The 70,603-nt window shown below is 45.5% G+C and overlaps 4 protein-coding genes and 1 long non-coding RNA gene across 7 annotated transcripts in view; 4 read left to right on the plus strand and 1 right to left on the minus strand.

The window, feature by feature from the left end:
* Positions 1 to 4,346: 4,346 nt before the first annotated feature.
* Positions 4,347 to 6,330, minus strand: MC3R (melanocortin 3 receptor). The gene has a single exon (XM_019972828.2). The coding sequence runs from the start codon at positions 6,129 to 6,131 to the stop codon at positions 5,160 to 5,162; it is 972 nt and encodes a 323-aa protein (XP_019828387.2). The 5' UTR covers positions 6,132 to 6,330; the 3' UTR covers positions 4,347 to 5,159.
* A 15,255-nt stretch (positions 6,331 to 21,585) lies between these two features.
* Positions 21,586 to 23,072, plus strand: LOC139186399 (uncharacterized). Its single transcript, XR_011569943.1, has 2 exons — positions 21,586 to 21,814; positions 22,525 to 23,072. It is a non-coding gene; the product is annotated as an uncharacterized lncRNA (long non-coding RNA).
* A 5,762-nt stretch (positions 23,073 to 28,834) lies between these two features.
* SIRPD (signal regulatory protein delta) lies at positions 28,835 to 39,881 on the plus strand. The gene is made up of 5 exons (XM_070801416.1): positions 28,835 to 29,185; positions 30,146 to 30,282; positions 35,649 to 35,996; positions 38,447 to 38,797; positions 39,169 to 39,881. The coding sequence occupies exons 2-5, from the start codon at positions 30,207 to 30,209 to the stop codon at positions 39,252 to 39,254; spliced, it is 861 nt and encodes a 286-aa protein (XP_070657517.1). The 5' UTR covers positions 28,835 to 29,185; positions 30,146 to 30,206; the 3' UTR covers positions 39,255 to 39,881.
* A 6,290-nt stretch (positions 39,882 to 46,171) lies between these two features.
* Positions 46,172 to 59,760, plus strand: SIRPB2 (signal regulatory protein beta 2). Of its 3 annotated transcripts, none has more exons than XM_019972161.2 (5): positions 46,172 to 46,384; positions 49,761 to 50,126; positions 51,212 to 51,553; positions 52,090 to 52,155; positions 53,177 to 59,760. In XM_019972161.2, the coding sequence occupies exons 1-5, from the start codon at positions 46,264 to 46,266 to the stop codon at positions 53,272 to 53,274; spliced, it is 993 nt and encodes a 330-aa protein (XP_019827720.2). In that variant the 5' UTR covers positions 46,172 to 46,263; the 3' UTR covers positions 53,275 to 59,760. The 3 variants fall into 3 exon arrangements, with proteins under 3 accessions (XP_019827720.2, XP_019827721.2, XP_070657518.1); XM_019972162.2 differs by having other exon boundaries at positions 52,111 to 52,155; XM_070801417.1 differs by having other exon boundaries at positions 52,117 to 52,155.
* Positions 59,761 to 65,013: 5,253 nt separating this feature from the next.
* Positions 65,014 to 70,603, plus strand: part of NSFL1C (NSFL1 cofactor) — a 21,688-nt gene continuing 16,098 nt past the window's right edge. Inside the window, exons 1-2 of the mRNA XM_019972165.2 lie at positions 65,014 to 65,171; positions 67,692 to 67,789. Coding sequence (XP_019827724.1) covers positions 65,067 to 65,171; positions 67,692 to 67,789 — 203 coding nt within the window. The 5' untranslated portion in view covers positions 65,014 to 65,066. The remainder of the gene's footprint in view (positions 65,172 to 67,691; positions 67,790 to 70,603) is intronic.

Genomic DNA, 70,603 nt, shown 5'->3' on the forward strand with positions numbered 1-70,603 from the left:
GACTCATGAGCCAGGTACCTCCCTGGTGGCTGGTGTTGATGGCATCCATGTCACCTGATCCACAGTCCCGAGGCTGCAGTCACCTGGGACCGCCATGGACAAGAGCAAAGGCTAAAAACCTCCCATCACATCCAGCTCTGCCACCTGCAGGATGCGTGACTGAAGTCTAGAGACTTCAGCGAGAGAGTTGTTCATGCCCACACCAGCCTAGAGCCATGCCAAGTCCCAGGCTCTCCTGAATTTCAGCTCAGAGTTTCCTCTATTGACGCACCCAATGTTTTCAGAGAGGGGCAAACCATTTTCTTTCCTGATAAACAAAGTCCTTCAAAGCACTTCTTGTGGTATTCACCCTAAAGGACCATCAGTGCCCTTGCTCTTGCGTGCCCACTGATGACAAGTTGGAAGATGCAAGCCTCTTAGAATCCAGCAGTGTAATGGCATGAACGGAACGAACACAGAGCAGGACTCTTCCTCCTGTAATTAGAAATGTGGAAAGAATCTTTCTTTCTTCTTTGTTTCTCAGTATCTATCATTAAAGTGAGACAAGTGCTCTATAACATTCAGGGAAATGAGCCAGTTATTCAGGTATTTCATGGAAAATGCATTTCTTTGGCTTGAGCAACTCACCTCCTTAGCTGCTTCCCACTTCCATTCAACTGCTGCCTCTGGCGATAGATAGGCTTTCTGTGTTGCCTGGTGAAAACATGACAAAAAGGAGAATATGTAAGGATTTTTCTGTGTATTCATTATTAATACTTCTGGCAGAAAGTACACAGAGTTCTCTACTGGGGCTGAGAGCTGCTGAAGCCCATCCAAGCCTGGAGAGCATAGCCACAGGCCACGTGTTGCATCGCACGGTGGGTCTGTGGGCAACGCATGAACCGTGGGGCCTGACTGGCTGAGTCCTAGTTCTGCTCCCCCAATTCTGAGCAGCCTGGGTCTGGATGATTAACCTCTTCCATGATCCTATTAATAAGATTCCATTTAATAGTGCTTATTATCTCATAGGGTTTTCATGAGAATTCAATGAGTTACTATATCTAAGTGTTTAGTCCAATGTCTGGTACATAATTATACCAGGTAATGAGTTTTACTATTGTTGTCATTTACTGAATTTGGCTCTCAAATAAGTGTTTTTATGTGAGAAAGGTTGAGTTCTTCATTTAAAGGGTTTGCTTGTATTCTGCATTTTGTCAGAAAACAACAGGTACAAAGTTCCTGAGGCTGGAATGAATACAGTGAGTTTGAGTCCAATTGAGGGGTGAGTATGGGCCGGGGCTGGGGGGAGGGTTGGGGGCTTACTGGAGGAAATCAATTGTTAGGACTTTTTAGGGCATGGTTGTTGTTCAGTCACTCAGTGGCGTCTGACTCTTTGCAACCTCAAGGACTGCAGCACACCAGGCTTCCCTGACCTTCACTATCTTGGGAGTTTGCTTAAACTCATGTTCGTTGAGTCGATGAGGTCTTCCAGCTATCTCATCCTCTGTCACCCCCTTTTCCTCCTGCCCTCAACCTTTCTCATCAGAATCTTTTCCAGTGAGTCAGCTCTTCACATCAAGTGGCCAAAGTACTGGAGCTTCAGCTTCAGTACTAGTCCTTCTAATGCGTATTCAGGGTTGATTTCCTTTAGGATTGTCTGGTCTGATCTCCTTGTAGGGCAGGATAGGGAAGTGGAATTTTATTCAAGGCCACTGAAGAGTTTTGAGCAGAAGTGTGATATTATCTGATTAGATCTTTACTTGACTGCACTGGCTGCTGTGTGGAGAATGGATTTTAGCGGAGGTGAGGGTGGGTAAATGTTTTCATCCACGGAGGCTTGGGTGTGTTGTAGCTCCCAGTCCTATAAAAAGGCATCACGATTAAGCTCAAAACTTCAACTTAAATAAGGACCACAGGAGATGATTTCTAGGGGTACTGGGAGTAAGCCCCTGTGGTGATTCTGCCTTGGTGATAGGGGGTGAAAGTGAACACAATGAACGAATGAAGATAGAATGTGCTTTTATTTCCAAGCATTAAGTGTATTGGGAACCTGACTGTCCCACTGCGTAAAATGCACAGTGGGTTCCTGTATGAAATCTGGGGAAGTGGTTGTGGAGGAGAGAGTGACAGCCTGACATCCAGGGTCATTCACCCCAGAAATGGATGCACTCCTACGGGTACCCACAGACTTTGGAAGAGTATAACAAGTAGAATGATGACCTGTCTTCTTGGTTTTTATGACAGCTCAACGGAGGCTCTGTTACGAACGTCTGGACTTGTGTTTGTAGAAATAGTCCTTAAAGCCTCTCTCTATGGTAGCACATGTCTCTGGGGTCATTGGGCCATCGTTCAACACTGCTGTTTCCAGGAGAGGCACTAGGGTGTCTGGGTTGGACTTGGGGGTGTGGGTGGACACCCCGAGTTTGAATCTCCACTTCTCTACTTGTAACTGAGTTTCTGTAGACTTCTTTACTTCCCTGAGTTTCAGATGCCTCATCTGTAAAATAAGGATGAGCCTCATGTTTGCCTCAAGGGGTTATGCAGAGATCAAAGAATCAAGTGCCGGTAAGGAACTTAGCACAGCTCCTGGCATGGGGTCAGCACTGCATGTGGATGTGTGTTTTTGACTGTGCATTGTGCTCATGAGAAAGTGCTCTGTGTCCCTGCTATTTAAAAGGTGGTCCCCCGACCAGCAGCCATACCCTGTGGGAGCTTGTCAGAGTCAGAAATTCAGCTTCTGAGAGAGTAACATTGACATATATACACACTACCATGCGTCGAATAGCTTTTGGGAGGCTGCTGTATAGCACAGGGAGCTCGGCTTGACACTCTGTGATGACTAGAGGGGTGGGACGGTGAGGGGTGGGAGGGAAGCTCAAGAGAGAGGATGTATGTATACTTATAGGTGATTCACATCGTTGTACAGCAGAAACTAACACAACATTGTATAGCAATTATACTCCAATTGAAAATAAGTTAAAAAAATAAAGGATTAAAAAAAAAAAGAAACTCAGAACCTTCGGCTTCACTCCCAATCTGTTGAATTAGCTTTAGTGCTTGAACAAGATCCCGGGAGATTTCAGCAGATGTTTCTGTTCAGAAGCACTGCTCTGGGCTAAAATGTACATAGAAAGGACAACTGGATCTGTTTTGATTACGGAAAACTGTTGGCAGCATTGTGTTGGTGCAAAAAGACATCAGCCTCATGGCACAAAATATACAGAGACCCTGAAGTAGCTGGGCATTCTCGGGCAGTCATGTTTGGGACAGAGGTTCTTCATCTATAAAGTGACTCATCTATGTCAGAGACTTGTTGACAGTATAAATGAAATAATGTGAAAGCTAATATGAAAGAGTGCAAAGTACATTATTTTTATCTTGTTTGCATAGAAAAAGGACATCATAATCCCTAGAGCCGTCAATACCATTTTCAAAGAATTCGATTCCCCATTTTCCACATCAATTTTCCGGGAGGCAGGGGACAAGACCTATTATTTGGTGTCTCGATTAAAATAATGCAGAGTGGCAGTGGCCCAGGAATCTCAGCCTGATATTTTTGGAAACTAAATGGGAGAGTTTTGTAGTTTGGCTAAAAAGCATTGCCCTAGAAAAGGCCAGAAATGCTGTCAATGGGGATGTTTATGCCATTGACAAAATAGTCACGGAATTGCAGTAGACGGCCATGAGCAGAAGCCAGTGGGATGCTTCCGGGTGGTGTGGTTCAATGTGACACACGTTTATCAGCCACGACAGCCTTTTTTTTATTATTTCCAAACATCACAACCAAAGCAAGAAACAAATCCTATTGTTCACATTAGCACAGATCAAGTACAGCAAGCCTCAGTATATTATAGCACAAGAAAAATACACAGTTGTATACCGAAGACACAGCATAATGTAAGAATTCGTGGGAGAGGGGAACGTGGGGACAACCAGAAAGTACAGTCTGAAGTCCTCTGGGATGGAAGGGGGTCTGACAGATGCTCGCAGCACACAGCTGTGGACAGAGCTCATCAGCAAGGCTCACCCTGTGTTCACAGGAGTGAATGTCTTTACTTGACTCAGTATAGACCTTGACAACAGGGTCACCCAACTTTAACACCATGTCAAACAAAAGAGCGGTGAACCAGAAACCATCCTCCTTCATACATCATCACATCACATAGAAAACCCGCGACAGAGACACAGTTCTTATGAGCAAAACAGCTTTCAAGAAAGTCACAGGCAGCTCAGAGTTTAACTCCCTGAAACTACACTTCAGCAATTTCTTGAGACACATGCCCTCCCACCCACAATTCCCTCTCTTGTTTTAAAGACAGAAAAGAAACCATAGGAAAATTTGTCTTTTTAAAATAGGGAAATACATACCTTAAAATAGCAAGGTATCAAAATACTTTGTACATGGGTATGTTCTGATTTTCCAAAATACTTGATCTCTCTTTCATTAGAGTTTTGAAAGATGCCCTGTGTTGAATGCAAACAAACCCAACAACAACAGAAACAATCATAATAGCACAGAATAACACAATAATAATAACAAAAATAGAAGTGGATTCCATCCCCATCCTATTTCTTTCGGGGGCTGGGGGGTGGTGATGGAGTCAAGAAGAGGGGCACAGCATAGCATTACTTCTTCCGCAAAGAGGTCATTGTTTTTAGGGTTATTTTACCATAAATAGAGTAACAGACTAGAAATCTAGTTTCTTATGAAATGAGAGTAAAGCCATTCGAGCTGGGGGTTGGTAGCTGTAACAGGTTTGCTTGGGGGAGATTCCAGCTACCCTTACTGTTACTGCAAATCCTTGGGTCTGTCTGACCTGAAGCATGAAGGAGTGGGTGGGAAGCAGGGCGCAGGCAGGGATCCAAGACCCTGGGTGCATGGAAATGAATGCAGACAGCGCTCAGAGCAGCCTCCATGGATTCCCCCCAGGGACTATTTGAGAAATCAGAGCTTGTGACTTACCCACGTAGGCATCCTTTCAGAGAGCCTGTTATATACCGTTTTCCTCTTTCAACCAAAGGCTCTCTGCAAGCTTAAAAACAAAAAGATACCTAGGATCATGACTGGTAACACTCTTTTTTATGTCTTATAAGTAGTTATCTGCCTTGTTGCTAAACACCTGGGCCAGCTGGAGGGTGGAAAGTGACCAGACTGAGAACCCTTGCCACGGCCCCACGTCTTATCCCAAGTTCATGCCGTTGCAACTGCAGAGGATCTCCTTGAAGGTGTTGCGCAGCTCCAGGCTCCGGAAGGCATAGATGAGCGGGTCGATGACGGAGTTACACATGATGAGGACCAGGTAGGTATTGAAGTGGGCAGTGTAGCAGACGCAGTAGGGGTTGGTGGGGCAGGTTATTATGAGGACAAGATGGAGGAAGAAGGGGGCCCAGCAGAAGACGAAGACCCCCAGCAGGATGGTGATGGTGACCGCCCCCTTCATGCAGGAGTGCTGCTGCGGGGCCGCTCCATCAGCGGGTGGCAGCGCGGCAATGCGCTTGACGTGCAGCCGGGCGAAGAGGAACATGTGCACGTAGAGGGTGCCCATGAGCAGCAGCATGGCAAGGAACATGGTGACCAGGCACACGATGACCATCTTGCTCTCGGAGTAGACGATAAACACCACACCGCAGATGCCGCAGCCCAGCCAGATGGCCACAATCAGGGCCAGTGCCTTCCTCACGGTCATGATGCTGTGGTAGCGGAGTGCATAGAAGATGGTGACATACCTGTCAACCGCAATGGCCAGAAGGTTGCAGATGGAGGCCACCAGGGAGATGCAGATCATGGAGTCAAAGACATTGTCCATGTGCTGGATGAACTGGTCCTCCAAGGTCAGGTAGTCGCTGTTGACCACGGCGATCATGATGGTCTCCAGGGCATTGGACACACTCACCAGCATGTCGGCCACGGCCAGGCTGCAGAGGAAGAAGTACATGGGGGAGTGCAGGTTGCCGTTCCTGACCACGGCCAGGATGACCAGGATGTTTTCCAGCAGGCTGATGATGCCCAGGGCCAGGAAGACCTCAGGCTTGATGAAGACCTGCTCACAGAAGCGGCTGCTGCTCTGGTTGCTGAAGGAAGGGGCAGCGACGTGCTCTGAGCTGTTAGGCAGCTTTGGTTGAGCCGAGTGCAGACAGCACGAAGCATTCATCGCTCACAGGCAGCTGGCTGATCGGAGCGGGGGCTCCAGCAGGGTCCCGAGGCTATGGCTGCTGCTGTTGCTGCTGCTTTCAGGAAAGAAAAAAAATCTCCCCCTGGATCCTGGTTTCAGATGCTTGTCCAGGGTACAAGCTTGTCCAGTGTTAGATTTTGTTCTTCCCCAGAATAAAAGGATGGAGAGAGGGAGAGAAAGAGACAGGTCGGGAGAGAGAGAGAATGAGAGACAGAGGAAAAAGTCAGCTTGGATTCTTAGAGAAAACTTCCCTGTGCTTCTCCAGGACGATCAGTTTTAGAGAAACTTATCTCGCTCTCTCCCTTCTTAGCTTCCTTCTGTCTCTCTCTTTCCCCCTCTCACATCCCAACCTGGGAACAGAAAACCAGCCACTAGCTGCTACTGTTAAAACAGTTTTCATAGCAAGACGGGGGACGTGGTACCTGTTGTGAGGAGTGCGGGGGAAACACTCAGTTTTTATACATTGGCTGGAGGCAAACAACTCCTACTTAATCTTCAGAGCGGCGAAATGACCACTGAGCATCGGACGTCTTTCTGACTGACAGCAGAACCGGCTCCCAGGAATCGGACCCAGAGATTCAAAAGCAGCCTACTGCCCTCTACTGGTCAGACCACTCATCCGTTCTCTGGCTGGGCTGAGCAGTTTTTGTCACGGAAACGGCCACAGCCATCCTTTCGTCCACGTATTATTTGTTCATTCTTTTTCTTTTTTGGTGGCAAACATTTATTAAGCACCTGCCATGTGTTAGTTTTCTGCCCCGTTCAGGAAATTCAGTAGTGATCAAAACAGACACACCATCCTTGTTTCTCCCAGACTCAGAGTCTGGGGTGGGAGATGAGAAATCCAGCAGTTTTATTACAGTGTGATGCATGCTTGAATCGGGGAATGCCAGGGGCTGGGGGAGCTCTAAGGGGGCCCCCTAACATGCTGGTCAAGGGAAGTTCCTGGAGGAAGGGGCTTCTAAGCTTTGACTTCAAAGAACAGAGGCGATGCCCAGTGGTGAAGTGAGGGCTGGGGTTGATGGAGAGAGAAGAGGATTCCGGGCAGAGGGAATAACATGCTTACAGCCTGGAGGCTAAAAGCAGTGGTTCTACACGTGGCTGTGGCAATTATCTGTAGAATGTGTTCCTGGGGATCGCATTTGACCTTCTGAAACAGAATCACCCAGGGGTAGTGCCTGGGCAGGTGCGTTTTCAGTTTTTAAGGGGTGAGGGGAGAACAGAGCCAAGGTTGAGATCGACAGAAAAGAGAGCTTGGTGTTTTTCAAAGGACTTTAGTTTTCTCTGGCCAGAGTGTGGAGCTGGGAGACACAATTTGAGAAATGAGTCTGCCTTTTTTTTTTTTTTTTTTAAGACTAGAGGGGCCAGGCTCCTGAAGGACAGTCTCAGCTGAGTGTGGGAGTTTTGGACTGTGGGGCAGTGGGGGGGCTGTGGGAAAGAGGAGGTGGGGTTTGCATTTTAGAATGATTCCTCTTTGCATGGTGGAGACTGCTGTGGGAGGGGATGAGTCAGAAGCCTGGGGGACCAGGGCTGCAGAGATTCACAGGGAGATGATGGCATCTTGAAGCAAGGAGGTGGCCACAGGGCCATGGGAGGAGTGGACAGAGATGCTTAGGATATAGAGTCCTGGAGATTTGAATGTGATGGGATGTGGGACAGTACAGGGAACACCTGCGCTTCCTTCTAAAGTAACTGGGAGAACAGAGATGCCATTTGAGCTGGAAAAATGTATTGGTTGGCCAAAAGTTCATTCAGGTTTTCTGTACCATCCGATGGAAAAAACCCAAATGAACTTTGTGGCCAACCCAATAAAAGTCAGAATTTAGCACCCAATTTTTAATACTTAGTTTATGTCAGATGTGAGGTTGGACAGGAGGATGATGTAAACTCTGGACACACTGGGTCCCCTTACCACCCCCGTCCCCCTGCCGCATACCTGCACATCAATTACTGGTCCACTGAGGCTCTGATTATCCAACTATCCACTAACTATGGATGTGAGTGTGACTGGGTGTGTATTAGACAGAAGAAATGTGCATACAAAGTAGACAAAAACTTAGAATATTTATGAAACTGTGGGGTGGAGAGGTCTTCTTGAAAGACCTAAAGACAGGAATAGAAATTCACTGAGGAGGAAATTCAAGTGACTGATAAATATATGAAAAAATGTTCACCCTTCTGTGGAGTCTAGGAAATGCAAATCAAACTTCAGATTGAAAAGAATGTAAAAGATATCAAATTCAGCTGAGAGTGCTGGGAGAATGACACTTCTAGTGTTTGTGGATAGTCTTTATCATTTTCAATTTCTACTAAAATTAAAAAAAAATGTATCTGAGTATGGATCTCAGTCTGTGAACTGAGGGGCATGAAAAACACTTGTATTTATTTTGAACAAAGTGACTTCATTTCTGATGCTAAACCTCTCATGTTCCAGATTGGGGAAAAGAAAATCCTAATTCTCATGGGGCTTTCTCTTCCTCACCCTCTGGGTCACATCCAGAGGTGTGTTTATACTGTTCTGGTCCATGGTTTCGGGGGCACTTGTCTTACCTGTAAAGCTCAGACTGCGAGGTCTTTCCCCTGCTTTGGGCTGAGCACCGACCATCATTCTCTGCACCTGTCCTCTGTTTATAAGCATCCTTGAGAGCGAGCAGGCGGGGCCTGGCACTTCAGACCTGTATCCTCAGAGGTACCCTCATCCCCTCACCCCCGATGAGTGTTGACGTGGTTTCCTCTAAGCGCTAGTCTCTGCTTTCCTGGGGGAGCAGCCCAGACACAGTTACTTTTAAGCTGACACCGTACTTTGTTTTCTACATCCGTGACTCTGCCTCTGTTTTGTAAAGAAGTTCTTTTGTACCCTTTTTTAGATTCCACATGTAAGCAATATCATACGATAGTTGCCTTTTTCTGAGTGTCCAAATATTTTAATCCTATGCCTTGAAAAAAGGTTTTTTTAGTAAGATTTACTTATTTATTTTAAGTTTGTTTTGTTTTTGGCCACACTGCACAGCATATGGGATCTTAGTTTCCTGATCAAGGATTGAACTCACACCCATTGCAGTGGAAGTTCAGTGTCCCAGCTATTGGAATGTCAGGGAAAATACCCTAAGATTTATTTTTACTCAGACTCTAGGCTCCTAATATTTTTATGCCTGTAAATTTCACTTTACTTTTTTAAAATTCAGACATATATTCCAGAAAATTCATGATTTTGAAGTATGTGTTTCAGTAGGGTTTTTTTTTTTCCATGTTCATGAGGTTGTGCAGCCATCACCACTGTCTAATTCCAGGACATTTTCATAACTTGGTCTCCATTAGCAGTCACTGCTTGTTTGCTACTTCCCTCAGCCTCTGACAATTACTAATATATTTTCTGTCCCTATGTGACAGTACAAAATATGCTCACTGAGGCTATGTTTATCTTCTGGATCACAAAAATCTCCATTTTCCAATTTTTCAAATTCAAAACAAGCAAAACCAACAGCTGTAAGTGGAAATGTAAATTGGGCCTGCCACTATGGAAAATGGAGGGTCCTTAAAAAACTAAAAATAGAGTTACTGTATGATCCAGCAATCCCACTCCTGCCTGGGCATATATCTGGAAAAGATGAAGCTCTAATTTGGAAATATACATGCACCCCAGTGTTCATAGCAGCACCATTTACAATAGCCAAGCCAAGTGCCCCCCAAACGGACTTAAGAAGATGTGGTGCAACAGAATATTACTCAGCCATCAAAAGGAATGAAATATTGTCATTTGTAGGAACATGGAAGGATCTAGAGATGAGTCAATCAGAGAGAGACAAATATTATATGATACCACTTAAATGTGGAATGTAAAAGATAATACAAATGACTCTATATACAAAACAGAAATGGACTCATGGACATAGAAGACAAATTTATGGTTACCAAAGAGGAAATGGAGCGGGGAGGGATAAATCAGGAGTATGGGATTAACAGATACAAACTACTACGTTTGTATAGATACAGACTACTATGCTTACTATACCCAAAATGGACCAGCAACAAGGATTTACTATGTAGCACACGGATGATATTCAATACCTTGTAATAACCTATATTGGAAAATAATCTGAAAAAGATATATAACTAAATCACTCTGCTCTACAGTTGAAACTAATATAATATTATACATCAACTATACTTCAATAAACAAAAACAACAAAAAGCCAACACATGTCAATTCTTCTGTATTAAAATTCAGTATAAAAGTTATAAAAACATTCAAAACAACAAAACCACAAATCTCTGCTCTCACTCTCTTGAATTTTAAGACCTTATAAATAGAGAGTTATTTTGTTTCCTGAACACTTCAGTGCAAGGAACAGGTCAAGGTACTTCCTTGTGCACGTTTTTTAAAAAGAACTTGCTTTCTTTGCTCTCTGCTGGAACCTCTTTTGGAAACTTAGGGTTATATTTTGCTTCTCCAAGTCCATTTTCCTGTGGTTGATTGACAGTTGTAGCAACTGAGTCAAATTAATGATAGAAAGCAGTTTTCTGAGTCTAGAAGACAGATGATGCATGTTGTTCCCAGTTCTTCTGGTTACCAGATATGATGAATACAAAGCCCTCCATGGTATACAAAAAAAATCTCTCTGTATTTCTTGCTTGAAAAAAAAAAAAATCAATCTTAGCACTTTTCTTCAATCATAGAATTGAGTGCCCTTAACTCTCCTCACCTCCTCTTGTTTCCTTTGCCTGTTTAGCACCAGAGTCCTAGGTTCTGAGTGTTGTGTTTCTTGGCGGGAGAGCATTACCCTGATGATGCTACAGGGCTGAGGACTGTATCACTGGATTATCTCACACCAGGACTGGATGATCTCAGACCGGAGCTTCTTAGCCTTTTGCTGTGCATCTGAATAACCCAAATATCCCATCAAAATCCAGATTCTGGTTCTATAGATCTGGGAATGCTGATGCTGCTGGTCCGTGGACTATACTTGGAGTATTGAGGAAAGAGATCTAGCCATTTGCAGGTGTTGACAGAGAAGCAGTGCAAGGAGAGCCAGCCATGGAGTTCATGTGGGAGAGGAGCATGGAGCATGTTACTTTCAAAGGCAGCAGCGATGCCCCAGCTGCTGGACTTGGTGTGTGACCAGTGACAGTCACACAGGGGGCTGCCCATAAGCCTAACTTGGGCATCATTCCTGTTGTGTGGCCTCTGAGCTCAATGTTCTGACCTCCCCAGAGAGGTTGTGAGCTACCCAACAAACATCATTTAGTAAATTTCTTTTCTGTTTAAATTAGCCAGAGAGGGTTCTGTTATTTATAACCAAGAATTTGAGTCACTCTTGCATTCTAGTTCAGGTCAATAGATATTGGCTATCTGGAAGAATTCCAAGGCTTCATCAGTTTGGAAAAAGAATTTTAAGTAGCTCAGTGGTAAAGAATCCGCCTGCCAATGCAGGAGACCCAGGTTCAATCCCTGTGTCGGGAAGATCCCCGGCAGAAGGAAATGGCAGCCCACACCGGTATTCTTGTATGGGAAATCCCGTGGTCAGAGGAGCCTGGTGGGCTACAGTCCACGGGGTTTGCAAAAGAGTTGGACACAGCTTATGGACTCGGCAGCAGCAACGTGGCGCCTGTGCTGATGAGGGAATGGAAGCCTGCCCGCTGCGCCTCTGGCATCTTTGTGTCACACCTGTATTAGTTTCCTTTTGCTGCTCTCACAAATCACCACAAACTTAGCAGCCTAAACTATCAGAAAACGTGTTCTCTCACAGTTCTGGAGGGCGGAAATCCAAAAGGGGTTGGTTGGCAGGGCTCCATTCTTTCTGGAGGCAACAGGAGAGAGTCTGTGTCCTTGCATGTCTCAGTCTCTAGAGGCCACCTGTACGTCCTGGCTCATGGCCGCATCCTTCCGTGTCAAAGCCAGTCAGTCGTGCCGTGTTTTTACATCTCCCTCAGACGCTGACCTCTGTCATCATGTCTCCTTTTGTAACTCTGACTTTGTTACTTCCCCACTACAAGGACTCTTGTAGGCCCACTAGGATAATCTAGGATCAACTCCCATCTCTAGACCCATCACCTTTTTAAAAGTTTTTTATTAAAATTTTTTTAGTTTTTAAAAATTATTGGAGTATAGTTGATTTACAATCAACTATTAGTTTCTGCTGTACAGCAGAACGAATCAGTTATCCAAATACATATATCTATTCTTTTTTTTTTAGATTATTTCCCTAGATAGGTCATTACAGAGTACTGAGTAGAGTTTCCTGTGCTATCCAGTACGTCCTTGTTAGTTATCTGTTTTATATATAGTAGTGTGTATATGTCAGTCCCAATTTTCCAGTTTATCCCTCCCTGCCTTTCCCCTTTGGTAACCACTTGTTGTTCAATTGCTGAGTTGTATCCGACTCTTTGTGACCCCATGGACTGCAGCACGCCAGGCTCCCCTGTCCTTCACTATCTCCCAGGATTTGCTCAAATTCATGTCCACTGAGTTGGTGATGCTATCCAACAATCTCATCCTCTGTTGACCCCTTCTACTTTTGCTTTCAATCTGTCCCAGCATCAGAGTTTTTTCCAGTGAGTCAGCTCTTTGTATCAGATGGCGAAAGTACTGGAACTTCTGCTCCAGCATCAGTCCTTCCAATCAATATTCAAGGTTGATTTCTATGTAATCATAAATTTGTTTTTTTACATCTGTGACCCATAACTCATAAGTAAAAGTGTTAGTCCCTCAGTCATATCCAACTCTTTGAGACCTGGTGGACTGTAGCCCGCCTGGCTCCTCAGTCCATGAGATTCTCCAGGCAAGAATACTGGAGTGGGTTGCCATTTCCTTCTCCAGGGGATCTTCCCTACCCAGGGATCGAACCTGGGTCTCCCAAATTGCAGACAGATTCTTTATCGTCTGACCCTCCAGGAAAGCCCCATAACCCATATATAGATCTTTATCTTAATCTCACCTGCAAAGTCCCTTTGGCCATGTAAGGTAACATGTTCACAAGGTCTGGGATTAGAATGTGGATGTGTTTGGGGGCATTATCCCATCTAACTCATGTTTATTAATCAGTATTTCAAGTCCTCTGGTGCACATTTTTAGCGTACCCATAGATGCTCAGTTCTTTGGTGACTGACTCATTCTAAATCAAGATTAATGTATTCATTTATAATGATTCCTCTTCTTTAGAGAGCAGAATACTTGAGCATTTGTGTGTAGAAAACCCTGTCTTTATGGGATTCCTGAGAAAGCAAATTACTATCCAGAGATTCTGTGATGAATTAGAAATCAGAAAAAAAGTAGGAAGGTTGGGAGGGAGGCACCGAGTCCTCTGAAAGTCTGATAAGATATCTTTGTCTTGAAAACAGACCTCCCCTCTAGAGCCTGTGTGTGTGCTTAGTCACTCAGTCGTGTCTGACTCTTTGTGACTCCATGGACTGTAGCCCACCAGGCTCCTCTGTCCATGGGAATTCTCCAGGCAAGAACATTGGAGTAGGGTTGCCATGCTCTCCTCCAAGGGATCTTCTCAACCCAGTGATTGAACCTAGGTCTCCCGCGTTTCAGGTGGATGCTTTATCATCTGAGCCACCAGGGGAGTCCATGAATATTGGAGTGGATAGCCTATCCCTTCTCCAGGGGATCTTCCCAACTGAGGAATCAAATTGGGGTCTCCTGCGTTGCAGGTGGATTCTTTACCAGCTGAGCAGGAACTCATCTTCTTCACATAGAGTATCAATTGGCAAACACTGCCAGACAGTAAGCCTTGCAGACTAGAAATGTTTGCCGGTGCTGAGATAGAGACACACTGGACCAGTGATTCTCAGACTTTAGCATGTGTCAGACTCACCTGGAAGGCTTATTAAGACACACATCCCCCCAAGCCCTGCCCCACTCTGTTTCTGACTCAGTAGGTGTAGAATGGGATCTGAGAGTTGTCCCCATCAGGTCCCCAGGTGATGCTGACTCTCTGTCTGAGGATCACATTTTGGGAATCACTATTGCTGCTGCTAAGTCGCTTCAGTCATGTCCGACTCTGTGCGACCCCATAGACGGCAGCCCACCAGGCTCCCCCGTCCCTGGGATTCTCCAGGCAAGAACACTGGAGTGGGTTGCCATTTCCTTCTCCAATGCATGAAAGTGAAAAGTGAAAGTGAAGTCACTCAGTCATGTCCGACTCTTCGTGACCCCGTGGACTGCAGCCTACCAGGCTCCTCCGCCCGTGGGATTTTCCAGGCAAGAGTGCTGGAATGGGGTGCCATCACTATTACCAGACTGTAAACTCTGTGAAAGCAAGGACCCTGTCTGATTGGTTCACTGCTACATGCAGCATCGAGCAGTTGAGTTACAATATCATAGGTGTTTAATGCACATAATAATAGCTACATAAGTAGCTTTACCTACCATCTTTTAGACCTAGATATCTGCTGATATGGGGCTTCCCAGGTGGCTCAGTGGTAAAGAATTTGCTTGCCAAGCAGGAGACTAAGGTTTGATCCCAGGGCCCGGTAGATCTCCAGGATATGGAAATGGTAACCCACTCCAGTATTCTTACCCAGGAAATCTCATGGGCATAGAAGCATGGTGGGCTACAGTCCATGGGGTCGCAAAGAGTCAGACACAACTTAGCAACTAAACAACAACTACGAATACGCTATATACAGATTTCTATGTGTGTGGTCAGCAAAATAACATCCCCACTCCCAAAGATGTCCATGTTCCCATCCCAAGTAACCTTTACTTGGCCAAAGGAGACCATGCTGGTGTGCTTAATGTTATAAACCCTGAGATGGGAGATTATCCTAGATCATCAGGGTGAGCCTAATCTAATTACACAAGTTCTTAAGAATAGACTAGCTTTCCCTACTGCTGTGATAAAGATGCGTTAGAAGAGAAAGCAGGAGTGAGGAGACGGGAGGAAAGCTCCATTTGCAATTTCTGGTTAGAAGACAAACAAGTTCATTTGTTCACTTGAAGTTCAAGTTCAAGGAAAATAGGTGTCCTCTAGAAGGTGAGAACAGCTCCCCACTGACAGCCCCAAGAAAACGGAGGCCTCTACCCTACAACTGCTCGGAACTGAATTCTGCCAACAATCTTTACGTCCCTGGGAGGGGTTTCTGCCCCAGAGCCCTTCGTCAGGAAAGCAGCCTGCCGCTTTGTAAATTAACTAATACTTCCAAAAAAAAAAAGAACTAACATCGTCTACCATGTGTCAGGCACTGCAGTGAACACGTTGCAGAAATTAATTCATTTTTGCCTCCACTTTATAGGTAAGGAGAGTGGGGCAGGGAGGGCTCAGAATCTCCCCCGAGGCTACAGCGGATGGTGCGGGAGGCCTGGGGTTGGGATGCACCTGGCCCTAGGCCAGAGAACTTCTTCCTGCATTTCCTCCTTTAGTCTTTACACCCCGGCAGGGACTAGGGTGCATCCAGAAAGGTGCTGAAGGTGTGGAATTTAAGGAGGTGCTCATTCTCGGGTTCTTGTCTCATCTTAGTTGGGGCCCCACTTCCTGATGCCCCGATGAGGCCGTATTGTTGTAGCAATTGCATTTGACAGAAGAAGAGACCGAGAGGGGCTGTCCTGTTACTGGGCAAGGGCTGGACTGGACCCCAGGGTTCTTTTCTCAGCAGCCCCTCAGGTGTGGCACCCAGCACACCTCTTGCATTAGGACACACTTTCTGTTCTGCATCCTGGTCCCGGGCGCCTCCCCACAGTCCATCAGAGCAGCAGCGTTTGCTTGTGAGGCTCCCACAGAATTGGGACTGTCCTTTGCAAGTAGCCATCCAGTCCCTGTCGGCAGAAGCTAGGAGAAGACAGCTGGAGTCCTCGCTGACATGCAGAGTAAAGCAGAATCTCACCTCTCTCCTGACACGAGTGTGCTGCCTCGAACAGTGTCCGTCACCCACGCACTCCCTTTCCCTTCATTCTGCAGGAGGCTGGTGCTTCAGGCAGACACACCTGGCATCTCTGACCTCATCCCTGCATTTCTCTCAGTCAGAAGTCAGGATGGAGTGACAGATCACCTGCTGCGGTAACTCCTTGCTGCTCCCGTGGGGACAGGTGCCAGGGCCTTGTGCCCAGAGACTCTGAAAGATAACTCTCTGGGGGTAGGGGGTGAACTTCTCCCCTGTACCAGGTCAGAATCCTCCAGAGACTGTACAGTCTCCCCCTAGAGGTCAGGCTTACGCTGAGAGTCAGAGCTTCAGGTATCAGTGGATGGAGTAGAGAGGCACCTGAGCAGAGGTGGGGAGGAGGGGAAAGACTCTGGAGGAGTCAGGTCATCGGTCCACGAGCTCACAGGGTCCAGCTCCCACATGGACACTCCCAGACTGGGCGGGGCTTCTCTCCCACTTGAACGAAGATCTTGGCTGAGAATGGTGTCCAGCCCTGAGTGAATTCCCCTCCATGGTGTATTCTGACTTCCTTCATCAGCTTCTACCCCATTCTGCAGGGTTGCAGGGAGGGAAGAATAGCCCGTTCTCTCCTATTCTCTAGAATTGGGCTTTCCTACAGAACCCGGTGGCAGGCTAGGTTCTGCAGGATGGAGGGTGGGTGGGCTGGAACTTTCTGAGGAGTGCTCACATGTGTCGGGGAGGGGTAAGCAGGGTGGGGCAGAGGTGGGAGTTGAACCTGCCATTGTAGTATGGTCCTCGGTCAGTCCTGCAGCAGCCCCGGAGCTGGATGGGCCGGCAGAGCTGGGTTGACCTGGGGCGCGGGGCTGGTTTGTACCCCAGCCTCCAGAGGTCACCTGTATGGGTGTCCGTTGCCTCCGTGAAGCCTCATGCAGACGTCCATCTTCAGCTGAAGGCCAGCGAGCCTCAGAGAAGGATTCAGCTGCGTGCTTTTGCCCAGCAGCTCTCCCCGCCGCTGAGGAAGGCACTCTTGGTCCTGGAGGGAGCCTGGGCAGTGTGTCAGCCCGTCCATCACAGCCCCGTCTGCAGCACCTACACGGTGCACGTGCCTGAGAGCCCGCTGTGATCCATCAGCTCAGTCAGGTCTGCTGAAGCAGCATTCAAGTTCTGAATCCAGACATGAAGAGAAAATTATGGGGCAGCAGATCCCTCCTCCCAAACCCCAGAGAGATGCTCTTGCCAGGAGACGACAGAAACCAACAGAAGGAAGAGAAGATTCATGTTCTTCAGTTCACAGGCTCCTGGCTTATACTGACCGACAGCCACAGAGGCTAGAATCTCCCTCACTAGTTAGATGATTTCTCTTTCTCTCTGTAGAACATTCCAGCACACGTGGAATTGTTTGCATGTGTCAAATGTGTTTGTTCTGTGACTCCAACACAATAACAATACCTTAAAAAAAAGTATTTGGCCACTCTGCGTGGCACGTGGGGTCTTAGTTCCCTGACCAGGGATTGAACCCAGGCCCCCTGTGTTGGGAGGGCCTTAACCAGTGGACCACCAGGAAAGTCCCCAACAATAGCCTTTTTTTTAAATATCACCCCGGTTGGGACACTCTTCTTGTCAATAGTCCTTGTGTGCTCTGCCTTGAGGAGCCCAAAAGGGGTGTATGTGGGGGAACATATAATAAATAAAACAGAATGTGGCAAGTACCGTAAAAATGTAGTAGTTGAGACCAGGTTGCTGTGCTGTGCTCAACTGTGTCCGATTCTGTGACCCCGTGGACAGAATCACACCAGGTTCCTCTGTCCATGGAATTTTTCAGACAAGAGTACTGGAATGAGTTGCCATTTCCTACTCCAGGAGATCTTTACAACCCAGGGATCAAACTTGTGTCTCCTGCATTGGCAGGCAGATTCTTTATTCCTGTACCACCTGGGAAACCCCTGAGACCAGGTTAGAGGAATTAATTTTGACCATTTGACCTGGATCGTCTGCGACTTTGGTTGGTTTTACTCTGAGAAAACCCAGACCCTAGTGCTGGGAAAGATTGAAGACAGGAAGAGAAGGGGACAACAGAGGATGAGATGGTTGGATGGCATCACTGACTCAATGGACATGACTTTGAGCAAACTCCAGGAGTTGGTGATGGACAGGGAAGCTGGTGTGCTGCAGTCCATGAGGTCACAAAGAGTTGGACATGACTGAGCGACTGAAACGAACTGAACTCTGAGAACAGATTTTTGTAATTGCTAGGCATAGTTTTTTTTTCGTAATTGCTAGGAAATTTTATTGAGTAAGATGTAAAAGTCACAACTTGTAGAATCCTTCAGAGTCCCACAGGGTTGACCAAGAAGGCTTTCTTGTTTTGCTGAACTCATAATTTAAAGGAACATTGGTTGACAAAAATAGATGCCGACCTGAGAGAAGGTGGAATAGAGAAGTACTTGCATGCTCCAAGGACAGCTGACTTGTCTGTTTTGCCACTGGAACCTTTCTCCCTGAAGCAGAGGGAGAAAAATAGCTCTCCAATATGATCTAAACCATGGTAACATGAATGTTTCCTTTGCTGCAAATGGCTTTTTTTAAAAAGCCAAGGCTTTTATGGAAAACATTCCTTTCAAAGAAAAAAAAAAAATGACTGGGTTCCTGGTCAGTGATGAATAGGCTAGGTTTTGTCAGATGTGCCCACACTTTTCTGAGAATTGTGATTTGCCTGATGGGGAGCACTCAGGTAACGGCTAGAACGTGACCGGCTTGACTGCATGTCCAAGTGGGTGCGTTCCACCTGAGCACGTGATGCCTGGGAGCAAATGTGAAGGGTGAGTGCTTTGCTGTCTGAACTTGAGATGTTGTCACAGGCGAGCATCTGCAGAACGTTAGCTCTCAACCTGGTGCTTCCATGCGCATCCACTTTCATTAGCTTTCTTCCTCTTCGTGTTCAGTGGTGTGTTTTACTGGGGAACACGTCACAAGTGGACGTGATGAAATGCCAAGTGCTATGCATTCAGTCATATTCCTAAAGGGAGAAAGTACATTTCCAGTAGGTTTTCCAGAAGTCAAAACATTGCAATACTAGGTAATGTTTGCCTCCAGAAGGACTTTTTATTATAGATAAATTTATAGTAGAGTTTAAGGACATCTGACATCTTCCTTATGTTGAGATTTCCCATCTAAACGAATATGTTTCATCATCTCTCTTAATATTTCTTAATAAAATGGACATTTTCTGCATATATCTTAAAATTTTCACTATGTATTATATGTTTGCTGCTGATGTTACTGGGGTAAATGGAAGTACTTTCCTCCATTTATTTTCTGTATGAGATTAATCCCACCTCAGGTTGTCTGAGAACTCTGACAATGCAGCCAAATTGTTGAAAATCAGAATCCTGAAATGACCTAAATGTCAGCTCCAAACTGGTTTGAGCAGAGCTGCTTTGCTGCATCCAGTTTTCATGGACTTCTTTCCATAAAGAGGCTCCGATTCTCACGGCAGCCTGAGTCACTCAGAGTGGCACCCAGGGAGCCATGATTCTTTACCATGAAATGGGACCCAGAACCCCTCACGCTCAGGTGGTTGGAGATAGGGTTAAGCAGCAAGCACAATGCTTGGCATGTCGTTGATATTAAATTAATGGTAAAAAGTGCAGGTTCTGGGTTCAGTTCGTGCGGGTCCAAATTCCTGCAACCAGACATTTCCTAGCTGTGTGTCCTTAGGCAAGTGACTCGACCTTGCTGAACTTCAGTTATTTTATCTATGAAATGAAGATGACAGTAGTAAGGGCTTTGAGGGGCAGCTGCAGGAGTGACGTGACAATCCTTATACAGGGCTTATCGAGGCCCCGGTGTGTGCTGAATGCCAGGTGAATAAGCTTCCCTGCTTTGGCCACTCCTGAGTCCCAAAGGTGCTGAATGAGTGACCTTGAATGAAAGATCAAGGGAGTGAAAATATTTAACTGAAAGAATTCAGTGGCCTCTGAATATAACCTCAATCCATAGTTAGCAGCTTTGAGTCTCTGCTAACAAAATTCTAAAAGATCAAGACCAGTGGTTCTTAATTGGAGTCTCTTGCACCCAGGGGACATTTGTCAGTGACTGGAGGCATTTCAGTTGCCACAACTAGGTGACTGTATTACTGCCATTGAGGGGGCAGAGTCTAGGGATGCTGCTGAACACCCCACAGCACACAGGACAGCCCCCACCACAGAGAATCATTCCAATTCCAGATGCCAGTCATGCTCACAGGTTGACAAACTCAGCTCTAGGCTCGGATTTATTTCTGGTCCCTTAGGGTTTAAGGTGGGGCTAGTGGTAAAGAACCTACCTGCCAATGCAGGAGACCTAAGAGACACAGGTCCAATCCCTGGATCAGGAAGATCTTCTGGAGAAGAGAATGGCAATCCACCCCAGTATTCTTGCCTGGAGAATCCCCATGGACAGAGGAGCCTGGCAGGCTACAGCCCATGGGGTCGCAAAGAGTTGGATATGACTAAAGTGACTTAGCAGCAGCAGGGTTTATCAGATAGTCAGATCGTCTGGTTTTGGGTGAGGTCATCTGATCCAGAAATTTCTGGTGATAACTAGCAACTTCTAAAGTTATAAGACAGGTGTTTGCTCAGTGGTTCAGTTGTGTCTGACTCTTTGTGACTTCATAGACTATAGCCTGCCAGGCTCCTCTGTCCATGGGATTTCCCAGGCAAGAATACTGGAGTGGGTAGCCATGTGCTCCTCCAGGGAATCTTCCCGACCCAGAGATCAAACCTGTGCCTCCTGCAGGCAGGCAGATTGGCAGGCAGATTCTTTACCACTGAACCACCTGTGGTTGTTGTTCAGTCGCTCAGTAGTGTCCGACTCTTTGCGACCGCATGGACTGCAGCACGCCAGACTTACCTGTCCTTCACCGTCTCCCGGAGCTTGCTGAAACTCATGTCCGTTGAGTCGGTGCTGCCATCCAACCATCTCATCCCCTGTCACCCCCTTCTCCCGGCCTCAGTCTTTCCCAGCATCAGGGGCTTTTCCAATGAGTCGGCTCTTTGCATCAAGTGGCCAAAGTGCCACCTGGGAAACCTGCAGGTAGCAGATGCCTATAGGTCCCCAAAGATGCTGTGTTTCCTCTTCCACTTGCTAATTTTCTAGATGCCCTGGTGGTAAAGTACTGGTTCAACTTCTCCAGGGATCAAATATTCCTCAGTCCTAGGATTTGCTATATTTAAACCCTGAGGAGATTGAAGCTTTTCCCTTGGAGAAAAAGCTCAGGAGATGAATGATTCACTCTTTCCAATGAACCGTGGCCTCCCTGTGATTTTTCTTGTTGCTTCCACTAACTTTGCTATTCCCTCTTATTCACTGCTTCCTGTGTTTCCTAGTCTCCATGATAGCTAAATTGTTCAAGAGCAGCAGGCAAGGCTCCTTGCAGTGATGAGAATCTTGCCAGCTGGGGAACTTCAAGAGAACTTGGTTGTTTGAATAACAAGTGAGTGACACCATAACAAAGTTCCTTATTACCCAGGGATTGGAGAGGGAATGGAATGTGAGAAGTCACCATTTAATTTTAAATGATACTCAGAATGCAGCGACTAAAGTAATGAGCATGTTTTAATTCATCAGATACTTACTTGACAGTCGTCTAGGATCAGAGAGACACACGATAGCAGAGACTGCTGGTTTGCCTTCCTCAATATCTACTCTCCAACATGCCATAATAAGATCACACACAGTGACCCAGAGCAAATACTCTGTTCTCAGTCCTCCTTGCAGCTGGATGTGTCCTGTGGCTAAATTCTGGCCAGTAAGACGGGAATGGAAGCTTTGTGTGGCAGCTTCCAACAACACTCCCTAAGGTGAGCTGGTGAATGCCCTTTGTTTTTCCTTCCATACTGCTCTCTGAAGATAACTGTGATGGCTGGAGCTCCAGCCAACATCTTGGACCATGGGTACTAGAGTACAGTCCAGGAATAAGAATCTGGAAAGAATTTGGCTCCCTGCGGACTTATTGACACAGAGCCACCTTACCTGGTCACCTCTTGACTTTTACTTGGGAGCGAGAAGAGTTCTATTTGTTCAAAGCCATCGTTAATCAGCCTCAATGTCACCCTCACTGATACTGAGACCAGGAGACTGCAGCTACAGCTCTCATCTTGATTTCTGTACCTGAGAAAGTGCTTTCTTTCATGAAAAGTCTCCTGACTTTATGAAGTGGGTTTCAGAGGCTTAAGAATGTTATCCATGGAAAGTTCCTGTGAGATGGCAGAAAATGGGGATGTTTTACACTTTACAGTAGATAACTCAAAAAAATGTGTTAATTCAGTGAATGATGTAGGGTGATAAAGCTCAACATTTATGAACTGGAATCTGCTAGGCTCAGGCAGGGCTGGAATCCAAAATACCCTTGTTCTTCTCCCTTTATTCAACCATGACTTGAACAAAGGAAGGATAAATTGGCCAGATGCACTGTGACTTGCTTTGTTGTTTGCCAGCTTTTCCTTGAAATGAACATCTGTGCACATTTGCCTGCCTGCTCAACCCATTTAACCCCATCTCCTCTCTGCAGCTCTTCCCAGGACGGACTTCTGCCACAGGGATGAGGAAGAGGATCTCAGAAGACTGAGGCTGAACCTCCTGGGCGCTTTGCCTCTGGAACAAATGGCAGGAAACATCCATTCAACAGGCTGCTCATCCCTTACATTGATCTCAATGAGGCTCTGCCAATTAGTGTATTTTGTAAAAGATCAAGAACCTAGCAACAAGGGGCTTGTGATCGATATCAGGGCTTTTGTTCTAAGCAGCCACTTATCTCAGTAATTCTCGCTGAGAGTCCGTTGAAACAAGAGTTTCAGTTTTATTGGAATGGCTTATAATTTGTGCATTATTTTTAAAAGAAGAGACACACACGAGCTGGCCGATTTCTCCCTCTCACAATTACCTTGGAACCTCTTCTTTTTCTTTAAAAGATCAAAAATTGTAACAGGAAATAGGATTAAATGAATAAATTCCAAGGCACTGAGAAGACACTGACACCACTTTTGAGTAATCTGGCCCGACTTTCAGCGCTTGTAATGAGTGTGTGCCCTCGGTCTATTAATAAAACATTGTTTTTCAGTTCTGAGTCATCCAATTTTTCATCTTCTTTCTGGGTTCTGTTTGCATCTCTGTGTCTTGTCCACATGAGTATACTCCATTAAGGGATGTTTAATTTTTTCCTGTTTGGAAATTTTATTATATTCATTGTAGAAAAACAATGCAGAAAAGTTTAAAGAAGAGATAAATGACAGTACTGGTGATGGTGGTTTAGTCACTCAGTTGTGTCTGACTCTTGAGACTCCATGGACTGTAGCCCACCAGGCTCCTCTGTCCATGGGATTTTCTGGGTGGGAATACTAGAGTGGTTTGCCATTTCCTTCTCCAGGGGGATCTTCTCGCCCCAGGGATCGAACCCGAGTCTCCTGCATTGCAGGCAGATTCTTTACCAACTGAGCCACTAGGGAAGCCCTAATGACAGCACTGCTACCTCCTTTATGATATTTTATTTTTAGTCTTGATTTTGTGAAAAACAAGGTGTATTTGTGACTAGAATTTACACCCCCTCCATGAGTTTTTTTCTCCTGCTTTTCATTCGTTAAAGCAGGCAGAGGGCCCTGATCTTCTGTAAAGGGTAAGGGCCCTATGGCAGGGGTAGGGTGGCTGGCTGAAATTGCCTACAAGACCCTTCCTTGGTTGTCTTTATTTTCACATCAGTGCTCATGGATGGAAGGAAAGAGGGGCTTCTTCAGACTAGTGACGATTGGCCCAGGGTTCCCAAAGCAGCCCCAACCTGAGCTCCACCTGGACTGGACCAGCCAGGCATGGTAAGGACTCTTAGGGCGGTGTTTCCAAAAATGTAATACACACTCAGATCACCTAGGGATCTGGTTGAAATGCAGATTCTGACCCAGCGGTATCCAAGTGATGCACATGCTGCTGGTTCAGACCACACCTGGAGTGGCAGGTCCCAGGCTGCTTCAGGGAGTTTTGGCTCAAGTGTCACCCAGACCTGTAACCTTTTCTGGTCACAAAGACTGGAGCAGCTGACCTGGCAGAACCACAGGGCCCTGGCAGTGGGCACTTCCAGACACTGCTGTGCACACATGGGCAAATACCCTGGGGTTCTGAGTGAGAAATTTGGCTAAACCCTGGAGGGTAGGTGGAGGGTAGCTGAGCCCAACTGGGGCCGAATTTCTTAACACCTTTGCAGGACTGGGATTCAGAGGTAAAATTAAGTTGAATTATGAAAAATAAAGAAGTGTGCACTTTTTTTTTACATGCATGAATTTGTAGACTGAAACATTTCATACTCTACCATGATGTACATTAAAGAAGCTTGCAGCATGCTGTATATACATTTTTAAAATTTTGTTTTGCTTCCAGTTATGATATAACAAACTATTTTCCCAACTCATGAAATGTCTCTGAAAATAACACACCTTTAACAAGTCCATTCTGGAAAGTGAGGACCTGATCCATTGTGTTCAGCACAATACTCAACACAGTGCCTGGTGAGGGGTGGAGGCTCATGAATCATTTGTTCATTCTCTCAAGTGTAGATGGATGGATGATTTCTCTATTGGCCACTAAGATTGCTTTCAGGTTTATAAATCATGCTGTGGTAGACATTCTTGGTGAAAACCTTTGCCCACACACTTGACTGTTTCCTTAGTTATCTGAAGAAGTCAATGAATATGAAGAATTGAAGGTGAATTTAGTTCATCTTTTAGTTTCTCATAAAACCCTTGCTTATTGCTTGGCAAAAACCCACATAATATAGACATAAACTTGACTTAGTATGATGTAGATTCTTCTTAAAACTTACTCCAAGGGTTAAACCACTGAAATACTTGAATTACAGCTCCTAAGTTCCTATAAAGTTAAGTGTTAGTCATTCAGTCATGTCAGACTCTTTGCAACTCCATGGACTGTAGCCCCTAGCCCGCTAGGCTCCTCTGTCCATGGGATTCTCCAGGCAAGAATACTGGATTGGGTTGCCATTTCCTCTTCCAGGGGACAAACTGGGGTCTTCTGCATTGCAGGCAGTTTCTTTACCGTCTGAGCCACCAGGGGAACCCCTATAAGGTTAGACCAGTTTAGTAAAAAATTGGATATTGATGAAGATAAAGGTGGGATTTTTTCCTCTTTGAGTTGGCACCATCTAGTGGTACTTGCAGACAATACAAGAACAAAAACTGCTTTGGGGATTAAAAATGGCACTCATTTAACTTTGCCATCTCCAGGCCAGGCTACCTTCTATTTTTCACCTGATCATTGATGCAGACTCCCACCTGGACTCTGTCTCTATTTTTTCCCTCTCCTTATTCCATCCCTTAGTTTGTAGTCAGAGTGACTGTTTTAAATTTGTAAATCTGAGTCATGTGTGCGTGCTTAGTTGCTTCAGTCATGTCTGACTCTTCTCGACCCCATGGACTATAGCCCACCAGGCTCTTCTGTCCATGGGATTCTCCAGGAAAGAATACTGGAGTGGGTTGCCAGGCCCTCCTTCAGGGGATCTTCCTGACCCAGGGATTGAATCCGAGTCTTCTGCATTTCCTGCACTGCAGGCAGGTTCTTTACTGATGAGCCACCAGGGAAGAAATCTGTGTCAGTTCTGTTTAAGTTATCCAATAGCTCATCATCTTTATGATAAAGCTTGATCTTTTAACTTGATTTGTGAAATCCTATGCCAGGCTTTGGCAAATATTTTCTAAAGGAGTCAGGTGGTGAATATTTTGGATTTGGGGGCACGTGGTCTTTGCAGTTCTCCTCCTAGGCCCCGTGGTGCTGCTGGTGGGCAGCGTCTCTGTCATCTTTGTCCACAGGAAGCTCTGGGCATGACTTTAAATGTGGGGGTGGCTGAGCAGGACGAGATTAGTCCCAAAGGAAGCAAGTTCAGCGGGAGGGTCAATCCACAGTTCAGACAGGGTCAGGGCCCACGTATAGTTAGGAGAACGGGACACACATCCCTCTGTACCTTCAGGAGGATCCTTCTAAGAGGTTTCCAACTCCCAGGAAGTATGTGGTGTTCTGTTTTGAAAAGGGGGACTCGATCAAGGGTTTTCAAAGTGTATCCCCTAGCTGTTCTGTGGGCCAAGGGTGCTGAATGAGGGGCAGCTGAGTGGGTGGTATTCCTAGAGACAATTTCTAGATCATAAAGGAATTCCCATTTAGAATAAAGTTGAGAAATCAGAGTGGAAAGGCTAGGGAAGAGGAACCAGGACCTGGGAAGAAGGCTAAGGGGGCAGAGTCCTATCTCAAAGGCTGCCAGGACAGGCATCCCAGGAGGAGCCCACCTGGGCACATAGGAGGCATGCAGAGAACAATCCCTGAATGATGAGCAGGTAATTAAATGTAAACATGTTTCCCACAGCTCCTTCCTTCCTCCCTACTAAGTGCCACCCTCAGTCTCTGCTGCCTTCTTCCCTCCCTGAGGTGCCTAGCCTAGGACGTCTCAGTTGGAACCTTCCATGACTTTCCAGATGCCTCCCATCCATGGAGAACTCCCTGCCCATATGCCCCTGAGGTCCCCAGAGCTGGGTCTCTATACGTGGTCCTAGGCAGGGATCATGGGAAGGACCTCTGGGGACTGACTCACAAATATGAGGAGAAAGTCAGCACAGAACAGGTCAGGCTCTCTCTTGTCCATCACCTTGGACTTGACCATGATCCACACACCAGCATCCCTGTACTGAGGAGTTATTCTGTCTTGTGTGCTCCTGTGTTCACCAACCCCCCACACTTTGAGGTTCTCTTTTACCTCCTAAGTACACAGGATCCCCCTTCCTGGTTTTAAGGGGGGAAAAAACGTATTCTCCTTTCAACAGTTTTGTTATAACTGCCAGAGCTAACACAAAAACCAAATGTAGACTTCAGTTACTAATAATGTACCAATGTCATTAATTGCAACAAACGTACCACACTAATATAAGATGCTAATAATAGGAAATTGTGTGTAGGGGTATATGGGAACTCTTTGTTTTATCATCTAAGTTTTTCTATAAATCTAAAACTGTTTTTGAAAAGCCTATTAAATAAAATATAATATTTTGTCTTCTTGTATCCCTTTGGGAAACAGTGTAAGGAAATACATGGTGAGGAGGTTTCTATGTTAATATAACCACATTTTATCTCATCTTACAGGTCTGAGGTTCCCTTCTCTTGCTTCCTCTGTCCTCTGCCAGAGCTCACTGCTAACCCAGGCACTCAGAGATCCCAGAGAAAGCTGCATTTCAGGCCTCTATGACATGCATGCTGAACTTTTCCAATTAGTAAAGTCCACATCAGGCCACCTGATGCAAAGAGCCGACTCATTGGGAAAGACCCCGTTGCTGGGAAAGATTGAAGGCAAGAGGAGAAGGGGGAAACAAAGGATGAGATGGTTGGATGGCATCACTGACTCAATGGACATGAGTCTGAGAAAACTTAGGGAGATAGTGAAGGACAGGGAAGCCTGGAGTGCTGCAGTCCATGGAGCTGCAAAGAGTTGGACACAATTTAGCGAATGAACAACAACAAGGTCAGGCCAAGTAGGGTCAGAGAACTTTATGTTTCCCAGGTGATGTGAGGTGGCTTTGAGGACCTAATTGTGGGGAAGTTAATACATGGCCTGAGTCCAAAGACTCCCAGGTGGAAGATGCTTCCAAGGGCACAGAGGATGCTGTTAGGCACCAGGTTGCAGAGATGGCCCCTGCCTGCCATCCTCCTTGTGACTGCATCAAATGAGGAGACCCAGCTTGCCCAAAGTCTTGCCTGGTCACACGCCACATTCACTGACTCATCAACATGGTGACATGAAAGCCCAGCGCTCTCCCCTAAGCTCAGGACAACCCTGAAGGAACATCCTAGCACCAGAGCTCCATGGGAGCCCCGCTGATATCTTCATTAGGATTTTGTTGCAGCTCAACTTCTTCTATCTGGTCCTGCTTCCTCTCCGTCCCTTCCACAGAAGTTGAGTCTAAAAGTACCTCTTGAGAAAATGACATGCTCATCTTCACCTCAGAGTCCATTTCCCAAGGAAACCAACCTGAGACAAAGAAGTTGTGGGGGCCACACCAGTCATGGATGAATCGAATTATTTATATATACTACTATGTACCAAATTGCCTTACTATACCGAGAGCAATCAGAGTCCACAAAAGCGTTTATGCCAAAGAGGTGTATAATCAGATCTGCGTTCTGAAAGACATGGATAAAGAAAGAGGAAAAGATTGTAGGGCAGGGCAGGAGAAACTGGAGTAGCCTGATTAGAAGGTAATCATTTTCCTTTATGTAAAAGATGACAGTGGATACAGAGAACTAGATTTAAGACGTGTTTAGGAGGTCAAACTAACAGGGTCTGATAGGGAATAGGTATGAGTGGTTGAGTGAGGATGAACAGCGTGGGTCTCTTTTTGGTTTAACCAAACGGATATGCCACATACTGAACAGGGTTGGGCAGGAGAAAGGAACGTCTGAGTGTAGATCATGAATTCAGCCTTGAATGTTCGAGGTGCAAAGCGAAGATTTCCAGATCAAAGGATATACAAGTCTGTATAATGGGTTCAAGATGATTCAGTTACTAAGAAACGGAATCAAGATTTAAACCTAAAATGTATCTGGTTCCAAAGCCAGTGCTCTTGACCATCATGCCGCCGAAAATCCCTCCCTCTGAAGTCTTCAGAGCTCCATAGAAGGTGTGAAGATGGCTGGAGGTGGAAGGAAGCATAGGATGATTAAGGCTAGAGATAAGAGGCTGTCCAGTCTTCAGCAGGGTCCATTAATAGGTTTCCCAGTGTGGAATTCATCACTCTAGAACAATGGGATAGAATGGTGGCGTCACAAGGGGAGGGGGAGTCTTGTCATCTCATAGAGGATGTCTGGGCCCTGCTCTGCATTCTGCTTTTCTAACACCTCTCCTGGCCTTGACATCCAGTCAGTCCCTGAGGCAAACGCAGGGATCACAAGGAAGCAGTCGGCGCCTGACTATGGATGCTTGGAGAGTGAAGGGGCACCAGTTGAGAGTGGGCCAAGAGTCCCAGGACACAACCCTTGTGCTGGGGTTGAGCCCATTCCAGAGGTGAGAGAGAAGCAGGTGAACATGAGAGCTCCTCTCTATTTCTGAGAGTGTTTTCTTCTGCCCCTCCACTTCCTTACTACAGAGCTAGCCCCAGACCCAGTACACACAGGAGAGGCAGACCTCACTTTCCCAGGTATGTTTCTATGTGTGTTGCTTTTACCTCTTTGAGAATGTGCCTCAGAGCTCTACCTTCCCCATTCTGTAATGTACAATCACCATCTTAGAAACTCTTAACTTCTTTTCGTCAAATTGTCAAAAACAATTTTTCTGCAAGAGGAGAAAGAGGCAACTTCCTGTATTATATGCAGGGATCCACAGCAAAGCCAGGAGCCCACAGCAGACATTGCACTAGTACTAATTTTATACCTTTGACCCCTCTGGAGTGAAGAGGAGGAGTCCTCATAAAGCTCAACTATACAGCCAAGAGGATGAGGCCAGAGATCTACCTTCCTTCCTGTAGCTCTGCGGCCCAGGGAGGCCCTGCTATTTAACTCAGGCCGGAGCTTTAACCCATCTGCCCATCATGAGCTTCCAGAAGTCTCTGGCCCAGACAACATCTCTGAGGATGCTAGATAGGCAAGGGCTGACGGAGAAGGCAATGGCACCCCACTCCAGTACTCTTGCCTGGAAAATCACACGGATGGAGGAGCCTGGTGGGCTATAGTCCATGGGGTCGCTAAGAGTCAGACACGACTGAACGACTTCACTTTGACTTTTCACTTTCATGCATTGGAGAAGGAAATGGCAACCCACTCTAGTATTCTTGCCTGGAGAATCCCAGGGACGGGGGAGCCTGGTGGGCTGCCATCTATGGGGTTGCACAGAGTCGGACACGACTGAAGCGACTTAGCAGTAGGATTAGGGAAAATCTCTAAGATGGGATGAGACACAGGAAGGAGCACAAGCTTCGGGTGTCGCACCCCTTGGCTCCGGAAACCCTCAACGTTTCCAGCAGCAACTTATCCGTTTGTAGCAACCTTGTCTGTCCAGTTTATAATTTCAAAGAAAAAGTGTCCCAGTTCCACAGTTTTTACTCTCATCACAATCCTGTTCCTCTGACATCATGGAAGTAGGAACTGTCCTCTCTCTGTAGAGCACAGAGGTCCAGGCCTCTCCAGGACCACACTGACACTGAGCAGGCTCCAAGGGCCACCATGATGCCTGTCCTTGATTTCCCATCCTGCCCACGTCTGCCCTCCCTTCTGCTGGCTCTGCTGCTGAAACTCACAGGTGAGTGGGACCTCCCTCTGCCTGGTTACCGTTTCCTCCCCGCCTGCTTCCCTAGAATTTCTTTGAGGAGGGATTTCCTTGGTCCATTGTAAAACAGGCAGAATTTAGAGATCTAGACTTGAATGGCCTCCAGTACACAAAATCTCCCAGGGACTGTGTCTGTTTCACACCTTTGGGTCAGGTAAAGGACTCGCCCTTGATCAGCAGGCTGAACAGAGCAAACACGACAGCTCTCATCCTCCAGCCACTGGGGACAAAGGGTCTGTATTTTCATTGGTCACCAGCACACATATGCTACCCACTAAGTGAAGAAAAACATCTTAGAAAAGATGAGATTATAAAAGCAAGAAAAGAATCCACAATGCCATCAGGAGATAATCAGTGTTAAAGTTTTGCAGAGGTCTGAGTGTTCAGAGAATATTGGTCAGAAGTGCATACTAGAGGTCTCTGGGTCAGAGATGGAAGCTGAGCCCTGCAGTCTCCTTCGCTTAACTGTGTGGTTCTGCCTCTATTTGCTGGGGGGAAAAAAAAGAATTTTGTAGAGTCTTTCCCCCAAGGATATTGGTCCATGTTGGTAGAAGCTTTGAGTCCCAATTGCCACAGAAGATAGCTTTAGGGGTTTAGATCAGATGAAGGAGGAAGCAGACCATTATCTGAGAGTGAGGAAGAGGTGGGAAGACTTGGATCTTAAGGGAGTAAACTATGTGAGGCACTCACACTCACTGGAGAATTTTAACAGACATCTAAATAAGAATTCACACCAATTTTATACAATCTCTTCAAAAAATTAGAAAAAGAAGCCACACTTCCCAACTCATTTTATGAGGAAATTACTACCTTGATAGCAACAATAAATAAAGATTGTACATAAGAAAACTATAGCCCAATATATGTCATGAACTTAGACACAAAATTCCTCAACAAAGTATTGGCAAATAGGATTTAACATTGTATAATGTTATATATTATGACTAAGTCAGATCTTAGTTTCAATACTGAGAAAATCAATCATTATAATCCATCACATCAAATTAAAGAAGAAATAAATTGCATGATCATGTCAATTGATGCAGAAAAAACACTTGACAGATCTAACACCTATTAATGATGAAAACTCTCAAACTAGAAATAGGGAGGAATTTCCTCAACTTGACAACATCCACAAAAACCCTACAGGTATCACTATACTCAGTGGTGGAAGACAACGTTTTCTTTCCAAGATAAGGAAAAATGCAAAAATATCTATTCTCACAACTCTTATTCAACAAGTGGAGAGAGAGAGGAAGAAGGAAAGGATATAGATTGTAAATGAAGAAATAAAACTGCAGATCCTGTGAGTTTCTACATAGAAAATCCCAAAGATTCTACTAAAAATCCACAAATGATCACTTAAATCAATCAAAAAACTCCCAGAACTGAGTTCAGCAAGATGGCGGGAAACAAGATCAACGCACAAAATCAGTTGCATTTCTGCATACTGAAACAAGGGCTTCCCTGGTGGCACAGCCTACAATACGGGAGATCTGGGTTTGATCCCTGGGTTGGGAAGATCCCCTGGAGGAGGGCATGGCAACCCACTGCAGTATTTTTGCCTGGAGAATTCCATGGACAGAGAAGCCTGGTGGGCTACAGACAATGGGGTCTCAAAGAATAGGACACAGCTAAGCAAGCACAGCACATACTGAAACAAGCATGTGACCATTTAAATTACCTCCAAGAAAGGTAATCAGTCTCTCAGTTGTGTCTGACTTTTTGCAACCCTGTGGACTGCAGCACGCCAGGTTTCCCTGTCCATCACCAACTCCCAGAGCTTGCTCAAACTCATGTCCATTGAGTCAGTGATGCCATCCAATCATCTCATCCTCTGTCATCCCCTTCTCCTGCCTTCAATCTTTCCCAGCATCAGGATCTTTTCCAATGAGTCAGTTCTTCCCATCAGGTGGCCAAAGTATTGGAATTTCAGCATCAGTCCTTCCAATGAATATTCAGGACTAATTTCCTTTAGGATGGACTGGTTGGATCTCCTCACAGTCCAAGGGACTCTCAAGAATCTTCTTCAACACCACAGTTCAAAAGCATCAATTCTTCGGCACTCAGCCTTCTTTATAGTCCAACTCTCACATCCATACGTGACTACTGGAAAAACCATATCTTTCACTAGATGGACCTTTGTCGGCAAAGCAACATCTCTGCTTTTTAATATACTGTTGAGGTTTGTCATGGCTTTTCTTCCAAGGCACAAGCGTCTTTTAATTTCATGGCTGCAGTCACCATCTGCAGTGATTTTGGAGCCCAAGAAAATAAAGTCTGTCACTTAGGTATAAATCTAATTTGTATCAAGAGCTGTGTGAAGCAAGCTACAAAATTGATCAAAAACATCAAAGAAGAACTGAATATGTATATTTATTTATACATAAATATGTATTACATGTTTATAGCTAGTAAGATAAATATTGTCAAGGAATCAGTTCTCCCCAACTTGATCTATATATTAAATGCAATCCCAATTAAAAGCCAGCAGGTTAATTTATGGATAGAGACAGATTGATCCCGAAGTTTATATGATGGAACAAAAGATCCAGAATAGCCTACACACTATTGGAGAAGAACAAAATGACTTTTCACATGAATTAATTGAAAATGAATCATATGAGTGTGCAGTGGTAAAAAAAAATAAAATGTTGCAGTATTAAAAAAGGAATCATAGACCTAAATGTAAAACATGAAACTATGTAGAAGAAAGTCTAGATGACACAGGGTATGGCAATGACTTTTAAAATAATAGACTTTATATTTCAAGACAGTTTTAGGTTCACAGCAAAACTAATCACAAGGTACAAGGATTTCCAATACTACTCCCTACCCCCACGCATCCTTGCCTCTCTGTTTTCAGCATCCTCCACCAGAGTGGTCATTCTGTTAGAACTGATGAACCTGCAATGACAAATTATTAACAGACAAAGTCCAGAGTTTTCATTACGGTTCACTCTTGGTGTTGTACAGTCCATGGATTTGGGTAAAGTATTATGATAGGCATCCCCCAACTTTATGGTATCATACAGGGCAGTTTCTGCACCCTAAAATTACCTGTGCTCTGCTTATTTTCCTCTGTTTTCATCCTAACCCCTGTAAAGCACTGATATTCTTATTGTCTCTTAAGTTTTGCATGTAATATAGTTTCCTGTCATGTAATTAGAATCCTGCAGCATGTGCATGCCAAGTCCCTTCAGTCGTGTCCGACTCTTTGCGACCCCATGGACTGTAGCCCACCAGGCTCCTCTGTCCATGGGACTCTCCAGGCAAGAATACTGGAGTGGGTTGCCATGCCCTCCTCCAGGGGATCTTCCCAACTCAAAGATGGAACCCACATCTCTCATGTCTCCTGCTCTGGCAGGCGGGTTTTTTACCATTAGCACCATCTGAGAAGCCCCTACAGCATATGGGCTCATCCTTTAAATTAGTAATAAACATTTAAGGTTCCTCCATATCCTTTCAGGGCTTATCTGCTCATTTCTCTTCACGGCTGAATAATATCCCACTGTCTGGATTTACCACAATTTCTTTATCTATTCACCAACTGAAGATCTTCTTGTTTTCATGTTTTGACAGTTGTGAATAAAGCTGCTATAAATTATGAGGGAGAGTGTGTTCCCGGCCTCTCTCAGCTTCTGGCAGCCTCAAACATTCTTTAAATTGTAGATGGTGTTTCCCCTGTGTCTTTGCATCATCTTTCCGTGCATGACAACTAAATTAAGCTGTGCCTGAATTCCTGATTCACATAAACCAAACAATGATGATTAGGTGTTTCTTAAGCCACTAAGTTTGTGGTAATTTGTTATTCAAAGATAGAAAAGAAATATGCTAGGCTTGAGAAATCATTCAAGAGGAAAAATATTCCAAAGTTAGTAGAACTTATCTTACATATATTCTGTGTATCTTCCATGAACTCAGTGTCAGTGCTCCCTGTCTAATACTCAAGAACACATAATAAGAGCAGTACTGAGTACTAAGAATTTGTTGCATTAGGTTGAGCATCCATAAACATCACACATTGTAATAACTGAGATGTTTTCACATTGCAATAACCAATTTTATACCCCTTAAGGAAAATATACATTTCATGGAGAATGCAGGTCTCGGTGTGTATCTGGGCACCTGGGCTTCCACATGAAGAAAGGGAGATGTCTGTGTTTGAAAACTGTGCTCTGTATATAGTATGTTGGTTATCAGCACAATGTCCTTAGCTTTTGGCCTTATTCTGGTTGTTGTTGTTCAGTCACTAAGTGTTGTTGTTCAGTCACTTTCACTCTCATTAAGAGGCTCTTTAGTTCCTATTCAATTTCTGCCATTAGAGTAGTATCATCTGCATATCTGAAGTTGTTGATATTTCTCCCTGCAATCTTGATTCAGCTTGTGATTCTTCCAGCCTGGCATTTTGCATGATGTACTCTACATAGAGGTCTTCCCTGGTGGCTCAGTCAGTAAAGAATCCGCCTGCAGTGCAGGAGACCTGGGTTCAATCCCTAGGTCTGGAAGATCCCCTGGAGGAAGGTATGGCAACCCACTCCAGTATTCTTGCCTGGAGAATCCCCATGGACCGAGGAGCCTGGTGGGCTGCAGTCCATGGGATCACAAAGAGTCAGACACAACTGAGAGACTATGTACAGCACTCTGCATAGAAGTAAATAAGCAGGGTGACAATATACAGCCTTGTAGTACTCCTTTCCCAATTTTGAATCAGTCCATTGTTCCATGTCTGGTTCTGTTTCTTATTCATCTGCATACAAATTTCTCAGCAGACAGGTACATAGAGAAAAATCTGACTCAACTATTATTTCACATTTTTTATTTAATATAAATCCATTCATGGGTTCATTGAAGATATGTTTATTTAGTGCCCACTATGCTCCAGTCTGGGGCTTCCCTAAAGGCTCTGCCAGTAAAGAATCTGTTTGCAATCAGGATTTGCAGGAGACGCAGGTTCTTGGTTCGGAAAGATCCCTGGAGGAGGGCATGGCAACCCACTCCAGTGTTCTTGCCTGGAGAATCCCATGGACAGAGGAGCCTGGTGGGCTGCAGTCCTGGAGTCACAGTCTTGGACACGACTGAGTGACTGACACACACACACATGCTCCAGGCTATCCTTATATCTTGATGGAGAAAGAAAGTTCCATTTTCCTTTCTACATACTGGTCCTCTTCTCCTCATCCTGCATGGCAATCAAATTTGTGATTTGTATACTTTGGTGCCAGGACATGTTGCTTAAGAGTGTGCAGTCAGACCTCCACCTTGATCTAGAACCAGACCCTCAGAACATTTTGCACCAAGACAAGGAATATGAGAAATAACACACAGTTTCTTTCTAGGAACTTCAGTTGAAGATTTCCAGGTGAATCAGCCTGAGAGTTCAGTGTCAGCCAAGGTTGGAGATGTCATAACCTTGGGCTGCAACATTCCTGCACCATCTCCAGTAGGGCCGGTCTTGTGGTTCAAGGACGCTAGGCTAGAACGAAAATTAATCTACAGTTTCAATGGACGCCGATTCCCCCGAGTATCCCCAGTGGTAAATCCAATGGCCAACCAAACAGACTATTCCATCCGCATCAGAGATGTGTCACCTAAGGATGCTGGCATGTATTACTGTGTGAAGTTAACAATAGGGCATCCTGACATGGCATATATAGCTGGCCCAGGCACCTACGTGTCTGTGAGTGGTAAGTACAGTTTGACAAATTCCATCTTCCTGATTTTTAAGATATGTTTTTTAAAATCGTTGACTTGTACCAAATCATCACTCTACACTGGATACTGTACCCCTTCATTCACAATCTGCTCTATAGGCTGGGATTCTGCAGATGGCCCTTCTGATCCTTCTGGCATCCTATGCCCAATATTGAATCAGGCTGAGTCGACAGGCCATGCCCTTCTTTAATGGCCACCAGAAACCAAATTAAGGACAATGGACATTCCCAGTTGAAAAGATGTTGGGTAGGTAAAATGCACGACATGTGTGCACTCTACGAACACTTCATGAACATGTCCAAAAAGTTAGAAAACTGAGAGTTGGGAGGCTTGTTTAGAAAAGCCCTCCTAGAGAGGTTGAGTCACTCTCCTAGCACTTGACTGTACCCTGAGAATCTGCCCTGAGCATTGCACTCCAAGCTCTGTTGTCCTTTTATTCTCAGAGGACAGCCAGTGCTTCTTACTCCTTGCCACTCCGAATTAATTTCATGAAATACAATGAGATTAGGGTATCCTCTGTTCTGCTGGGAAAACTTGTCTTCTCCTCAAGTTTTCCTCAATGTTTTCCTCAAGTTCAGCCACATTCCATGGCATCTAACTGGCCATGGAAAATTCACACATTGATTTCAACTTGAAAAATATGGGTATAGATAGCTTACCTGCCATTTTCTCCTGGCTTCAAGAGTTCCCTTGTCTCCCCACTGACATCTTAGGCCATCTGTGATTTGATGCTTTGATAACTTGAAAGGAGAGATTATCATCAGGACCTGATATCATGTGGGGTAGTAAGGTTGGTGGTAGTGGGAGTTAGGGGTCAGTGGTGGACCCTCAAAATTGATGCAATCCCTTGAGGCTCTTCTCTCTTTTTGTTGAGTAGAATCAACTGTCCCCCTCTTCCCTCTTGAAAGTGAAAGTGAAGTCACTCAGTCGTGTCCAACTCTTTTCGACCCTATGGACTGTAGCCCATCAGGCTCCTCCGTCCATGGGATTCTCCAGACAAGAGTACTGGAGTGGGTTACCATTTCCTTCTCCAGGGCATCTTCCCGACCCAGGGATCGAACCCAAAGCATCTGCATTGTAGGCAGATGCTTTACCATCTGAGCCACCAGGGAAGTCCCTCTTGAGGACATAAGTAAAAGACTCACCTCTGCCTTCAAGAATATATGCCCACCTGATTTTTAGGTTTCTGATTCCTTTACTTCCTCTTTCTCTACACCCCTCAGCATTAATGTCTCTGCAAAATCAGTGACTGATTACCCTTCAGAGGAGAGGTGAAGGCCAATGCCAAGTTCTCTGGACATGTGGAGTGGGCAGAGGAGACTTGGATCTATCTCCAAGTGTATTGAGCAATTTTTGGCATTTAGATAAGAAGGAAGACTTATTTCTATGAACATTACCCATTCACAAACCCAGCCCTCCCTATCCATTTTTCTCTTATTTTACTTAGGGGCTGAGGAATGAAATTGGGGAGGTGATTCATCTAGTCCTCTGAATTGACTCCCCTCTGCTAGCACTTGGGGAAAGAGCTGCCAGCACTTGCAGTGGTCACTCTAAACTCAGTGTGTGGGTACTCATCAGATCAGATCAGATCAGATCAGTCGCTCAGTTGTGTCCGACTCTTTGCGACCCCATGAATCGCAGCACGCCAGGCCTCCCTGTCCATCACCAACTCCCAGAGTTCACTGAGACTCACCTCCATCGAGTCAGTGATGCCATCCAGCCATCTCATCCTCTGTTGTCCCCTTCTCCTCTTGCCCCCAATCCCTCCCAGCATCCGAGTCTTTTCCAATGAGTCAACTCTTCGCATGAGGTGGCCAAAGTACTGGAGTTTCAGCTTTAGCATCATTCCTTCCAAAGAAATCCCAGGGCTGATCTCCTTCAGAATGGACTGGTTGGATCTCCTTGCAGTCCAAGGGACTCTCAAGAGTCTTCTCCAACATCACAGTTCAAAAGCATCAATTCTTCGGCGCTCAGCCTTCTTCACAGTCCAACTCTCACATCCGTACATGACCACAGGAAAAACCATAGCCTTGACTAGATGAACCTTTGTTGGCAAAGTAATGTCTCTGCTTTTGAATATGCTATCTAGGTTGGTCATAACTTTCCTTCCAAGGAGTAAGTGCCTTTTAATTTCATGGCTGCAGTCAGCATCTGTAGTGATTTTGGAGCCCAGAAAAATAAAGTCTGACACTGTTTCCACTGTTTCCCCATCTATTTCCCATGAAGTGATGGGACCAGATGCCATGATCTTCATTTTCTGAATGTTGAGCTTTAAGCCAACTTTTTCACTCTTCATGTGGATACTCATACATGTCACTAAAATGATGAATGATTGAGGCCCAACCTGATCTGGATCCAGTTTTCTTAATCCTGCCTAGGTCGGAGCAGAAAAAATGGGAGATGATTTTGAGTTTCTTTTCAGGAGTCACACATGAGATGTTCAAGGTGCAGCAAGCTGAGATATCGCAGACTGTGTCACCTGGGGAAACACTCACTCTGAGTTGCAGCATACCAGATTCATTTCCAAATGGACCCGTCTTATGGTTCAAGGGGACTGGACCAAATCGTGAATTAATTTATAATTTTCAAAGAGGTCTCTTTCCCAGAGTAAACCAAATTGGAAACATGGCCAAAGCTGGCAACAAAGACTTTTCCATTCGCATCAGTGAAATCTCTCTTAAAGATGCTGGCACGTACTTCTGTGTGAAGTTCAAAGAGGGAAATCCTGACATAGAGTACCAGTCAGGTCGGGGCACCAAGGTGACTGTCACTGGTGAGTTTGACCTTTCCACCTTCTGTCATGTGATATTGTGACAGTAATAATGTCCTCTAGTCATTGAACAACTACATTCTGCTAGATATTGTCAAAGGTACAGTGTACACTTAATCTTGTCATTCTCTCAGAAACCTGTGATTTAAATTTTTTATGGGAGGAGAATCTGAGAGTTAGAAAGGTTGATGAGTGATGAGAGATATCTTGTTTAACATTCCAACATTCAACACATGCCCCATAGCTAGGCTAAACCAATTAAGGTAATTTCATGTCCCCTACTGGCAGGTGACTCAGATGAGATGGACTTAAGTCAATTTGTGTCCATAAGAGAAATCTGGGAAACTAACACAATTTTCTCCCCTGTTGGCTAGGAACAAGAAATAATTTTGTCCCGGATACTCCAGGCAGACATTTTTTGGCCACGAGGGGAACCAACTTAAATAAAAATCTACTCTAGAGAAGTGCAAAAATGTAAAGTATGTGGGTTGACAACATTGAATATCCGTGTTGCTCCTGATTCCAACCCCACCTCTGGACCATCAATTATAGAAGAGAAAACCTCTCCTTTAAGCCTGTTTGCTAAAGTCAGCACTGTCCTAATGGATGACAGCTGATAAAGAGCATCCACAGAGCACTGAAGCACAATTTCCAATCAGTTTTTTCTGCTTCTAAAGTCTTACTGTATTTGTTTGTCTATTTTATTATGACCTCTGAGCAATACCCAGCCCGAGGAATGATTAAATTGGTGATATGAAAACATTACTGTTTATTGGGCATCTGCTATATCCCAAACACTTTCCCTATATTATTATAGTTACCTGTGTAGCAACTTGAGCATAACAATGCCTGTCCTCACTGCACAGATGAGTAAACTGAGACTCAAGGAGATTCAGGAGTACAGACAATAGGGAATAGAGGTGAGGTTGGTCTGGGCTCTCTTCAGTATGCTTTATATTAGTGGAGAACCTTTTCTTACAAGGAGGAGGAATTTAATACATTAGTTTAATGACCCTCCCCTCCTCCAAAGAAAAGAAAGGAGCTGCATGATCCTGTACTTGAGGAGAGTTCTAGCTTCCTCATGTGTTCAAGGCACGAATCAAGAACAAAAAGTCTGAATTTGGGCTCACAGCCTCCAAGGCTCTTACTCTCTGAAGTTCAGCTCTATCGCTTCCTATATTTGTCTTTCTTGCTTGTATGTAGGCCTTGCTGCTGCTGCTGCTGCTAAGTCGCTTCAGCCGTGTCCGACTCTGTGCGACCCCATAGACGGCAGCCCACCAGGCTCCCCTATCCCTGGGATTCTCCAGGCAAGAACACTGGAGTGGGTTGCCATTTCCTTCTCCAATGCATGAAAGTGAAAAGTGAAAGTGAAGTCGCTCAGTCATGTCCGACTCCTAGCGACCCCATGGACTGCAGCCCACCAGGCTCCTCCGTCCATGGGATTTTCTAAGCAAGAGTACTGGAGTGGGTTGCCATTGCCTTCTCCTAGGTAGGCCTTACCAATCCAATAAAGAAAACGTTGACATTCATTCCCTCATCTTAGCAACCAGCATGGGAAGAGAGCTCCTTTTTCCCCAGACTCCACAAATGAGTCCCAGAGAATCACTCAAATTTGCCTTTCCTGTGCCTTTTACTTGCTCATAACTGCAAAGGAGAGGAGGTATCAGGTAGAAAAATCATCAACCCATTGAAACAAGTGCTTAACAGACTGAAAGCAACATGTGTCTGCCTCAAGGTCTGGATTCTTCCTTTAATGTAGAAGAACGTTGAGACCCAGAGTCCGGAAGGTACACAGGCAGTTCTCTCACTCCCATAATCCTTTAGGTTTGTGGCTTTGCCTTCTTCCTAATAAGACCTCAGTTAGAGTGGAGGTGGAGGTGTGCATGAGGATGATTTAGATGGAAATTATCGTGAATGAGTTCAATTTCCCTATTAAAGTACAAATAGGTACCATTTAGACATGGTAAATGAAAAGTACACATACATACAGTTTTTAAATACTCAGCTAAGTATAGATTTGCTGTAACTAATTGTTGCAATTTTAGGGTTTAAAACAACAGGAATAGACTTATGCGAATCGCGTGACAGTGTGAGGAGCCCCACAAACCTACTTGCCAGTGAAATTGGCAAAAGAAAATAACAATAATTAATTAATTAAAGGAGTGACATTAGCAATAGAGCAGACAAGGAAGGTGCCCAGCCTTTGTTCTCCAGTCACGGGAAAGGATTCCAGTGAAAGCTGTAGGAATGAGCAGTGTTTTTTATACTCATACTCCTCCTTCAACCTGGTGTAGCAGCACAACTGGGAGGAAACCTTACGTGCCTGCTCCGCCCTTGGAAACACACTGGGTCATTCATCCAACATTGTGACTTGTTTTGGGGCTGACTGTGGGATTAGTTTCTGTATCATCTGACTCAGAACTCTAACAGGAACAGCAGCACAGTTTAGAAGTGCAGAAAACAGAAGCCATTGAAGAGGTTTCATTAGAGCTTCAGATATTAGGTAGTTCCACAGGAAGACACAAATGGGTATAAGAGATTGAGAACTCCTAAGAAACAGGAAAGCTATACAGGGAATTTGAGATAGCTAAGCATAATGACCAACCTAGATAGCATATTAAAAAGCAGAGACATTACTTTGTCAACAAAGGTTTGTCTAGTCAAGGCTATGGTTTTTCCAGTGGTCATGTATGGATGTGAGAGTTGGACTGTGAAGAAAGCTGAGTGCTGAAGAATTGATGCTTTTGAACTGTGATATTGGAGAAGACTCTTGAGAGTCCCTTGGACTGCAAGAAGATCCAACCAGTCCATCCTAAAGGAGATCAGTCCTGGGTGTTCATTGGAAGGACTGATGTTGAAGCTGAAACTCCAATACTTTGGCCACCTCATGCTAAGAGTTGACTCATTGGAAAAGACTCTGATGCTGGGAGGGATTGGGGGCAGGAGGAGAAGGGGACAACAGAGGATGAGATGGCCGGATGGCATCACCAACTCGATGGACATGAGTTTGGGTAAACTCCGGGAGTTGGTGATGGACAGGGAGGCCTGGTATGCTGTGATTCATGGGGTTGCAAAGAGTCGGACATGACTGAGCGACTGAATTGAACTGAACTGAACTGAAGCATAAACACAGCCTGTTGTTCAGCCACTCAGTCATGTCTGACTCTTCGAGATCCTATGGACTGCAGCACACCAGGCTTCCCTGTAGTTCACCATCTCCTGGAATTTGCTCAGACTCATGTCCATTCAGTGATGCCATCTAACCACCTCGTCCTCTGTCGTCCCCTTCACCTCCTACCTTCAGTTTTTCCCAGTGTCAGAGTCTTTCCTAATGAGTCAGCTTTTTGCATCAGATGGCCAAAGTGTTGGAGCTTCCGCTTCAGCATCAGTCCTTCCAATGAATATTCAGGACTGATTTCCTTTAGGATTGACCGGTTGGATTTCCTTGCAGTCCAAGGGACTCTCAAGAGTCTTCTCCAACACCACAGTACAAAAGCAACAATTCTTTGGTGCCCAGCTTTCTTCATGGTCCAACTCTCACATCCATACATAACTACTGGAAAAACCATAGCTTTGACTAAATGGACCTTTGTGGGCAAAGTAATGTCTCTGCATTTTAATATACCATCTAGGTTGATCATAGCTTTTCTTCCAAGGAGCAAGTGTCTTTTAATTTTGTGTCTGCACACCATCTGCAGTGATTTTGGAGCCCAAGAAAATAAAGTCTGTCACTGTTGCCATTGTTTCCCCATCTATTTGCCATGAAGTGATGGGACCGGATGCCATGATTTTTGTTTTTAGAATGTTGAGTTTTAAACCAGCTTTTTCACTTTCCTCTTTCACCTTCATCAAGAGGCTCTCACAGCCTAGAGAAGATATATCCTCAGAAAATACTTGAAAGGCCCCAGAATCTAGCCAGGATGATTGAAGAAGGGATTCCCCTGCACAAAGCCAGTCCATAAAGAGATGGTTGTTTTAGTTCATTCAGGCTACTGTACTAAAACAGCATATACTGAGAAGTTCATAAATAATAGAAATTTATTTCTCATAGCTCAGGAGGCTGGAAATCCAAGATCATCGCACCAGCCTGGTCATGTGAGGGCTCTCTTCTAGATCAAAAATCTCTTATTGTATCCTCATATGGCAGAAGCAGCTAGGGAGCTCTGTGTGGCCTGTTTTATAAGGCCTTACTACCATTTCTCATGATTCCACTCTCATGAGCTAAGTATCTCCTGAAGGCTCCTCCTACTAATTCTATGACATTCAGGACATAGGATTTCAAATATGAATTAGGGAAGACATAAAAATGGTGTGTTCAAACGTCCAAATTTCAACCAAAGACCGGAAAGCATCTAGGAAAACATGGCCTAATCAAATGAAAAAAATGAAAGCTCCAGAAACTGACTGTAAAGAGACTCAGATTGTGTCTCGACTCACACATAAAATTATTTTCTAATTTTCCTTGTTATGGCTTCTTAGACACATCCATCATGTAAAAGCAGACATTTAGTTATCAAATACATGAATTTTTTCTAAAGTATCTTTGAGAGTAATTTCTCATTTAAATGCTTTCTTCTTTGCAATCACTCTGTATTTTTTCAGTCTTCTAACTTTATTGAGGCTTTTAATGGCTAAGTCAAATCACTCTTGGTAAATGTCACATTGCCCTTGAAAATATGTGGGTTATTTTCAAATATCTTTTGATGTTGATATCTAACATAATTCCACAGTGATAAGAGTACAGACTCTCTATGATTTCAATACCTTTGGACCATGACATTTTTGCACCTTGTTTTACATCCCTGGGTATGTTCCAGTGTCTTCTAGTTTATAGTCTATGGGAACTTAAGTAGAATTTGAACTTGAGTAGTATCCTACTGTTTTGTGAAAATTTCATAAATCTTAATTATGTTAAACTGGTTTATAGTGCTCTTCAGGTCTACTATATCCTACATCTCTGTATATTCATTCTATTAATTTTGAGAGTTTGATATTGAAATTCCAACTAAAAATCTTAATTTATCTACTTAAAAATAATTGTAATATATAAAAATAATTATATTACAATTGTAATAATTGAACTATATGTAACCTTGTTCTGTATTTTCCAAGTCTCCTGTAAATGTGTTATCGTACTTTCATAATTTGAAAAAGAAGAAAAAAAGTCAGCTGAAATGTGAAGAAGTATGGAGCTGAGCCCAGACAAAATTATCAACCCACAGAATCACAAATTAAATAAATGGTTATTGTTTTAAACCACAGCAGTTTTGGTGTGGTTTGTTACCCAGCAGTAGCTAAACCATACAATGCCTTGCCTACTAAAATAAAAAAATTTTTTCATTTTAAATAAAACTTAAGAAATAGCTGAGAAAGGAAAGCACATAGATAAGTGGCTGATTCATGAGGATGACATGCAGGTCCTGAGAGTCTTGTGGAATTTTCCAGGCCTATGGTCTATTCAAAGAAGCTTCAATATATCAGGGTCCTCAACAGGAGAACAAGTAGAGGCAGTAATGGGATTTACCGATGGTTCCATGAAAGGTACTAAAGGCCATGCAGGACCAGCCACATCTCAACAGACCCCAAGTGAAAAGTGCTCAAGGAGCAGGTCAGACCACCTCTGAAACAGACTCAGACCCCAAGACAGTGCTCAGACCCAAGGCCCACCTTTCCATCCAGAAAAAAACTTCAGCTTCCTCTGCACCCAGGACCACCTGCAGTAGGAAAGAAGAAGGGAAGCACTGAAAACTTGAGCTTTTTTTTCCTAAAAAAGACTGAGTTAACCTAAGAGAGAATGATGGCAGCATATAAGTGCTTACTCTATCCCATAAATGCAACCATATTTTTATTTTCATTTTATAGATCAGGAGTGTTCAATGATTGTCCTAGGGTCACACAGCCAGATCTGGGTAAAGCCACAATCTAAATCTAGACAGTACAGCTAAAGAGGCTATCAGAACATGGAAAAGCCTGGGATTAGTTAGCAAACTTAATTTTTCCTTCCTAATAACTGGCATGATGGAGGAGGGGGTGATTCTTGAGAAAGTTTAGATCAGTTACAGAAAATTAAGAGGCCACAAACACAAATGTTTGCACAACCTGAGTGTGTTCCATTTGGACCCCAGAAAATGGAGCTTTAGAGTGTTGCCCACAATTATACAATTAGGAAGTGTCTGTGCCCACCCTCCAATGCCAAAAGGAGGCTACTAGGGGTCTTGATTTACAATCAGTCCTTCTTAAGCAAAGTTACTTCCTCTATTTCCTACATATTATGAATAATGATGGATAATATGTTTTCCCTTTATATTATGCTACACCCTCATGCATATATGTCATATCATTCCTGCACTTAGGAAGGGATTGCTCCTGTCCCCATTTTATAGATGAGGCAATAAAGCCTTGAAAATGACAAATGACTTTGAAAGGTCACACAACCAGGAACAGGCAGACCCAATTCTCTATTTTTATTTTAGACTTTTTATTTTATATTGGGCTATAGTCAATTAACAATGTTGTGGTAGTTTCAGCTGAACAGTGAAGGGACTCAGCCATACATATACATGTATCCATTCTCCCCCAAACTACACTCCCATCCAGACTGCTACATGACATTGAACAGAATTCCCTGTGCTGTATAGTAAGACCTTGCTGGTTATCAGTTTTAACTATAGCAGTATGTACATGTCTATTCCAAACTCCTTAACTATCCCTTCCCCCCAGCAGTCATAAATCTGTGTCTCTCTGTTTTGCAAGTTCATCTGTGTCATTTCTTTTGAGATTCCACGTATAAGGGATGTCTGTTGGAGAAGACTCTTGAGAGTCCCTTGGACTGCCAGGAGATCCAACCAGTCCATTCTGAAGGAGATCAGCCCTGGGATTTCTTTGGAAGGAATGGTGCTAAAGCTGAAACTCCAATACTTTGGCCACCTCATGTGAAGAGTTGACTCATTGGAAAAGACTCTGATGCTGGGAGGGATTGGGGGCAAGAGGAGAAGGGGACGACAGAGGATGAGATGGCTGGATGGCATCACTGACTCGATGGACGTGAGTCTGAGTGAACTCCGGGAGTTGGTGATGGACAGGGAGGCCTGGCATGCTGCGATTCATGGGGTCGCAAAGAGTCGGACAAGACTGAGCGACTGATCTGATCTGATACATTTTTCTCCTTCTCTAGAGGCAGACGCAATTCTTGATCCAAAGTCAGGCTGACTTGAGGCCACACTGTGACAACCGTGTTCATCTCCCTCCCAGGATGGCAAGGACAGAGTCTGGGAAAGGTCATTAAGGTTTTGACAGAGTGAATACAGGAACTACTGCTCAGATGTGAAAGCCGGAAACTCCTCCATTCCCCTTCTTCCTCTTGCAGCTTTGTTTTGCTTTAGCGAAAATACTTCCCCAAATAGTCCTGGCCATGAGAAGGCCTTGTATACGGACCCCACTTCAGACTCCAACGCCCATCAGAGAGTAGAATGGTGGTCAGTCTAGGGGACCACAGGAGATGCCCTGTGCCCTCTCTGATGCCCACCCTGACCTGCCTGGCTCCCTCATCTCCCTGCTCCTGGCTGCTGGCACTGCTCCTTGTCCTCTCCGGTGAGTAGGATCTGAGACAGAAGAGGATCCACCCCTGGCTGACCCCAGAGACAGGTGCCAGGAGGGGCCTGACCCCTACCAGATGGAGTGGGAGGGAGAAGCTGAGAATATCTTTGATCCCAGCAGAACTCAGACCAAGTGTCTGGAGAAGCAGAACTTTTAGGGCAGCACAGGGAAGTCAAGCTCCCAGGCTCTGGGCTTACAATACCATGTTCTGGCTCAGATACTTGTTAGCCCATCTGCAAAGAACCGGTCTTTGGGACCTTTCTCTAGGGGGTGCTGTGAGTTATTAAATATTAATATAAAAATAGTGAGGCTCAGCCCAGGACTGGCTACATAATTTGCCCAGCCCTGTGCAAAATGAAACCGCAGGTCCTTTGTTCCAAAGATATTAAGAATTTTAAAACAGCAATAGTAGAGCACTAAGGCAAGCATGAGCCTCTTCTAAGCTTTGGGCCCTGTGCAACTATACAAATCAAACATCCGTAAGTCAGTGGGGCTCCATAAAATGAGACTAATCCTAGGGCCCATCTCAAGACTTTGTGTGAGATAATACCTATAAATACCTGGCACAATGTAAAGATTTAATAACTATTGGCCACTACTATCATACCGATGTCTCCTCTAAGTCAGGATCAGGCTGATTTAGCTCCTGAGTTTGGGGTCTTCCAGGTACAACTCAGACTCGGAGCCCAGAACCCTTTGATCAACCAGACAAGATGCGTAGCTCTCAGTGGGCTCGTTCTGTCCCCTGCCCATCTGGGTCTCTGTCCCAGGACCTACTGAGATCTAGATTCTGTTCATTGCACCTTGGGTCCCCCAGAATGGTCAGCCCCAAGAGAGGTTTCCTTGAGTAAAGTGTGAGTCATAATTCTTAGTAACTCATTTCACAAATACTTCGAGTGTCCCTTAGGTGTTAGGCACTAGGTTAGGAAATTATATATCTAAACAAACCAGAGTAAAATATATTCAAAATATTTGTGGAAAATAGTGATTTCTAGCAGACTTCCAAAAGTGAACCCCTTGACAGGGATCTTGAAAACCAGAGCGTGCAGATAGAAAAATGGGTGGGACGGAATCCCAGAGCTGTAGGGAAGGGACTAGCCCAGCTTTATAGACGAGGCAGAGACAAAGCACCCCGGACATTTCCCAAAGTCTGTGTGATAACATAGAAGGAGAATCAAGCAAAGGGGAGTGAGAAGGGATGAGAGGCACAGCGCCTTATTCCAGACTCCAGTTTCCTCTCTGCTGTTTCACTTTTCCAGACTTGCCCCAGCTGGGATAAGAACCACGCGACTTTCTGAGCCCTCACCTTCTCTACTGCCTCTTTAGTTCTCCCCTTCTCATAACACACAGAAGCTTCATCTTCATAAAATTTTAATAGCTTTATTGAGGTACAACTGACATAAAGCAAACTGTATGTGTTTAAGGTGTGCAATTTGACACGTTTTGTGGGCATTGGACACGTTTCATACTTGTGAACTTATCACCAAGATAATCAAGATGATGAATGAATATAACACTCATAAAAGTTTCCTTGCATCCTTTCCATTCCTCCTCCTCCCCAGGCAACTGCTTATCTGTCTCCCATCGCTGCCTCCCATCACTACAGTTTAGTTTGCACTTTCTAGAAATTTGTACAACAAACATCCAGTACATACCCTTGTTTGCCTGGCTTCTTTTATTCATTGCAATTATTTGAGAGTCACACATGTTGTTGCACATATCAATAGTCATTTTTTGTCTATCTACTGTATGGATAAACCATAGTTTGTTTCTCCACTCACTTATTGACAGACATTTGGGTTGCTTGCTGTTTGGTGTGGACATATGCTTTCATTTCTCTTGGGGAAAGTACTAAGAACAAAATGACTGGATCATATGGCAGGTGATTGATTAACTTTTAAAGACACTGCTTTAAAGTTTTGCAAAGTGATTTACCATATTATATTTTCATCATCAATGTAGGAGAATGACATTTCCCCCAATCCTTGCCAACATTTGGTATGGTCAGCCTCTTCAATTTTAGTCATTCTAAAAAGTAGCATCTCTTTGTGGTTTTAATTTGCAATATGCAATTGGATCTTACATTTTTTGTCCACTGTGACAGTTTCTACTTTTTCTGGGAATATTTAGACCATTTACATTTAAAATAATTTTTTATATGATTGGGTTTAAATCTATTAAGAAATCTGTTCTACTTGTTCTTTGCTCCCTTTTGCTTCTTTTTCTGTCTTCATTTGGTAATTTAATACTTTTATAACGTTATTTTCTCTCTTTTTTTGGCTTATTAGCTGTGATTTTATTTTGTAATTTAGTGATTGCTTTAGGGTTTACAATATATTAATACCTCTTTATCAACATCTACCTTAAGTGATATCACACCATTTCACATATAGTATAAGAACCTTATGATGGTATACTAACATTCTCCCCACCCCAATTATGATTCTACTGTTACCTACTTAACTTTACTTATACATGTATTATAAGCTTCACTTTAGAATGTTATTATATTTTATTACTTGGGGCCTTGTTTTTCAGATTTGCTACATGGGAGAGAGCACTTCTCTCTAGGCAGAGTACTCTCTTCTGTGTAGTCTACCCATGACCCTGTTGACGAGTTTTTCCAGTTTTACAGATGGGAACAGGCATTATTCTCTGTGCTCTGCTGAGTGATGGGCACGATTTAGTGCATATGTGTGAGGAAACTGCTGAGGGCAGGGAAATGAGCACCAGCAGGAATTAGAGAGGACGAGGTCTCACCACTCATATAGTGGGGTTTGGGGTGAGTATCGTTGAACTTCCTGGAACTAAGGACACCAAGGACAAACAGAATCCCTGGGACTGGACATGGGGTGTCCCTTGGTCACAACTGTGAGGCAGTTCTTAGTGGCTAATGGCACATACCTCGCTGAAGATGGGAGGGAAATGAATTTTGAATTCCACAACCCTTCCCCAGATCCTCTTAGAAGGGAATATTTGCTCCACCTTTCTACTCCCCTCCTGCACTGAAAACCAAGAAACACCATGATGCAAACTTAAGACCTGGGATGAGACCAAGTTATGCCCAAGGCCTGATGAAAGCACAGACGAAGGGAAACTCGCAGCACAAAGCTGATGACCCCATCGTGACCTTATTACTTATAAGTTCTCCATTTTATAGCCCTGCTCTCTCTCTCTCTCTCTCTCTCTCTCTCTCTCTCTGTCTCCAGCCAGCTGCTTCACCTCCTCTTTCACTTCCCTCTCCAACAACACCCCTCAAGTGTTCTAAGCAATTGTTCCTGACCAGTTAATGGCTGGTTTATGTTAAGTTTGCCTCTTAGGACTCCAAGTTCCTCTAGCCTTGCACGAAGCCTTTTTTCCTCTGTTGCAGGAGTTCCTGAGCAGAGCAAGGGGAGTAAGTGGCAGGTGCTGCAGCCCGAGGGCCCCATGCTGGTGGCAGAAGGGGAGACAGTCCTGCTGAGATGTACAGTAGTCGGCTCCTGCACTGATGACATGATCAAGTGGGTCAAGGTGAGCAGCCAGGACCAGCAAGAAATTTACAACTTCAAGCATGGCTTCTTCCCCGGGGTGATGCCTATGATCCAGAAGATGCTGGAGCCGCTTAACTGTGACTATTCCATCTATATCCACAATGTCACCGGGAAACATGTTGGAACCTATCACTGTGTGAGATCTGATGGCTCAAGTGAGCACTCAGGAAAGATGCTGGATGGAGGCACCTCCGTGCTTGTGAAGGGTGAGTATCAGGCCCTGCAGGTCACAACCTTCTGCTCTGATCTATCTCCCTTTACCCGCATCATTCACCTTTACCCACAATCAAGCTCTGCTCGCAAAACCTCAGTGACATACAACAATTCGTATGTCTCACTCACACATTTACAGGCAGCTGGGCTGGTTCTATTCTGCATGTCTTATTCCAGGGCCCAGACTGGCCAGAGTACATATTTCTCATGGAGATAGCAGAAGCACAGAGGGAAGGTCCCAACACCTTAGGCACATTTCAAGCTTCTACTTGTGTGTCTGCTGTTAATAATAAATAGCCCATTGGCTAAAGCAAGTCACATGGCTAAGGTCAAAGGTAAGAGGCAAGGAAGTATACCCAACCACCATGAGGCCACGGTAAGAGTTTGGATGTGCCACGCCATCAGAGGAGAGTCAAGAACTGGGGCTGATCATTTAATCCACAAGTAACCAGTCATGTCATCTCTAAGTACACCAGTGGTGACCTGGACACCAATATGGTCTGTCATTCAATAGAAATGTGTTCTTAACTTAGTCATTTCAGGTCAACATCCTTCAAGTGCTTAATTTGTGAAATAGGCCATATAATTCCTATTTCAAAGGATATTCAGGTGATGAAATAGAAGAATTGATGTTTGTGAAACCCCTGTAAATTGTTGACTTGGAGGATATCTGTGTGTGTGTGTGTGTGTGTGTGTGTCAGGGTAGGGGGTGGAGGTGGGGGGTTCATTTTATCTTAATGCAAACATTTCAGAAACCCTTCTCTGACTCCTTCCAAGCTTCTCTTGGTCCTGCAGTCTTCTGGGTTTCCAACCTCAGAAGAATTTTCTAAGCCACCTCCACCACCAGACTGAGAACTCTAGGGCACGGCATTTATGTTTTGCTGAGCTTTCTTTTCCCCAGTCCTAGCATCAGCACATAGTAGGTACTGAGAACTTCTTTACTGAGTGAATCAGCTATTGAACAATGAGGGAATGTGGGAGGGAGTAGCTGAGTGAAAAAAACAGGGGAAGGAAAGGGAGGAAATCAGTGAACTGTGGAGGGAGAGAGAGAACAATGAAGTCCTCTCTTTGGATGCAGGACCTGGGAACACAGGGCCAGACCTCTGGATCATCCAACCCCAGGAATTGGTGTTGGCAACGCCTGGAGACACCGTCTTTCTGAATTGCACAGTGCTTGGAGTTGGTCCCCCAGGACCCATCAGGTGGTTTCGGGGGACTGGTCTGAACCGGGAGGCCATCTACAACTTTAGAGGCATCTCCTACTCCAACGTGACTGCGGTCCAAGCCTCCAACAATGATTTCAGCATTCTTCTGCATGGCATCTCCACCGAGCATGCAGGAACCTACTATTGTGTAAAGTTTCAGACTAAACTCAACAGGCAGTACCTATCCGGACAGGGCACCAGGTTGAGAGTCAAAGGTGAGACAGGTAGTCAGGAAGGTGTTGGGGGACAGAGGGAGGTGGTCCACCAAGAAATTTTTACCATGTCGCAAACAAGCTAGCTCTTCTTAGACTCAAAGTCATTTACATAGGCTATTAATGCTTTCTCCTTTTCTATGGAGAATTTCTACTCATCCTTCAAGGCCCAGCATAAATAGCCCCTCCTCTGTGAAATCTTCTCCTTCTCCCAGGCAGAGTTGATTTCTCCCCATTCTGGGCTCCACAGAGACAGACTGTGGAGACTGTACAGACTCTTAATGATTCAACAAACATGCATGTGTGCCTTTGACGGCCACACACTGGCTGCTGCAGATACAGAAACGGAGCAGGCATTGTCTCTATTCCAGAGATGCTCAACCAGGTCTGACTAGTCCTTCATAGTTACTGGACTTGACTTCTAGTCCCTATCCCAGGCAGAAACTCACAGGCTCATCTCCCCAGCTACTAACATAGGGGCTCAGGAAATGGAGGGATAGAAAGAAAGGGGAGTGTGAGACCACTTCTCTTCCTTGCAGTAAATCACACTTCTCTCCAAGGGTCAGAATTCACCAAGGAACATACAACCAAGATATTTCCATCAGGTGAGTATATTTACCTCCAGTGGCATAACCAGTCCCCCATAGGTAAGTGGGGCCAGAGAGGGCTTGGCCATGGGAGATGAGCAGCCCCAGACTTCTGGGGCCCTCCTGCCACAAAGACGGTTCCCGTGACTCCATCTCAACTGCACAAGCAGAACCCAGAGAACCAGAGTAAAGTTCAATCAAAGAAGTACTTTCCAACAGTCAGTGCGAACTGCTCAGTGGGCAGTCTTGCTGTGAGGTCTTGAGCTCCCCCTGAGTCAGAAAAAGGATACACTGTGGAGCTGTGCAGAACAGAGCTGGAGAACATGGCTTTGTAGCCAGGCTCCCTGGATTGAGCACCTTCCTAGCTCTTTGAGTCTCTGGTGTCCTGCTCTGTGATCTGTGAGGGGAAAGGGAGATAAAAATCAGAGAGTTTACCTCACAGAATTATATACAGATCCAATGGGGCAAGTGCCCAGAACTATGCCTATCACATAGCCTCAAGGGCACTTGATAATTGGGGGATGAACTTGGGATAGAGGTGACCAGGTTAGCTTCCCAGATGCTCGGCCCTGTTCCTGCTATCCTTGGGAGCCAGACCACTTCGTCCCATCACTATTTTGGCACATGTGGCCCTGAGCAAATCACTCCCCTACTCTGGGTCTGTTTCCTCATCTATACAAATTGAACTGTTATCCTACTTTGCAAGATTAGTTTGAGGATTATATAAGGCATTTAGGAAATGCTTAGCTCCGGCCCTGGGACAGAGGAGTTGAGCAGCAAATAATGAAAGACATTTTCTCTTGTTATCAGAGGTCTGGGATGCTGTCAAGATGATTAAGGGTACAAACAGGATATTGGGCAAAGGCTCTGTGAGCCTGAAACAGGAGGAAGGGAGGTCTATGATCTCTTTAGCTGTAGAAGGGATGTGGCCCCGCAGGCTATACAGAAGCTAGGCTCAGCTTCACCATAGGGGCACTGAGTTGTGGGCTGTTGGGGGCTCACCCGGGGTCCTTCCTGAGCTTTCCTCTGTGTCTCCCAGGGCTCCTGTCTGTCCTCACACTTGCGGTCCTGGGACTGAAAACAGTGACCTTGGCTGCACTCTTGCTGGCCCTGGTTGTCTGCTGGAGAAGCCCTTGACAAGAAGACATCAGAACTCCAGGCCCAGAAGAGGTGTGCTCGTCTTAGCATGGGTCATGGATGACTGGTCAGCCCTAGAGTGGGTCCTCTAAGAGAGGGCCCAGGAATCCCTAATCATTTCTCTGCCTCCCAGCTGCCCAGCTGCCAGCTGCCCTCCCAGCTGCCTTCAAGCCTCACGATGAACTCCAGGATCCTGATGCCTGTTCACCTGGTGAAATTCTCTATTTGTCACTGGGCTCCCTTCTGTTTGCTTTTTTCTCACTGTATTTCACTGTTTGTTGAACCCAGGGTAGACAAGGTGCGAGCTAAGAGGCTGGAAGAAGATGCGAGGAGCCGTAGGAACTGTAGACATGTTTATTCTCTCCTCTCGTGGCTGACCCAGCAGACAAAGCCCTAATGCAGCCTCACGGCCACAATGTTAGCCATAACATAGCCCCAAGGGCTTTCTCAGGTAGAGTTTATATATGCTTCAGAACAAACGTAGCCCGTGGCCAAGAAATTACCTCCTGACATGCGTGTGCAGTGCTATAGGTGACCTCAGCTGTTATGTAATTATTATTTACAAAAAGTGGGGCAAGAGTGAGAAGATGTGGGGTGAGGGAGCCTGATCACTCCATCTTCACCACTTTGCTCTTTCCCTACAGCCTTCCTTTCTCTTCTCAGCCTGTTTAAACCCTCCTTGTCTTTTAAGGTCTTGCCCAGGTCTCTCCTCGAGGCCTCTGCTCCTGTTGCAGCCCCTTTTGGAGGGCCCACCCCCTTGCTCCCCACCCTACATTTTCTCTTCCTTCAAGATCCAACTTGAGAGTCCTTCCCAGAAGGTTTCCCTGAGTGACTCTGAGCTGGCCCAGCCAGACCACCTGTGCCCCTCCATCTCTATCCTTTCTTCCTCCTCTTCTGCCTGCTTTCTTTCTTCACCCTGGCTGGCTTAGGTGGCTATAATAGTTAGAATTCAGGTTTGGCAACTTTGGCAAAACTCTCAAATCAGAAGAAAGTAGCTCAAATCTGAAGAAAGTTGGTTCCTCTAGTAATATTTGAGCATAAACAGGCCAGGCAGTTTGGGGACTCCTTGAGACCCCAAGATTCTTTGATCTTGTTGATACCAGGTCCATATCTCAGGCAGAAAGACCAGGGAAGAGGAGGATGACACTTCCCTTCAAGGTCACAGGTAGGAATTTGCCCATATCACCTCTGCCTGGTTGGAATGTGGTCACTTGGTCACACCTAGCTGCAAGGAAGGCAACAAGAGTGCACCTAGCTAAAATCTGTCACTAGAGAGCCAGAGAGTAAAGCTCAGTAGATGACCAGCAATCTCTACCCCTGTGGCGTAGAGATAGCTTACTTGCTGTGTGGCACACCTGAGCTCCATTCCCAGGTGAAATGGCACCTCTCTGTACCTCTGCCTCCACTAGGGCAGCACAGTGGAGGGTAGTAGTTCTAAAGAAAAGGACACGTCGCCCCCCAGGGACATGGCAATGTCTACAGACATTTTTGATTGTCATAACTTGGGGGAGACTGTTGCCCTCTAATGATTAGAGGTCAAGGATGCTGCTAAATGCACAGGACAGACCCCACAGCCAAGAGTTATCTGGCCCAAAGTATCAGTAGAATCGAAGTCGAGAAGCCCTGACGTAGTGGAAAGCATGCATTCCCTGCAGTCAGACACGCCCGATTTCTAATCCTGAAGCGCCCACTCCCTCCTTGTGCACCATTGATAACAAATCAGTCATTGCCCCTCTTGGAACATGGAGGAAAATAACGTGGACTTCTGCATTGTATAAGAAACAATTCAACATCGACTGAGGGCTTACTATGAGCTGTGTGTTCTGTGTACACTCAGTACATGTGAACTCCCTTTTCTCTTTCCATACAAACATTTATTAGCACCTATTATATCAGGAAATGGATTAGTCTGAATGTTTTTCATTGTAACAAACAGAAAAGTGGGTGGAACAACACTAAGCCAACACATTTAGCCCGAGTGTTTGTGCCAGTCTCAACATATGGATAACTGGTGCTGTAGCTGGATCAGCTCTTGTAGTTCTTATTATGAGTGCAAGATGCCCTTCAGCAATATCCATCAGGGAACTTTGAAGAACTAGAGGTTTATAACTTTACAAGACCTGGAAGTTACACAGAATTCCTGGGGCCGCACTGTGAGGTCACAAGGAAAAAACAGAGGGAACACCTGGGGTTCTGTTTTATTGAGGTTGATGATTTTCTGGGCTCACTCTTTATGGGTAAATTTAAAACTTAAGAGCAGGAATTTAAAGCCCAGGAAGAAGAAAAGAAATAGTAGCTCAAATGATCAGTTATTGAAATCAACCAAGATCTCTAAAACAAAGCAAACTCAGTGGGGGAAGATGGCCTGGCTATTTAGCCCTGTGACTGGCAGTATGTTCAGAAATAAACACATTGAAGGGGGTGCCTCTTTGAAATGGATGCCTCAGCAGTCAAAACTTAAATAAGATAATAGCATTACCAAAAAAAAGAAAAAACTGTCAAGGTTTACACTGCACTGAGAATTGAATAATTATTGAATTACCAGACATCAGAAGAAAGGGTAGATATAATAAATTAAATAATATCTTCCTACAAAAGATATCCAAGTCTGAATCCCTGGAACCTGTGAATATTACCTTATGTGACAAAAAGGACTTTGCAGATGTGATTGTGCGTGTGTGTCCCATCTTTAAATGGAGCGGTTGTCCTGAATTATCCAAAGTGAAAGTGTTAGTCACTCAGTCATGCCTGACTCTTTGCAACCCCATGAACTGTAGCTAGTAGCCTGCCAGGCTACTCTATCCATGGAATTCTCCGGGCAAGATATACTGGAGTGGATAGCCATTCCCTTCTGCAGGGGATCTTCCCAACCCAGGGATTGAACCCAGATCTCCTGCATTGCAGGTAACTTCTTTATCATCTGGGCCACAGGGAAGCCCTTACTTATCCAAGTGGGCCCTAAATGCAATCACAAGTGTCTTTGATGAGGGAGAGACAGAGGGAGATTCCACACAGAACAGGAGGAGAAAGCAATGCGACCACAAAGGCAGAATGGAAGTGTGAAAAATGCTGGCAGCCACAAGCAGCTGGAAGATGCAAGGAGCAGAGTCTTCCCAGTGTCTCTGGAGGGAGCACAGCCCCCTGATACCTTGATTTCAGCCCAGTGATACTAACTTCAGACTTCTGGCTTCCAGAAGCAGGAGAGAATAAATTTCTGTTGTTTTAATGCCATGAAATTTGTGGTAATATGTTAAAGCAGCCACAGGAAGCTATTAATAGGGTGGAACTGGGCTTCTGAAATAACTGGGTATTCCCTGCTCTGCCCCGTAAACCTATTCACTTGTGCTGACTTTAAAAAAAAAAAAAAAAGCACAATATGAGAGTTATGAGTTAAGTTTTATTTGGGGCAAAATGAGGGCTATCTCCTGAGAGAGAGGATTCCAGATAGTTCTGAGAAACAACTCTAAAGAGGTAGGGGAAGGTCAGCATATATGTGATTTTGGTCAAGGGGGAGTAATGCAATCAAACACATGTTTTTGGCAGAAGGTTTCTGTTAGTCTCGTGAAGGTTACTGCTAGTCACAAGGAGCAGACATCACCATGAGGATTTTAGTGTTTTTCTAGATACGAGGAGATTTGAGAACTGGGCTCACAAAATCAGCTCCTGAAAATATCTGTCTGAAAACCTGTTCTACCAGTTTTACCCAGAGCACAGAGCGCTTCATTTCTGCTCTCCACCCCAACAGCTCCTTTCAGTGGACGTTGAAAATCAGCAGCCGCAGCAGCACATAACTTAATCCTTGTAGAGATAGACGGCAGCAGCCAATGGCAAGGGCCAATTTGTAGTTGACACTAGACAGGGTCCTGCGTGGTCTAATCCCTGAAAGCCCTCCCACCGTCTTATCCCCCGCCTCCAACACCCTTTAAATTGACTCCCTGTCACCCACCTGGGCCTTGGCTACACATGTTCCCTCATTCAGTCGTCTGCTTAGCTGTTTCTTCAAGAGGCCTCTGTAGTAGCTCATCCACGACAACATTGTCTTCCTTCTCATTTCCCATTTGCAGCGTAAGTTTCTTCACAACATTTACTGCTACATATAAATGTGAGAGTGTGTGTGTGTTTATTTCCTTGATGATTGTTAGTTGTTCACTAGTGAATTTGAGTGGGCTTCCCAAGTGGCTCAGTGATGAAGAATCCGCCTGCCAATGTAGGAGACATAAGAGACGCAGTTTCGACCCCTGGGTCAGGAAGATCTCCTGGAGGAGGGCATGACAATCCACTCCAATATTCTTGCCTAGAAAATCCCATGAACAGAGGAGCCTGGCAAGCCTATAGTCCATAGGGTCACAAAGAATCAGACACAACTGAGCCACTGAGCACTCATACAGTGTATTTGAGTTCACCAAGGTCGGGAACCTAACTTTTCACTATTGTAGCCCCTTTCATTCATTCATAAAAAGTAGTTGAAGGCTGATAATGTGCCAGGCAGGTGGTGGAAGGCAGAATCAGAGTGGGACTGGGGTGAGGTCAGGATGGGAACCAAAGTGGAGATGAAACTGGAGTGGGGCTGGGGGTGAAACTTGAGAAGGAAGTGGGCTTTGGAGGGTAGGGGTACATGTAGTGCTGGCAGTGGGGATAGGGGAGAAAATGGTGGGGCTGTGTGGGTCCGGAGCGCGTGGTGGTGGGTCTTCAAGGTAGGGATGAGTCTGGAGGTGGTAGTCATGGTGGGACTTGGGGATGGGGGCAGGGCAGGGGAAGGAGGGTGGGGGAAGGGGCTGGAAGTTGGAAGCGGGCAAGGCCTTCAGCACCACCCCTACTCAGTTTTGTTAAGGACATTTAGATAAATGTTATAAAAATGTGTCAATAGTTTCAACTTCGCACCCAAATGTCCCCTTCTAATCAAATTCTGACTCTAAACACCTCCAATCAGATTGCTGGAACCGCCTCCAGAAACTAGCCATGGAAGCACAGTCCTACTGGCCAAATAGATTCAGGGTGGTAGAGTGGTTAGGAGCACAGCGTCTGAGGTGCCTGGGTTCAAACTTATTTAGGAATCTGCATTCCTGGTCTTGAAGTCCTAAGACATAACTCTAAATTGTTAGGTTGTGTTTTGTTTTTTTTTTTTTTCAGTCAACAATAGAGGCAAACATCTGTTTCATTTTGCCTTGTACTGTTCTTGTACCTGAGTATTGAAATACAGATCATTTTATTCCAATCACTATCTTTTATTCCCCCCTTCAATTAGGGTGTGATGTTGGTTTTGTCAATGCATATAAATCAATTTTATTATCTCTCAATTTCATTTAAGGCATAAAGGGGTGATACAAAATGTTTGTTATGAAAGTGGATCTGAGAAGGCTGTGAACACTTGCTGGCCCACCTTCCACCACCCACTTTGAACATAGGCCCTGAGGCCCAGAGAGGGCAAGAGATCTGCTCTTATCACCCAGCTTGTTCAGGGCCCAGACTGAGGCAGGAGCTATATGGGCTCCAGGATAGACATTTACAACTAGCCTCCTGTTTATATTTCTTGAGGCAAGAAATGGATGGACTCCAGCTTAGACATTTATAACCAGCCTCCTGTTTATACTTCCATATAGAAATAAACAACAGGAACAGGGTAAAGAGCTGTACTTTAGTTTCTGGTGGACACTTAAAATGACAGTAATGGGCGGGGCAGAAATGAGCTGAGTCTTGCCCAGATAAAGGATAAAGAGAGCACATACTTGCCATTCTTGAGATCAAGGAGACCTCCCCGACTGCAAGTATGCAGAAAGACTTCCTAGGGGTCCAAAAGGGAGAGGGGGCCACCCCAGAATAGCTGGTGTCAACTTTCCCATAGGCCTCTGTGCTGGAATCCATCTTGACAAAAAGATGTGCATACATGTGAGAAAGGGACCTAGGACAGGTCAGGTGTAGAAAAAGGAGGGCGATAACTGGCCAAAGGTAAACAAAGACCTGGAAGAACTGCCCTGTATAAACGATGTGACCACCTCTTTACTGCCCTCCTCCTCATCAGGCAGGAACCTGCTCCTTTTTCTCCTGGTGGGTATCTCTGCCTTGCTTCTGTCTCAAATAAACAAACTGTAACAGGAGGGAAAGGGGCGGGGCACAACTTTGGAAAGAATGACATAGCCCAAGGACGCAGCATAAACCAATTAGAATCAAATGGGACCAAGATGGCAGACAAGACTAGACCTTGATCCTCAATCAGCAAGTGAAATGACACACACAGAGGTGCCAGGACAGTTCCAAGGCACCGTTAAAAGACCAAGGAGTGGGCAATGGCCCAAATCCTGGAAATCTCCACTCCTTCCCCAAAATAGTTGCAATAATCCTCCCACTCATTAGCATAGGAAAGCACCCAGCCTGTAAAAACTAACCACATCACATTTCAAGGCCGCACTTGCCCTCTGTCATGGCCCACACTCTGTCTGTGGAGTGTGCTTCTCTCTGAATCTGAATAAATCCACTCCTTACCTGTCACTTTGTCTCCCACTGAATTCTTTCTGCGATGAGACATCAAGAACCTGAGCTTCATTAGGTCCTGAAACCAGGTACGGTGGGTTATAGCTGAGTGATAGCTCAGTCCCAGCCACGTGGGTTCAAGTCCCAGGTTTAAGTCCCAAGCAGGGTTTCCTCTGGGTTTAAGTCTCAGCCACGTGGGTTCAAGTCCCAGGCAGGGTTTTGGCTGGGTTTGAGTCCCAACCATGTGGGTTTGAGTCCCAGGCAGGGTTTCCGCTGGATTTGAGTCCCAGCCACATGGGTTCAAGTCCCAGGCAGGGTTTTGGCTGGGTTTGAGTCCCAGCCACGTGGGTTCAAGCCCCAATCTGAGGGAAACAGCTTCAAAACCGTTTCCTTGTGTGTTCTCCCACGTGCCATGTCTCCAGTAATGAACTTTGTACCTGCTTTTACAGTTTTTGCCTCCTTGAGCAATTCATTTTTCAAACAAGGCAAGAACCAGGGCAACTTTGCTTCCAGCCTCTAGCCCTTGGTGGTCTAGCAGCTAGGATTTCTAATTTTCATCCAGGCTGAGTGAAGTTGCTCAGTCGTGTCCGACTCTTTGTGACCCCATGGACTATAGCCTACCAGGCTTCTCCATCCATGGGATTTTTCAGGCAAGAGTACCGCAGTGGGTTGCCATTTCCTTCTCCAGGGGATCTTCCCAACCCAAGGATCGAATCCAGGTTTCCTGCATTGTAGGCAGACGCTTTACCCTCTGAGCCACCAGGGAAGCCCAGGCTACTCAGGTCCAATTCTTGGGCAAGGAACTAAGATCTCACTTTAAGCTACTGCTCGCTGGTGTCTCTTCAAGACCAAGCCCACAACCACGATGAACACTAAAAGGCAGTCACTCTGCAGCCCCACACCTCCAGAATGTATGTTTGTGGGTCTCAGGGTTGCCACTTCTCATAGCCACAAGGCATCTGTTCTGTGGAAAATGAAAAGTTTTCTTTTATTGAAATTAGGTCATATCCCACAGTCTGTTCAACCCTTCTCAGGAGTCTGGTACGTGCCCTGCATCCTTGTGCTGAGATTTTCATCCCTGCATTTCTCACCTGGATATGCAGATGCTTGAGGTTTCATTTATTCACTCCTTCACTAATTCAACAAAGAGTCAGTAAGCAGCTGTTTAATGCCAGTGACTGCAGGTCACAGGAGATAAAATGAGAGCTAACATTTGCTGAGGACTCACTAAACATCAGGCTTCCCTGGTGGCTCAGCTGGTAAAGAATCCGCCTGCAATGCGGGAGACCTGGGTTTGATCCCTGGGTTGGGAAGAGCCCCTGGAAAAGGGAAAGACTACTCACTCCAGTATTCTGGCCTGGAGAATTCCATGGACTGTATAGTCCATGGGCTCGCAAAAAGCCAGACATGACTGAGCAACTTTCACTTTCACTAAGCATCAAACATTGCTCTCAGCAGTTCACATTGAATCCTCAGACCTCTCTGAGGTAGGAACCATGAGGAGTTCCACTTTACATATCAGAAAACTGAAACTTAGAGAGATAATCTGCCCAAGATTACACAAGCAGTAACAGCTAGGTTTCAACACCATGTGTGTGTTCTAAAGCCATACTGTGTTGGAAACAGTCACAGCTCCTGCTGTTCACGAGGATTGTGGCCCTTGGGGAAGACAGACACTTAACATGGCATCAGAGGGCATTCACTGGCAACTGTATGATGGAGCCTAGGGATGTAGAAAGGTATCCTTGAGGAGGGGATACCTAAGCTGAAACTAGAAGGATGAACAAGAGCAGATCAGTGGATGGCTCCTGCGTGCTGAGTTGCTTCAGTCATGTCCGACTCTTTGCAACCCTATGGACTGTAGCCCGCCAGGCTCCTCTGTCCATAGGATTCTCCAGGCAAGAATACTGGAGTGGGTTGCCATTTCCTCCTCCAGGGGATCTTCCCAGGGATCGAACCTGTGTTTCTCATGTCTCCTGCATTGACAGGTAGGTTCTTTACCACTAGCGCCACTTGGGAAGCCCAGTAGATGGCTCAGTGGTAAAGAATCCAGCTGCCAATGCAGGAGACATAGGTTCAATCCCTGGTCCAGGAAGATACCACATGCTTTGGAGCAACTAAGCCCGTGTACCACAACTACAGAGCCTGTGCTCTAGAGTTGGGGAACCGCAACTACTGAGCCCATGTGCCACAAGTACTGAAGCCTGTGAACCCCAGAGCCCATGCTCTGCAACAAAAGCCACCACAGTGAGAAGCCTGCGCTCTGCAACCAGAGAGTAGCCCCGGCTCCCAAAACTAGAGAAAAGCCCGCACAGTGATGAAGACCCAGCACAGCCTAGATAAACAAGTAGAAGAGTGATCAGGGGAGGAGGAAGAGAAGAGCATCCCAGGGAGGGTGGCAAGAGGAAAGAGAGCAAAGAAGCTGAGGACCTCTGTGACAGGATTGTGTCTGAGAAGGTGCCCTTGGAGCAGAGGCTGAAGAAAGCAAGGAAGCCACGAGGGAAGGGTGTTCCAGGCAAAGGGAGCACACAAAAGCTCTGATGCAAATACCTGTCTGGCACCTTCAAGGAACAGCAAGAAAGGCAGTGTGCCCAGAGCAGAGGAAGCTGCTGAGAAGCCTAGGAGATGAGATGGAGAGCTAGCTGGTGCACCTCACAGGGGTCTTCCAGGCCCTCAGACTTATTTTTTTATTTTTTAACACAGATTGAGATGAGGAGCCATGGAAGGGTTGGGAGAGACAGTGCCTTGTTCAAGGCTCTCACAACATGAACAACAAGAGCGATATTCGCTCAGTCTTGTCCGACTCTTTGCAACCCCACGGACTGTAGGCCGCCAGGCTCCTCTGTCCATGGAATTCTCCAGGCAAGAATACTGGAGTGGGTAGCCATTCCCTCTTCCAGAACAAGAAGGCAGGGACTTTGTTTTGCTCCCTGCTAATGCCCAGCCCCGAAAGAGCACAAAGAGGGGGCAAGTATACACAGAAGAACTATACAAAAAAGACCTTCATGACCCAGATAACCACAATGGTGTGATCACTCACCTAAAGCCAGACATCCTGGAATGCAAAGTCAAGTGGGCCTTAGGAAGCATCACTACGAACAAAGCTAGTTCAGTTCAGTCGCTCAGTCACGTCAGACTCTTTGCGACCCCATGAATCGCAGCATGCCAGGCCTCCCTGTCCATCACCAACTCCTGGAGTTCACTCAAACTCACGTCCATCGAGTCAGTGATGCCATCTAGCCATCTCAACCTCTGTCGTCCCCTTCTCTTCCTGCCCCCAATCCCTCCCAGCATCAGAGTCTTTTCCAATGAGTCAGCTCTTCGCATGAGGTGGCCAAAGTACTGGAGTTTCAGCTTCAGCATCATTCCTTCCAAAGAAATCCCAGGGCTGATCTCCTTCAGAATGGACTGGTTGGATCTCCTTGCAGTCCAAGGGACTCTCAAGAGTCTTCTCCAACACCACAGTTCAAAAGCATCAATTCTTCGGCGCTCAACTAGTGGAGGTGATGGAATTCCAGTTGAGCTATTTCAAATCCTAAAAGACGATGCTGTGAAAGAGCTGCACTCAATATGCCAACAAATTTGGAAAACTTAGCAGTGGCCACAGGACTGGAAAAGGTCAGTTTTCATTCCAATCCCAAAGAAAGGCAATGCCAAAGAATGCTCAAACTACTGTACAATCGCACTCATCTCACACACTAGAAAAGTAATGCTCAAAATTCTCCAAGCCAGGCTTCAACAATACATGAACCGTGAACTTCCAGATGTTCAAGCTGGATTTAGAAAAGGCAGAGGAACCAGAGATCAAATTGCCAACATCCCCTGGATCATCGAAAAAGCAAGAAAGTTCCAGAAAAACATCTATTTCTGCTTTATTGACTGACAAAGCCTTTGACTGTGTGGCTCACAACAAACTGTGGAAATTTCTTAAAGAAATGGGAATACCAGACCACCTGACCTGCCTCCTGAGAAATCTGTATGCAGGTCAAGAAGCAACAGTTAGAACTGGACATAGAACAACAGACTGGTTCCAAATCAGGAAAGGAGTACGTCAAGGCTGTATATTGTCACCCTGCTTATTTAACTTATATGCAGAATACATCATGTGAAATGCTGGGCTGGAGGAAGCACAAGCTGGAATCAAGATGCCCAGGAGAAATATCAATAACCTCACATATGCAGATGACACCACCCTTATGGCAGAAAGTGAAGAAATAAAGAGCCTCTTGATGAAAGTGAGAGAGGAGACTGAAAAAGTTGGCTTAAAGCTCAACATTCAGAAAACTAAGATCATGGCATTGGGTCCCATCACTTCATGGAAAATAGATGGGGAAACAGTGACAGACTTTACTCTTTTGGGCTCCAAAATCACTGCAGATGGTGATTGCAGCCATGAAATTAAAAGACGCTTGCTTCTTGGAAGAAAAGCTATGACCAACCTAGACAGCTTATTAAAAAGCAAACCAAAGGTCCTTCTAGTCAAAGCTACGGTTTTTCCAGTAGTCATGCATGGATGTGAGAATTGAACTATAAAGAAAGCTGAGCGCTGAAGAATTGATGCTTTTGAACTGTGGTGTTGGAGAAGATTCTTGAGAGTCCCTTGAACTGCAAGGAGAACAAACCAGTCAATCCTAAAGAAAATCAGTCCTGAATACTCAGTGGAAGGACTGATGCTGAAGCTGAAACTCCAATCCTTTGGCCACCTGAGGTGAAGAACCCACTCATTGGAAAAGACACTGATGCTGGGAAAGGTTGAAGGCAGGAGGAGACGAGGACGACAAAGGATGAGATGGTTGGATGGCATCACCGATGGGATGGACATGAGCTTGAGTAGGCTCCGGGAGTTGGTGATGGACAGGGAAGCCTGATGGGCTGCAGGTCCCTGGGGTCGCAAAGAGTCGGACACGACTGATCGACTGAAATGAACTGAACTGAAAGAGTTCCCTTGGTTCCACTCAGTTGCACAAGTGAATGAACGAAAGAATAAATTAATGAAATGAGGAAACGACTCAATGAATAATGTGAAACTGAATCCTTTGGCGATCTTTCGTTCCACAGGTACACAGTGGTGGACCCGCCCCGCCTCTCATCCTCCCCGCGCTCCCTCCCCCGCCGTTAGACTGAGGGTCCGGGCTGCGGCCGCCAGAGGGCGCAGAGCGGCGGCGTTTCCCGCACGGAAGGTTTTGCGTTAGGCACTGTATGGGGCGGGGCCTGCGGGCGGGCTCCACTCGGCTGGACCTGGTCAACCGGAGGACGGAACGCCGCGGCGGGGCTGAGGCTGTGCAGTGATACCCGGGGCAGTTTGGGCGGCGCACCGGGCGAAGATGGCGGCGGAGCGGCAGGACGCTCTGAGGGAGTTCGTGGCGGTGACGGGCGCCGAGGAGGATCGGGCCCGCTTCTTCCTGGAGTCGGCCGGCTGGGACCTGCAGGTAGCGCCGGGAGGGGGGCCGCGTCGGGCAGGCAGGGTACTATGGGGAGCAGACACCTGGTGCCTCAAGCCCTCGGCGGCCGAAGCGCACAGTCATCCCGCCGGGCTGCGGCCCGACCCAGGCCTCAGGGTCCTGGGGCCGCTTGCCACGCGTCGCCAGCTCGTCCTGGGCGAGGGGAAACGCAGGCCAGCCCAGGCCCGGACTGACCTGGTCTATCGGGCCTCGTTTTTCCTTTCTGGCTGGCTCTCGGGTAGGCGAGCCTTTGGGCACAGCCGCAGCCCGCGTGGAGACGGGGACCCTGGGGGCGTGGCTGCCGCGCCAAGTCTCGGCTGCGGCCCCGGCCGGACTGACCAGCTCCCGGGTGGAGCGGGGCGACGAGGGGCACGAGGTGCTCGTTCATTTCCATTTCCGCAGCCCCGGTCACACGCCCCCTCGTACCTAAATGCTGGGAGAAACTGGGTTGTGGCGCAAAGTTGGATCCTAATCATCTTTATTGGGTAACTTCTCTGTGAAATGGGAGTCTTCTTGGAGCTTATCGTGTAATTCACTGGCAGGTATTAGACATACATAAAATACTAGAAGAGATTAAGATAAAGTACACCAGGCAGGGATTTTGGTAAACTGTTGAATCCTCTGTGTCTAGAACAACACCTGACACGTAATAAGCACTCAGTGATTAATTGTAGAAAGAATTGCATACATGTTTTTGGCCAACCTACATCTTTGATGGATGACGATGATTAATATTTATTGAGTGCCTACCATGAGCTTTATGTATCTTAAGTTATTTAAGCATTGCACTTTGAAGCTGAAGTTTAGGGAAGTTAAGTAATTTGCTGAAGGCCTCACTAGCTACCAGGTGGAAGAAATGGCATTAGAACTCAGTTCTGTCTGATACCAGAGCCCAGGCTCTATTAAGCTCTGCCACCACGTGCCCTGGCACTTTACATACATGATTTGGTTTATCCTGCCACACTGTGAAGTGAAGAAAACTTCTTCATTTGAGGAAATAGATGAATTGGAAGCTCAGAAGGCAAGTGATAGGCCCAAGGTCACACACCCAGGGGTTAGGATGTGAACTGGGTCTGCTGACTTCACTCTTCACATGCTTCGCGAAAGCATAAAGTTAGGTAAAGCATCACAACTGTATAGACATATGGTGTAAAGCCCCTGTGCTGGGTGAAAATGCAAAGTGCGGCTTCTACTTGAAAGACCTAGAAGCTCCCAGTGTTACAGTTGGCAGGTCATCGGTCTCGGTCTCCTCATGCTGTTAGTGCGGAAGCACGCTCACGTATGTGACGTGACTTGCCCACGACTTGGACATAGACCTCCCTTGATGCCATTCAGTGCATGTCCCGTAGCACAGTGCCTCCTGGCTGGCTTGCTAAATTGTGTCCTGTAAAGGCACGCTGCTTCCCACAGGCTGGTTGTGTCCCACAGCAGCTCCCTGTCTCCTACAGTGTGGTGACCTTGAGGACAGGAGCCTGGTCTTGTCATTTCTGTAGACCTCATTGCGCTCTTACTTCATTGTGCAGAGTAAGTGTCGGTCGATCAGTCCTGTCCTACTCTGCGATCCCATGGACTGTAGCCGATAGCCCGCCAGGCTCCTCAGTCCATGAGATTGTCCAGGCAAGAATACTGGCATGGATAGCCATTCCCTTCTCCAAGGGATCTTCCCTAACCAGGGATTGAACCTGGGTCTCCTGCAATGCAGGCAGATTCTTTATTGTCTGATCCACCAGGGAAGCAGTGATTAGTAAATACCTATGCATTGACTTCATGCCAGAAACATCCAATCACAAATGGCTAAAAGAGGTCCATATTCCTTCTGTATGTATAGAGCTAAGACATGACTGGGCATAAATGTTAATGGATGCTCTCATCCATTTTGCAGGGTTGGTGAGATGAGTGTCCCCATTGCACAGACTAGGAAACAGCCTCAGAGAAAAGTAAGAGTAGTCATCTGTAGTGACCTCGCAGTTTCCAACTCCTGGCTGTCACCTGAGAGCTGAGAGCAAGGGCCTGAGCAGACTGCCTGGGATCAACCCTGGCTCCACTCTTTACCAACTGTGTAACCTCAGACAGTTTTCTTCTTACCACTTCTCTGTCAACTATAAAATGAGATGATGATAGCACTAACTCCATAGGGTTATTTAAGGATTAAATAAGTTAGCACAGATAGAGTTAGACTCAGATAGACATGGCACATAAATGAGTGTTCAGTAAATGTACACTGCTTTTACTAGATCACATTTCCTCATAAAATGACATTGAGGAGTATCTCCATCCCAGCTTTCCTTTTTCCTTCTTTTTCCTTGAGTAGGTGGAATTTGTTTCAGGTGATATGAAAACAAATAGTTGGGCCACTAATCTTTTGGTCTTATTTTCCATGGCTCACCATATACAGACTGCCTTATAAGCATGGGCCATATTTTTGTGTCTTTGCTCCTTTGTGTTCAAAGGGAACATGTTAGATGAAGGCCTGTTTAAGGATCCCATGTTACTGCCTGTCTGTTTCAGATTGCCCTAGCAAGCTTTTATGAGGATGGAGGGGACGAAGACATTGTGACCATTTCGCAGGCAACCCCCAGTTCAGTGTCCAGAGGCACAGCCCCCAGGTAAGGGCCAACTTCAGTTATTGCTGCATTGGTGTGCTTCCAGCAGTGGTGGACTATTTCCTGCCTTGACAGAGGGTTCAGGCCTGGGAACCTGGACCACTGGGTTTGAGGGAGAAAGACTGACTGGTGGGTAGTAGTTTCTTGCAAGACTTATTCCTTTTGTGTGGAGATGTGGGATTCTTAACTGAGTGTGCTTTATGATCCAGTCCTGGAGAAAACCACAGAACCAACTATTTAAATGTTTGCGGGGCGGGGGGGGGGGTTCTCTTATTTATGAAACGTGAGGAGTGGCTTTCTGAAAGTTTTTAAGTTAAAACTGAAGTGCTTCCTTTCAGGGAGGCTATAGACGTAAAAGATTAGGCCAGATGACTTTAAAAAGGCTCTTTAAATATTTTAGGATGCCTATTACCCTATTTAAAAGACTTAGACAAACTAAACCTGTTAACCCGCTCTTTCCCAAATTAATTAGGGAGACCTTGTCTTATTTTGTGAAACAGTGTTAACCTTTTCGATCTCATTTACATCCCTTGTCCTCGCCGCCCTGTCTCCAGGATTCTTAGAGCAGATCACTACTGTGATCTGCAGATAGCAATAATTATTGCAGGACTTCATGAGACAGGCAGGGCCTCTTCCTTTAAAGGTATGTGAACCACATCTCCCTTTTCTGCTGAAGCCTTTTCTACTCTGCTGTATGTCCTCACTTAGTTTGAGTTTGCATTCAACTCCAGAACACACATATAGGGTTTCTTTGCTGGTGTGAAGTGATAAATTGTGTTTCTCTCTGAGGACATCTGAGATTTAAATTATATTTCCCCTCTTTCAAGAAGGAACACTAATCCCAGCTGTCATTGTTTCCTTAACTTCTTCTCCTCTGTTTCCAGAGGAGAGAGGTAATAGGCAGGACATCTTTCAGTTCTTCATAGATGCTAACCTGTGAGGTGTCATTGATGACATGTCAGGATGTTACTGCCTGGGGCCTGGTTGGTAGGGTAAGGGCTCTTCTGCAGCTGCTCACAGAGACAGCTAATTTCCTGCAGTGTCTTTCATAGGCACACCAGATTACTGTTGGGTGCTGGCACAGAAATAGAGAGGAGGAGAAATTGAAACCTAGCTTGTGATGTCAGTCACATGTTCATACCTGTCTTCTCTGGTAGACCCAAAGTCCAATCCACACAGTGGTTTATTAAAGCCTGGGCTTGGAGCCTAACCGCCCACCTTCATACTAGAGCCTAGGCTAGGAGCCTGACTGCCCACCTTCATGTTAAAGCCTAGGCTAGGAGCCTGATCACCCATCTTCATGTTAGAGCCTAGGCTAGGAGCCTGACCACCCACATTCATGTTAGAGCCTAGGCTAGAAGCCTGACCGCCCACCTTCAAATCCCAGCTCTGTCACTTGAGAGCTTTGTGACCTTGAGCAGGTTACTCAACATCGCCAGTCCCTCAGTTTCATTACTTGTCAAATGGGAAGGGTAGTAGTGCCTACCACATGGGCAAATAAATGAGTTAATACAACATGGAACATGTTAACTGCTATTACTGTCATTTTCGTATTACCATTATTAGCATCCATTCTCATCTTCCCCATTCTATTATTTGTTCCCTGTCTCATTCCACAAGTTCATATGTTAAGAAGAGTTAAAGAACCAAAGAAATAGAGTTTATCGTTAAGACCAAGAGAAGTAAAAGACTTGCACACACATGCAGTTCTAAATGTCTTACTTTGCTTTGGTTAAGCCTCAGACTTGGTACTGGGCTTAGGTGAAACCAAGGAAAAGGGAGAGGGAATGCACCATGTGTTAATCATGGTCCTTGTGCAGATGGTAAATGCTAACTGCATTCTCAGGAGAAGGCAGGCATGTGTTAGCACCCAGGAGGAACTCTGTGTGGGACCTGCCTTCCCCTGTTTGACCTGACTGTTGCAGGACACTTAGCCTGCTGCTGAGCTCTCCCCGCCCCCGACCGTCATCTTCTCATACTCTTTCACGTTGTCACTGCCTCTGTGCACAGCACTCAGTTAATAAGCTCCTAACGTGGAGGCTAATCCCCTAGGCGGGATCTGTGGAATGGGTGTCAGAAGGCCTGTAAATTACCTGAAATTGTACGTAATAACTTGTATATATGTTGAACCTTTTTAGGCAAAAATATTCGTAGCTTTTTATCAGATACTCAGAGGGCTGTGGGACATAAAAAGGTTAACCATAGGTACAGGAGAAAGTCTGAACTCCTCAGTAATAACAGCTATCATTTACTGAGTACTTATCAGCTGCCAGGCACTAGGTTTAATGCTTTACTACAACCCTGTGAGGTGGCTACTGTTACTTTTCCCATTTCACAGATGAAAACACTGAAGCTGGGCTTCTTCCCAAGATCACACAGCTAGTCAAATAAGGATTTAAAGGCAGATCTGTTTCTGCTTCCAGCACTCAGCTCTCAGCCAGAATGATGTACTGCCTCTCCCTGTGGACATTCAGCATCCTCAGGAGTTTGCAGCGAACCTGCCATCCTCATCTTAGCCCCCTTTTCCTCCTTTCTTAAATCTTTATTTCAATCAAAGTGATTCGTTTGGTGTCTCAGTTCTGCCTTAGTTCTTGGAGCCTCTCCTCTGACTCGACAGGCCTAGTCTCACTCCCTTTCCACCTGTGCAAATCCTTGTGTCCTTCCACGTGTAGCTCCCGCCCCACCTTCTCTACTAAGTGTGTAATCCCCAAACCCAGAGGCAGCACAAACCCCAATCACAACCCACATCTGCATACTACTCAGCGACATCTCTCCTATGTTGTCTTGAATTCTTCTGGTGATTACTGGAATATTTTC

Source organism: Bos indicus, chromosome 13 (assembly GCF_029378745.1).
Source record: "Bos indicus isolate NIAB-ARS_2022 breed Sahiwal x Tharparkar chromosome 13, NIAB-ARS_B.indTharparkar_mat_pri_1.0, whole genome shotgun sequence".
Taxonomy (NCBI): Eukaryota; Metazoa; Chordata; class Mammalia; order Artiodactyla; family Bovidae; genus Bos; species Bos indicus.

Coding starts and splice junctions, on each gene's coding strand:
- MC3R (XM_019972828.2), bottom strand. CDS start 6,131: ATGAATGCTTCGTGCTGTCTGCACTCGGCTCAACCAAAGCTGCCTAAC.
- SIRPD (XM_070801416.1), top strand. CDS start 30,207: ATGATGCCTGTCCTTGATTTCCCATCCTGCCCACGTCTGCCCTCCCTT. Junction 30,283..35,648: donor TCTGCTGCTGAAACTCACAG/GTGAGTGGGACC, acceptor GTTTCTTTCTAG/GAACTTCAGTTGAAGATTTC. Junction 38,798..39,168: donor CACCAAGGTGACTGTCACTG/GTGAGTTTGACC, acceptor CCTGTTGGCTAG/GAACAAGAAATAATTTTGTC.
- SIRPB2 (XM_019972161.2), top strand. CDS start 46,264: ATGGTGGTCAGTCTAGGGGACCACAGGAGATGCCCTGTGCCCTCTCTG. Junction 46,385..49,760: donor ACTGCTCCTTGTCCTCTCCG/GTGAGTAGGATC, acceptor CCTCTGTTGCAG/GAGTTCCTGAGCAGAGCAAG. Junction 51,554..52,089: donor CACCAGGTTGAGAGTCAAAG/GTGAGACAGGTA, acceptor TCTTCCTTGCAG/TAAATCACACTTCTCTCCAA.